The sequence below is a fragment of the Sorex fumeus genome, unplaced genomic scaffold (assembly GCF_029834395.1).
Source record: "Sorex fumeus unplaced genomic scaffold, SorFum_2.1 ptg000044l, whole genome shotgun sequence".
Classification (NCBI taxonomy): domain Eukaryota; kingdom Metazoa; phylum Chordata; class Mammalia; order Eulipotyphla; family Soricidae; genus Sorex; species Sorex fumeus.
Genome location: NW_026606101.1, coordinates 12,581,111 through 12,652,322, shown reverse-complemented (window position 1 = coordinate 12,652,322; position 71,212 = coordinate 12,581,111). Strand labels below are relative to the sequence as shown.

The 71,212-nt window shown below is 46.8% G+C and overlaps 3 protein-coding genes across 3 annotated transcripts in view; all 3 read left to right on the top strand.

Annotated features, from left to right (window-relative positions):
- Positions 1-10,066, top strand: part of BPIFA3 (BPI fold containing family A member 3) — an 11,083-nt gene extending 1,017 nt beyond the window's left edge. The window contains exons 2-7 of the mRNA XM_056122101.1: positions 4,572-4,722; positions 7,036-7,143; positions 7,622-7,771; positions 8,714-8,798; positions 9,509-9,572; positions 10,032-10,066. Of these exons, the coding sequence (XP_055978076.1) occupies positions 4,572-4,722; positions 7,036-7,143; positions 7,622-7,771; positions 8,714-8,798; positions 9,509-9,572; positions 10,032-10,066 (593 nt within the window). The remainder of the gene's footprint in view (positions 1-4,571; positions 4,723-7,035; positions 7,144-7,621; positions 7,772-8,713; positions 8,799-9,508; positions 9,573-10,031) is intronic.
- Positions 10,067-17,144: 7,078 nt separating this feature from the next.
- LOC130030738 (BPI fold-containing family A member 1-like) lies at positions 17,145-22,300 on the top strand. Its single transcript, XM_056122077.1, has 7 exons — positions 17,145-17,304; positions 17,509-17,668; positions 19,012-19,119; positions 19,999-20,148; positions 21,098-21,182; positions 21,909-21,972; positions 22,260-22,300. Exons 1-7 carry the CDS (start codon positions 17,145-17,147, stop codon positions 22,298-22,300), a joined length of 768 nt encoding a protein of 255 aa, XP_055978052.1.
- Positions 22,301-44,007: 21,707 nt separating this feature from the next.
- LOC130030299 (BPI fold-containing family B member 1-like) lies at positions 44,008-50,313 on the top strand. Its single transcript, XM_056121547.1, has 6 exons — positions 44,008-44,114; positions 44,992-45,141; positions 45,806-45,887; positions 48,759-48,822; positions 49,810-49,892; positions 50,213-50,313. Exons 1-5 carry the CDS (start codon positions 44,008-44,010, stop codon positions 49,872-49,874), a joined length of 468 nt encoding a protein of 155 aa, XP_055977522.1. The 3' UTR covers positions 49,875-49,892; positions 50,213-50,313.
- The last annotated feature ends 20,899 nt before the right edge of the window (positions 50,314-71,212 follow it).

The following is a 71,212-nucleotide window of genomic DNA, read 5'->3' as shown; positions in this document are numbered from 1 at the left end:
CACCATTATTATTTGGGATTTTGCCCCAACACTCAGATCGGCCAAAAAGGCAACCGTGAACAATTTGTTTTCTATTGTTGGTTATGAATAACATATGATGTTGTGCAGCCGCAGTAGTGGCCGTGCGATTTTGGAATTCCAAAATTTTAACAATTAAATCTGGAGGGATTTCTGCCAAAACCTGCTGGGTTCCAAGATTTGTTCTTGACTCTCTAGGATCATGGCTGTTAAGTAGATTGATCAGGAACCAGAGAGGCCGTTCATGGGCGGCAATTCAGGGTCCTGTTGGGGCTTGGAGGAAAGGGCCAGCTCCACCCCCATCCCGTGAGGCCCCATGTGTCTCGTCACTGTGGGCCCAAACCTGACTATCCAGTGGCCTCTGGAGGATGGCGGCCATCAAGCTGCCAAGAGGGAGCAGGCAGAGGGACAGCACCCTTTCCCCCCTGGGGTCAGTAACCTACTACGGAGACCAGATGCATTTTTGCCAAAAGCCGCGGGGTTCCAAGATTTGTTTCTGAGTCTCTGGGATCATGGTGGTTAAGCAGTTTGATCAGGAACCAGAGAGGCTATGCCTCCAATTATATAGCTGAGCCGGAGGTGGTTCGTGGGTGTGTCTCCCACATACCTAACTTTTGGCTGTTTACTTTCTTGGTAAACTTAGCCCCAAGTTTTTGGGGTCTGGCCAAAACACAGTAGCAATTTGGGGGTACCTAGAAGTCTGAAGGCACCATCAGGCTGCTGATGCACTCATTTCACAGGTACAGATTGACCTGCTGGCCGCACCATACCCTATAAAAAGTTTTTCTCAAATCATCATTCAGAATTGGCCTTTAAGAATATTTTTCTATATCTAATATTTTTCTAAATCTAAAAATAAATCTATGGAAATGATAACTTATATTAAGATTTTCTAATGTTGAACACCTAGCATGCCTGGAAAGATACGGTATTTTTTTGTAATAATGTCATTGATAATGTACTTTTTATCAAAAAAAGATATCATTTTTATCATGTCTTATAATGCATTTGTAATATGTAACACCAAAATATACTCTTATACTATTATATGAGTGATATCACAGCAGTAGCGTGTTTGCCTTGCACGCAGCCAGCCCGGCCAAGCCGGGTTCGATTCCTCTGCCCCTCTCGGAGAGCCTGACAAGCTACCGAGAGTATCTCGCCTGCACAGCAAAGCCTGGCAAGCTACCCGAGACATATTCAATATGCTAAACACAGTAACAACAAGTCTCAAAAAAATGGAGATGTTACTGGGCCCACTCGAGCCAATCAATGAACAATGGGAGGACAGTGACAATGACAGTGACTATTATGTGTTGGGGGCTCTTGGGAAGAGACCCACTGGGGTGATCTTCAATTTCCTTATGCTGCAGTCAGAAATATTTTGGGAAAGGGGAGTTGTGGGGTGGTGGTGGAGGGAAGATCTAGCACATCAGCCTTCCCTGGCATTCCAGAACCATTTCTGATTTTTGTTTTGCTTTGTTTTTGTATCACATCCGGCAGTGATCAGAGTTAACTCCTGGCTCTGCGCTCCGGGATCTCTCCTGGCAGGCTCAGAGGACCATATGGGGTGTTGGGGATTCAACTTGGCTTAGTCACATGCAAGGAAAGCACCCTACCTGCTGTACTATCACTCCACTAGCACACCTCTGAAGATTGTTTTTTCTTTTTTGAACCTTAAGAACCTTGACAGTACCTGGGGTTGTCTGTGGGGAGGCTAATGGGGATTGGGTAGGAGCAGGGGGAGTGACATAGGTGAGCTAAATGAGTTCTTTTCTTCAAGAATAAGAGTTCTAACTCTTGGGGCTGGAGCGATAGCACAGCACGTAGGGAGTTTGCCTTGCACGAGGCCGACCTGGGTTTGATTCCCAGCATCCCATATGGTCCCCTGAGCATCATCAGGAGTAATTCTTGAGTGCAGAGCCAGGAGTAACCCCTGTGCATCGCCGTGTGACCCCCCCCCACCAAAAAAGTTCTAACTCTGCCTCCCCACTCCAATCCATACATACAAGTCTCTACCCCCAATCTCTCAAAATGTAACTATGTGGGAGCAGGGTCTTTACATGAGGACTTGGGGTGGACCCTAGTCCCCTAGGCCTGGTAAAATTTGGACACCAAGAGACAAGGGATCTTTGCACATATGACACCATACACATGTGCATGGGATGGAGTGATAACACAGCAGGTAGGGCGTTTGCCTTGCACCTGGCCAACCCGGGTTCAATTCCTCCATCCCTCTCGGTGAGCCGGGCAAACTACCGAGAGTATCCCGCCCACATGGCAGAGCCTGGAAAGCTCCCCCATGGAATATTCCATATGCCAAAAACAGTAACAACAAGTCTCACATTGGAGACATTACTGGTGCCTGCTCGAGCAAATCTATGAACAACAGGAGGACAGTGCTTCAGTGCTACTATCATACGATTAGTTATTATATTTGTTAGCTAATAGTTAATTTTTCATACTTAAAATTGATTTATAACTTTCTTTGTATCATTCTTGAACCTAGGCCAATTTTACTAGCCTCATAAAATAAATTTGGCATCTGTTGTTTTTTTTTTTCAATTTTCTTCACAATTGACTCATAAACGTTTGATAGTTTCTTCCATAACAATCTTTTAGATTTTTAGTTTTTGGTAATGATATCTGCAGTTAGAATTGCCATTTAATAATGAAAACCATATGGTTTTCTGGGAATCGAACCTGGATCAGTCAGGTACAATGCAAGTGCCCTAACCACTGTACTCTCCCTCCAGCCCCCCAATTTTTAAAAAAAGTTTTATTGAATCACCGTGAGATAGTTACAAGTTTTCATGTTGGTGTTACAATCACACAATGATCAACACCCATCTCTCCACCAGTGCACATTCCCCACCACCAATATCCCCGGTATATCCTCCCTTTCCCACACTCCCTCTGCCTCCAGGGCAGACATGATTCCCCATAATCTCTCTCTACTTTTGGCATTATGGTTTGCAAAACAGGTCCTGAGAGGTTATCATGTTTGGTTCTTTATCTACTTTTTGCACACATGTCCCATCCCGACCGATTCATCCAGCCATCTTTTTCTTAATGATCCCTTCTCTATTCCAGCTGCCTTCTCCCCTTTGCTCATGAGGCAGGAATCCAGCTATGGAGCAATCTCTCTGTCCTGTGTATCTACTGTCCTTAGGTGTCAGCCTCACCCGCCTGGCAAGCTACAATATGACAAACAGTAACAACAAGTCTCATAGTGGAGATGTCACTGAGCCTGCTCGAGCAAATAAATGAACAACAGGAGGACAGTGCTATAGTCTGCCCTACCAGACAAAAAAAACTGGCTTGGGGCCTGGAGCGATAGCACAGCAGGTAGGGTAACCCCTAAACATCGCCAGCTGTGACCCAAAAAGCAAAATAAAATAAAATAATCACCGTCACTGTCCTCCCATTGTTCATCAATTTTCGAGTGGGCCCAGTAACGTCTCCATCCTGAGACTTTGTTGTTACTGTGTTTGGCATATTGAATACATCACAGGTAGCTTGCCAGCTTTGCTGTGCGGGCAAGATACTCTCGGTAGCTTGCCAGGCTCTCCTAGATGGGCAGAGGAATTGAACTAGGGTCAGCCATGTTGGCTGTGTGCAAGGCAAACGCACTACATGCTGTGCTATTGCTCCAGGCCAAATAAAATAATAAAAAGAAAAACTGGTTTGTGTCTGTAGAGCCAGCACAGACCTTAAAGTCCATTAGAAGATGAAAACTGAAGGAATGCCCCCAATATTTCTCATCGGTCAGTTCTTACATAGATAACTGATGACTGACCCTGTGATGGAGGAGAGATCCGTTACTTGGGGAGCTGACAAACCCAGGGTTTGAACACAGATCCTGACCCCAGAAAGTCTTGTTTGTTGTTCTAATAAATCTTAGGGGACTAAGGAGTTTTGTGTGGGCCGGCACTGGAGTAACAGAGTGAAAGCTGCTGTTTCTGCTGTTCTTCAGCCATCCACAGATCTCAGCACATGATTCAATCAAAAATCGGGATAAAGTCAGTAAAATCAATGTACCCTGTAGTGAGATCTGAGGTGCATCAGAGCTGTTAGGCTCCTATGATGGCTGGAGAGTGAGTCTAGAAGCAGAGAGGCAGGATTTGAGTATGATCATCATTGCTAAAATTCCCTCCCTGTTTTGAAACCCATTCAGTTCTGCTGTGGTTCACTCTGGATATGGTGTGAGAGAATTTACATTTATTCCTTCCCTACCTACTCCCCTATTTTTCTTTCAGCCAACATTTATTTTGTGATTTGCGTTCCCTCTGTCAGGCTTCTGGGCTCCATTTGCATGAAATAAAGCCCTTTTGAAGGAGACCTCCTTTGAATGCCTACTGACCACCAGCCTCTCTGCTTCCATGTCTTCTCCATCCTGAAAAACAGGATGAAGACTGTGAGCGGGGGGAGAGGGAGGGTGACAGATCCAATCACTTAGCTGGAAGTTGGGTGAGAGTGCCAGCCTGAAACCTACACCTCCCGACTCCACATCCCATTCCCATGATGCTGTACACTTCCTTGTCCACTTCCAGTTCTTGTCCAGGGTCTCATAACGCACAATGCAGAGCGCCGGATCCAGAACCTCCGCCTCCTGGACAGTGTGAATGCCTCTGGGCAGATGGCTCCTGGGATGGTGAGCTGGCTGATTGGCAGCATAGGCCTCCAGAAGCAGCAAGAAAGCAGGTGAGGTCTGAAACCACCCTGGGCTTCTCCTCCCTGGGCCCCTTTATAAATCCCTGGTTAGAGGGCAGCGTGGAAAGGATGGAGGTGCTAGTGCTGCAAAGAGAGCAAGGAGGGAATAAAGGAAGAAGAGTGAGGCCCAATATAAGCACGAGTAAGAGGAACCCCAAGAAAGGAATTTTTAGAGTAGGTGGTAGAAGTATCTGTATTTACATTTTACTCTGCTACCAACCTTAGGGGGAATTGCTGGACCCGTCCAACTACATCTGTGATATAGGGACTTGGAACACAGTCCAGATAAATATCTAGAGTACCAAAACAACCTGAGAAATCAGCCACGGCACAAACCCCCGCTCTGATGCTTGATGGCTGTGTGAGTCTGGGCAGGGTATTTGAGTTCTCTGAGTGTCAGCTTGAGTCCTCAGCAGGGAAGGGGACATAATAATTGTCTCTGCCTCCAGAACTTGGTAGGGGCTTCCTCCATTGCACAGTGCTGATGCAGGATCCCTGGATGGCTCTGCTCAGCCTCCCAAAGCTGTGTGCTCACCTCCACTGCCACTCCTCCTCTGGAGATTGCAGGTGCCTCAGCTTCCCAGTCCCGAGCTGCTGACTACCACCTCCCTCCTGTGTCTGGCTCCCAGATCTCTCCTCTCAGTCCACATTCATCATGCTCTCCATTTGAACCAGCACTTACTCACCCTCAGGGATTCCCTGATGTGTGAGGCTATCCTCACCTGCCTCCCAGTGATTGTCTCCTGTGTGCCAACACCTGGGGAAGGCCATACCCCATAAGTCCTCTCCTATTTGGATCTTAAGTTGGAATAACTGAGTTTAGCCATGGAAGTAAAGAACTCTCCAGATTGGAGGGAGATGTTATGAAGACAAATTTTGCAACATGAAGGTGAGCATGAGAGACCAGGTCAGGAGGTAATCCTAAAGAGGTAGCCTTCCAGAGAAATGTGAATGATGAGATGAAATAAGAAAGGAAGAATGAATGGGAAAAGGCTGTAGTGAGTGCAAAGGCCCTGAGGTACGGGAGAGATTGTTGCATCAGGGCAGAAGGGAAGAGCATTCCGTGGACAGGAGAGAAAGTCATAGTTTGGTAGCAGATAGAGCTCTGGGGGTGAGTAGAGTCAGCTCCAAGAATTTCAGGGACCAGGTGTGGCTTCTGATTTTATTCCCAGAATAGGAGAAAGCAAGGGAGACCACTGAGCAACAAGGAAAGGTTAGGTCTCTCTCATTTGCAACAAGAAGTACAGTCTAAAGCGTGGTCAGGAACATGCCAAAGAGCCTGGAAAGCCCATAGAGCATTTCCAGATAGGAAGTGGGGACCTTTTCTCCCAGGAGGGAGCATAACATGACGCTCACCATAGCCATGCCGCCAGACTCTGCGTCAGGCTGTTTCACTGGGGGCACCCCAGAGGGGACAGGTGAGATACCCTAGAGGGGGGTGGGTGAGATCCCTCTCCGCTCCAAGGGACCCCGCCTCAGCAGCCGAGAACCCCAGAACTCAACTGCCACCATGCTCATAGCCGCTCTCCACATGCTTGGGCCGAGCCTCACCCATGAGTGAACCTTTTCCTGAACCACACAGCCATATTTGCAGCCACACAACACTTCATAGAACACACCCTACCCATTCTCCAAGAGTACTGCATCACATTTGATGGTATTCAAAGTAGGAGAGAATCAACCTTAGAGGAAAATATATTATTTCGGTTCTGCTTTGCAGCAGGGATTGGAGTTCAGGATGGAAACACCCAAAATATGGTGGTGGGAATGTGCAATGGTGGTGGGATTGGTGCTTGAAAATTAAATGTAATCAAACATTGTGAACTACTTTATAAAATAAAAAAATTAAGAAAAAGAAATGGGAACCATCTGGACCAGTGTAGTGACAGGAGGTTGGAGGGGCCAAACTCAGGCTATCTTCTCTGAGAAGAGCCAAACTGCTTTGCTCATGAGTTGATTTTGAGGGGCGGTGAGGAGTGAAATAAGTAAAAGATTTTAAAAACTGTTCCTGGGGTTTGAATTTAGGTTCCTGGAAAGATGGTAGTACATCTGAGAGAGAGTCTTGCCTGAGAATAGGGCCAGGGTCTAGTCTGCAGTTAACTGGATTATGCAAATAAGTTGTGGGAAACTTTAGGGGTATCCTGGGACAGTCTGTGGCCTGGAGTGCAGTTGGTTCTTGAACTCAGCGCATCTCTAAAAATCACCTCATCTGCCCATTGTATGAATGGTCTAATCTTGCTGGTAAGCCCTCAACCTTGACTTCTGAGGTCTCTGACCTGGCAAGTCCTCTGATCTTCCCTGCAGCATCAACATCACCAACATTCATCTGAACTATGAAGAGATCTGGATGGCTTTCCATGAAGACTGGTTCTCAGCAAATATTTCCCATGAATTTGACATTGACTTGAAACCGTGAGTTGTACGGGAGGTGGGGTCTGAGTCATTTCACCATCATGAGCCCCGGAAACTGGCGAATGACCCATTTAAACCTGTCAGTTCACTCTTGGGCCTGATTTTAAAAGAGAAAGCCACTGTATCTAAACATCCTTACTTTCTCTTTTTTTAACACCCACTGTCCCAAAGCAAGGAAGGTCACAGGTAAATGATAAAAAACAAATTTAAAATAGAGCTGCACTCTCTCAACTCTGAGATTTCCAAAGGCCCTGAATGTGGTCTAATAAGTACCGACTCTGGACAATGGAAATTTTCGATATCGTCATTAACGATAGAACTTGACATGCACACAATGTGGCCCCATGGGTTGATTGTTGGAAGCCTGGAGTGTGGGCAGTGCCCATCCACATACAGAGCCATTCTTCCTCTTGGCTGCCTCCATCTCCCTCGACTCTTTTGTGCCTCTTCCCTCTCCCTCCCCACTTGTTGTCTCCAGGTCTTTCAAAAGCAGGACCATAACGATGCACACAAGCCTAAACCTCATTGTGGAGTTTTGGCTGGAGAAAGATGAGTTCGGCCGCAGGGAACTGGTGATAGGCAATTGCCACGTGGAGCCCAGAAGTGTCAACATTACATTCTACAACGAGTAAGGTCCCAGCTCCGCTCCCTCTGCCCAGAGCCTCCTTTCTGAAATCTGTCTTCCCCAATGACCCCCTCATAGTCTTCTTCTCTCCCTCCCTCGCCCTCCCCATGACCGCTATCCCCTCAACAACTTCCTGGGAGCTGCCTCTGACCTTCCTTGACTGAGGCCTCACCTTCTTCATTTCATTCTTCCCCACCTCTCCTGCAGCATAGATACCTTCCTAGCCCAGAAATCTAGTCATACCCTCGATCCCTGCTTCAAACCCTCAGGGTTTTTTTTGTCTTGTCCCATGCCCAATTCTGTAGCTCTTTGGTCTTTGAGCTCCAGGAGGGAGTCATCTCTCCAGTAGCCCCCACATAACTTCATCCCAACATGCCTTTGCACATAGCCAATATTTAGCCCGTAGTGCCTTCCCTTGTCCTCTATCAATACTATTCACTAATTGTTCATTCCTGTTGTACTGGAAACCTATAGCTTGATGCTAGACATAGAGGAGTGAAAAAGACAGGAAAAATAGGGTGATGTGGTGATCTATATTCTGACTCACCAGGTCTGTTGACTCCAACAGACTGGGAATCTTTTGAAGGCAAGATTTGTACCAGATTTCTCCATAACTGCGGTATGACAAAAGCAATGAAATCCTCCACTGTTTTACTCAATGTTTAGTCCATTTATTTATTCACCAGACTTTTGCTGAGTGCCCAGACCATGCTAGATATTTATGGAGAGGACAGAGCAGGAAAAGACTGAAACTGAGCACTCACTCACCTGGTTAATTGAGGCAGAACTAACTACCTATACCACGTGGTGCCTCTTGATGTGACTCATTGGACTCTAATTCCAGTCTGGGTGTAAAGTGACCAGGTCGTGTAGACTCAGCATGAAGCCCTTGCCATCACTCTGGCCTGTTATGTATCTATTCTGTCTCTCTGTTTCTCTTTCTAGTAATTGCACACCAAAGATGCTTCTTTTCCTCCGCAATCTCAGAAATAATCTGGAAAATGTAATCCCACACCTGGTAGGAAGTCAGGTAAGTTAGAGAAAAATAGTTTATTTGGACATATTGAGTTTGGAGACCAGGGTATAAAAAGATTTAGATCTAGAATATAGAAAGAGATACAGGTGGATGTGGGTACGGATATAGATTCTATGGACATGGATATATAAAGAGAAGGCTATAGATAGGTATAGATATAGATACATCTGATCAATCCAGTAAAAATGTCAAGCCTGAGTCTTTAGAACCTGATACATGCCAACTGAAAATTAAGTTTCAGCACCGGGGCAGGAATACAGTGTTTTCCTTGCATGTGACTGACCTGGTTTGTATCCCCATCACCCCATATGGTTCCCTGAGCATGGGATCAGGAGGGATCTCTGAGCACAGAGTCAGGAGAAAGTTCTGAGAACCACTGGGTGTGACCCAAAAGCCAACCTCCACTCCACCCCCAAAAAGGTTTCAGTGTTTCCCTCTCCTGGCTGTGTCCTGGTCTCAGCCTTCCTGAGCCTGGCTTTCCCCAGATGTTTCCCTGCCCCTGACTATTAGATTGTCCCGAGGCTTCAGGGAGATAAGCACGACAGTGCTGTGCATGACTCTGGTTGCTGCCCTGGTGCTTAATTTGAGGGAGTCATTTTCACACACTTCTGGAAATCTGGTGATATCTAATATTCCAGATACAGCCTTTCAGTTTCCTTTCTCTGGTCTCTGCTCTGACCCTTTGCTCTATGTTGGTGGCCCAGATGTGCCCTCTGGTTGAAGATATCCTCAGGCAGCTGGACGTGAAGCTCTTGAAAAGCCTCATGGGTGAGTGTTTGTGTTTTCTCAGGAAGAGACCCGAGGTAGGCAGGTGATCTGGCAGTGATACCCCCTCTGGAGTCTTGGAATGAAGCTCCAATGAAGCTCCAGGAAGGGTGAGGGTGCTGACAGCAATGCCCTGAGAACACAGAGAGGTGACCATAACTGGTAGCCATTACCCTCCCCTCAAAGAGCCAATACCAAGAAGATTATGCCTCCCGAACCCCCAACCCTCCAGGTTACCATAGATTGTAACTCTCCACCCCCAATTCTTCAGGTAGCACCACCCCTGCTTTTCCCCACCCTCACAGAGTGGGCAGAAGACAGATGCATGTAATTAGATACTCTCTTAACGTGAGTGCTTCTGGCACCAGCCCAGGGTTGACACGGATGATAGCGGGTCCTTTCAGTGTGGACGTGGGGTGTGAAGGGGCAGGCATGCTGGTGCCAATATTTTCTCTTCTACAGAACAGGCCCTGGCTCAAGAACTCAGCAAACTGTGAGACTCACACTGGCCACAAGCACCAGACCAGAATGTCCTCCAGCCATTTACTGATGATCGGAAGGAAACGGTCTATGTCTGGGGGCCTTAGTGTCCCCTGGGTAGCGCTTCTGTTGCCCCATAAACTATATCTACAGGCCCCGTGAAATTCAGTTATCTCGTAGTATATAATGGCTTTTGAGGGTACAGAAGAACCCCCGTTCCTGACCCTGAGGTCTGGGTTCCCAAGATTGGACCCACTGAAGGTCCATCATGAGACCAAATAGACTTGGATCTGATCATCAGTCCAGAAGTACCAGAGAAAACCTCCTCTTCCTGTATCTTAGAGCCAGAAGCTACCTGAGGTTTGGCTCATTCATGCCAGGAGGGCCCTATGGAAATTTCCCATCTCCTTCATTCAGCTCATATTAACTGAGAACCAACTCCATGTCAAACATGGAGGTGGTTCTCCTGGGGAGTGTCAATACCGAGTGGCAAAGAGGATGTGCATTCATGGTGGTGGTAGAACTGAGTCCAAGTTCAACTCAGTCCCTAAGATGTGGAGGTCAGAATGGTGACAACTGACCCCCAGCCCCTCACCCCCAGCATAGGGATCAGTGTGAGTGGGTGGACCTAATAGGGATGAGTCACTTGGCCCTTAGTCTTCCTCCTCTGTAAGAAGGAATCAGAGACCATGCAGGATGTGAATAACAAGAACCAGCACCTTGATCCTGGGGGAAGATTGTGCCACAGTGACCTGAACCTGGAAGGCTCTAAAGCAGGGCTGAGACCACTCTAGGAGCCAGCCTTCCCTCCACTAGTATGTGGAGGGACACGCAGCACCACAAGATCTGGAAAGGATTTCTAGGGAAGCAATGCTAGTAAGAACCCCCAAAAGAAAACTCCTTAATGCCTAATGAAAGAATGGTTATATTTTTTGAGTGAATATTTTCCAAGAATCACGCATTAGCAGTAAGTATGATCTACAGACATAAAGGATCTAAAATGGACACACACACAGAGCATCTCTTATTTATAGAAAGCTCAAAACCAACCTATTCAAGGACAATTTAGTGGCTACCACTGGGGAATGGTTAGTAACTGGAAGTGCCCCAGCAGACCCAAGGGCACTGGTCACGGTGTTTCTTAATCTGGGTGCTGGTCACCAGGAAAACGTTGAGTTTGTGAAAATTCCTGCAGCTAATGCTTCTGTGCATTTTTCTTCTGTGTACAAAATGCTCAAATCAAATATTCATATTCAAAATGGTGTTTGTTGAGCACATGTGAAAAACCCTATGTTCACTGGGGCCTAGCAGAACAAACCATCTCTTCCATTGCTATTTGTTTGGACTGGGCAACTCTTCAGTACAGGTTTCCATACTCCTAAATCATCCTGAAAAGTTAGGCAGCAAGCACACAAACACTAAGGGTCTTGGTTGGGCAGACACAGGTGTCACATTTGGCATGGGATGGGCTTGGGCTCCCAGCTTACATGCGGCCTCTTGTCAACCCCCACGAAACTATGGAGCACAAAACTGCACCCCTATTATAGGATTAATAGCCTGAGGCTCAGCGAGACAGAATCACTTCAGTGAGGAAATGCTAGAGTCAACAGCAGTCAGGCTGCCCACCTGCAGACCCCACAACTGTGAGTTCTGGATCTCTCTCTTTCTCCTACCCACTCACATGCACAATCACCCACAGCACTCACATATACAACACACTCATACTCTCTCACACATTCTCAAATGCACCCAAACACATAAACACACAATTCTCTCATACTCGTGCATCACACACCACACACATTCAGGCACTCATAGACACACATACATGCCACATCCCACACACATACACTCACAAACCACACATTCATACACACATAATACATCCAAATACCACATTCACAAATATACCCACGTGCACACTCAAACATTCTCGCACACACTCAGACTCATACCACATACCCAAACACACACTCATAGGCATTCATACATACCACACACAACACTCACACTCACTTATGCTACACATATACACATCACACATACAACACATAAATACACACACATACAGTTGTACTCTTTACACATACTCAATAGACACACATGCACATTCACATACACACAACCACAGACATCACACAAACACATACTTTCCCACACACACTCACGTACACACTTACACACATACACACCACTCATGTTCACATACTTACACACACACACTCAGACCCTATACACACACCTGAGTGGAAATGATGGAGCTGGCATTTAGCGGGGCTGACAAACTCAAACAAGGAAGTGCCCACAGCTTGGAGGTGAGAACAGGGCAGAGCGCCTCAAGTCTCCATCTTTCAATGGGTCTCCCTAATCCGAAATGCTTCACCGGGGATTTGCAACCCTAAACGTTCACGCAAGGGATTTCTATTGACAGCCTTGAGTCGGGGCAAAGGCTTCCTGCTCAGGATTCCAAGAGCAAACACAAGGGCTGGGCCCCATCCTTCCGCAAGGCAGCCCGTCCTCTTGGTCAAGGCAGTTTTTGTCTGTCTTCCTCCTGGCCCTTGGGAAGGCAGCTCAAGCACCTCCTTTAAGGCCTTCCAGGGTTTCTCACATTGTTTCTTTTTTGTTTTAAGATGTGTGGAGTTATAGGTGTCCTGTTACCACCACTGGGAGGGGGAGAAAGGGCTCATTGAACATTGACAGTCTCTTAAGACCCTGGGGTCTGGGCCAGGGGCCTTTCAGTGGGCATTCAGCCTGCCTGTGTTCAGGAGGCCGCTGCAGCCCTGCCTGCCAGTAGCTCCCACTCCAGAGCACTTCTTCCCACACTCTCGCTTCACCCACGGGCACACGGGCACAGGAGGTGCTGAGCTTCGTGGTATAGTTGAGGACACTGAGGCTGGAAGAGAGAAGGCATCTTGTCTAGAGTCATTGGCTGAGCCAGGCAAAGGACTTGGCTCTGACCTCTCAGCCGTGGGTCAGAGGTCGAGAGACCACGGGCTGGCCCTTCCTGCTTCGGCACAGCTGGCATTTGGAGTTGGACAGCCAGGGCTCTCCTGATGTCTCCACTTCCCAGCTCACTGTCCAACCCCAGGGCCTCCCAAGATTGGTGGATCATGCCAGAGCTCTAGGGTCCCATAAGAGGTGATTGGTTGTAGGGGAAGAAGGGGGCTGGGGCCACACCGTGGTGCTCATGGGCTTCTACTGCAGTGCTCAGGGGACCATATGTGGTGCCAGGGATTGACCCACAGTCATCAGCCACATGCAAGGCCTTATCTCCTATAATATTTCTCCAGCCCTAAAATTCTCTTTTCTTTTTATTTTGCTTTTGGTTTCATTCATATTCTGGGCTGATTAGAAGGGACTCCCATCTCTCTGCTCTAGTGAGGGACCATGCAGTGCTGGGGAAACACAATTCACTGGAAAGTAAATGTGTGGTCTCATGAGGCTGTGCAGTAAGACCTCAGCCAGTTGCCCATTCATCACCTCACATCCCAAAAGGCAAATTTCATCTTCAGTATTTCACTGTGAAGGAAAAAAATGTAGCTCAATGGGCTGAGAAACATGCCTGGGATCACAAAGGAGTTGAAACTGGGAAACTGGCCACAAAGACCTCTTCCTCCATAACACTTGTGCAGCCTCCACCTCCCACCTGTTGCCTGATAACCGACCGCATGAACTACTATCAGCATCTTGTCCTACCTGCCTGAGTTGTACCACAAAGGTGGTAGTAAGCTGACCCCACCCACCAGACTTGAACCATAGTGACCAAAAGTAGGACCCCTCTTGGACCCCTTTTGGAGGACCATAAGACACAGTTGTGGAAATGTCTAACAAAGGTCCCCAAACGTACTTGGCCAATCATCCCCTTTTCAGAAAATAGAATCATGCAGTGCCTCCTGAAAATCTATCTCCTCCTCATGAGTCAACTGATCCTCAGTGGATCCCAGGCTATTATCTACCCCTGGATTGTTCCAGCACTCCTAGCCCACCTTCCCACTCCATGGTGAAACTGCCTATTTGGGAGAAAAACAGGTGTGTGCTGGAATGCACAATGTAGCTGATGTCTGAGCCCAATCCCGGGGCAGTTCTGGTGGGCTCACAGCCAATGGGACTGATGAAAATGACACCATGTCACCAGAAATAGTGGCACCTGACCCCATCACCATTCATGGTGTGTCCGGGAGAGTTGCCCCCCCCCTGAACCTCAGTCTCCTGACATGTGAAGGACAAGGCCAAGCATTCCCGATATAGATGAAGTTCAACCAGGAGAGCCCCTAGTGTCCAGTAGTTGCTCACTAAACGTGTATTTCCTCCACCCACACTTTGCTGATGGAGTGTTACAGAGGGTGGACTGCTCTAATAGGTCCTAGATGTCACCTCCTTGCCCCTGAGTCCCTTCATCTGAAATGAGCTGCAAAGGGCCTATGATGGAGACAAAGACCTGTCACTTCCTTTGCAGGAGGGAGGAAAAGGGTGGAGGACAGAAGCCACAGGATCCTCAGGCCTGGGATCTTGGAAAAACTTTCTAAGACAGAAAAAGGAAATGTCTCTGGATCCCAAGAGAGCCCACTCACAGTGATGGGAAATCAAAACATCGAATGGTATACAGAAGGCGTATTCACCACTCAGCTCTGTGCTCTAGAGAGGGAAGCAGAGTGGGAAGGCCTGTCTCCCAGCCCCCTGTGCAGCTCTGACACCTCACAGATCCTCAGATACCCCCTGGTCAAATGGGACACACCTTTACCCCGTCCCATGTCTGAGCTAGGAAATGAGATGCAGGATATGCCAAGCAAGGGAAGTCTGGCAGCCAGTATGGGAGGGACCACCTGACCCCCTCTGTCCTCAGTTTCCTTTCAGCAAGGAAGGTGTAATAATAACTACCTCTCCCTCCCAGGGTTCTAATGAGGATGGATTGCCCCCAACATTGATTGCCATGCAGTGGGGTTCAGCTGACAGGGACCTCTGCCCTCGCATTGATGGACACCCCAAATCAGGAAACCAGAGGCCAATTGAGTCTCCTTCACCCTGGGGGACCTTCTCTGCAGCAGGAAGTGAACAGGCTCACTGGGACCCCAAGTCGCACCTGGGATCCGGATGACTGCCTTCTGGGTGTTCCAAATTTGATCTTCCAGGCCAACTTGGGGCGTGGGTCCTCAGCTTCAGCCCTGCTCACAAAACCATGAAGTCTTGAGTAACATTCCCATCTCGAGTTTTTCTGTTTAACTTGCTGATCAAATGGCTTAAGTGTCCCATCTACTAATATGACTGGCAATTATTTACTTTGGAGACACCCCTGGGTTGCAGAATTCTGAGTTATCTAGAAGCCCATCGTCTGATGGCATATGTCCCAGTTCTCACACTATAAAAGAGGCTGCCGCTCGCAGAAGCCAGCAGGAGCAGAGGGTGAAAACTTGGAGAGCATCTGGGACCTGTGAGAAGCCAGGTGAGATCTGCCAGGCCTGCTCCTCCTCTGCTGCCCTGGGTACCCAGAGTGGGAGCAGCAAGGGATATGGTGGTAATGGGGTTATGTGGCTGAAGTTCCTTGCTAGGGTTCTCTCTTGAGCGAGCTCTTTCTACCCTCAATCAAGATCTCTACTCTAAGAGCTGAAACTCAAGGCTGCCATTATGATAGGGACCATCTAGCAGCCTCCTAAAACCCACCCAATTTTATGCATTTGGGTATATTTGGGGTGACTTGGGTCCATAGTTTGCATTGGATTCAGGAAAATTCTGTTTTCCCAAAGAGATTCAGATGACCCAAAGTTTACTTTCCCAGGGAGGCCAACTTTAGTTCTTTGGACAAAAAAAATTTGTATCAGTTCCGGCCAGTTATAGCTCAGGGGACACTTGGGCTGAATCAGCCACTGAATGGAGTTTTGACCAGAGTGACCAGGTCTTTGTCTACACCATAAGCCCTTGGAGCTCATTTCAGATGAAGAGATTAGGGGTAAGGAGGTGATGTGTAGGACCTGGTAGAGCAGCCCAGTCAAATAACACTCCATAAGCAAAGTGGAGGAGGTGGAGGAAATATGCAAAAGTCCACCAGATGCCTGGGGTTTCTCCGGAATTTGTCCAGGTAAGTTTGAGAGAAGAGGGAAGACCACAGAAGAGCAAGTGTATGTGCCAGTGGGGAGGACTCTGAAGTTCGCCTCCACCACAGCCAGGCCACCAGTTTGCCATATGATCTTGAGGAAGTCATCCCTGATCTGGTCCCCTTTATACAAATCTGATGACTCCACGATTTCTCCCACAAGGCCTGTATTCAGAGATACAGATTTAGACAGATAGGTTTAAGGCACGTGGCCAACATGCAGCTGGCCCCAGTTCAAGCCCCGGCACTGCAGGGTCCCCTGAGCATCAGTCAATGCAGAGCTGGAGGTCCCTGAGCAAAGCCAAAGTAGTCCCAGTAATCAGTGGCACTGCAGGACCCAAGCTGCACCACACCCTCAGCTTCTCACACCGAACCACTGGCCCAGTGGCTGAGAAGCACCAGGAGGGAACCCTAGGGGCCTCATAAGCACAAGTTTGGGAGGTCTCTCCACCCCCTATTCCCCCCAAAAATGCCTGCATGGGATGATGAATGGTGGCTACAAGTGTAAGATCTCTGCCACTCAGCGACTTGTCAGGACTTTCAGAAACAATCAAGGGCTGAAATTAGTGAGGGTGAAGGTAACATGGCTCATGGTTCAGGTCCTCAGCCCTTAGCAAGTAGAATTGAAACCATGGTAAGCAACTCCCACTGGATAACAAAGCTGAAGGCCAGTTAATTTACACAGGGGCCTCTGGGTCAGATGGATCTGGCTTCCGTCTGTCTCACTGTTCTCTTGCTGCCTTGAGGGATGGGACCTGAACTCACCATACCCCATTTCCTCCCTGAGTAATATGGAGGCTAAGTGCCCACAGCTTACACGGTGGTGAAGATTAACCCAGCCCCCAAGTGTGATGCCCTCAGCCTGGTATCTGGCTCCTAGCAAATTCTGGGCAGTGGGGGCTCTTATTCTTCACTCCCTGGTACCCTGGAGACAGAGGCTGTGGGGACATGAACTTCTCTCTGGGTTCCATGACACACTGAATCATCATTCTTTCATAGACACCAAGATGTTCCCAACTGGGGGTTTCATTTTCGTCTGTGGGCTGCTAGCCCAAGCCACTGCCCTTCCAGGAGCCGTGCCATTGCCCTTGGAGCAAAATCTGCCTCTGCCTGTGTCTCCAGCCCTGCCCCTCAATCCCACAAGTCCTGCTGCAGGTTTGACAAATGGTAAGTGAGAGTCTCTGACAGATGATTTTGGGTGTCTGTGTGTATGCATGTGTGTGTGCTTGTGTGTGTGTGTGTGTGTGCATGCATGCACGTGTGTGTTAATATTCATCCAATGAAGGAAGAAGGCCATGATGAATGGGGTAGAGGAACTGAGACTCTGCATGTGTCAGATCTGAACTCTGAGATCTCTGTATTCACTTCCAGCTCTCACCAATGGCCTGATCGCTAATGATCTGTTGGGAATTCTTGAGAAACTTCCCCTGTTGGACATCCTGAAGTCCGGGGGAGACAAGTCTGGTGGCCTGCTTGGGGGACTTCTTGGGAAAGTGACTTCAGTGCTTCCTATCTTTAATGACATCATTGAGTGAGTAACCATGAATCAGGGTCTTGGTTCTGGTTGGGGACCTTTCCTTGGAATTATGACAGCCTACGGTGGGAGAGGCGGGCAGGCCTATAATTCACTTCTGAGATCCCGACAGGGATCACAGCCACTGTCCATAGTCCTGAAGCACAGCCCAGCGTTATCAGCAGCACTCCTCATGGCAACCCTCCCAGGCCAAGTCAATAACAGCTTCCAGAAGGAGATGCAGAGAGAGACAAGTACTTGAGCTCACATCACTGTCTTGATGCTGAGTCTAGGCCAGTGTAGTTAAGTCAAAATCAAATAATTTCTCACTAAATCATGGTAACTTTTATCCACTCTCCTATGGAATTTTTTAGGACATAGGTCACCTTTGATATATAAAAGTGCATATAAGTTATTCTATTCAATTATAATGTCAATGTGATAAGAAAATGCCTTGTCCAGGGAATTATCTAAAATGAGCTTTCCCACAAGACACCTAAGAACTCTCTAAGCAAGAAGCAGCAATAGAAAGCTTGAAGTTAGCAAGAAGTTAGCAAAGGCTGGGTCCTAATACGACTGGATCAAAGTTGTTTCTAAAATCCCAAACCATTCAGGTGCTTGCCTTAACTTACAATAAGTAAATTGCCTTGAGTTTGATTTCAAATGTACAATTTATTCGCTAAGTAGCCTGGGACAAGGTACAGATCTCTCTGGAGTTGTTTTCTTCATCAGTGAAAATGAAGATTTTGTATCTACAGACAAAAAATGATGGATGGGCCAGAGAAGAGGCTCACCTGGCTCAGTGGCTGGCTCATTGAAGAGTCTTGCTTTCACTCCTCTCTTTCCTCCCTGACTCTCCTCTGTCATCATGCTAAACACTGTGAACTTTGACCTACCATTGAAGTTCATAACCGGATAAATGATACCTGCCCATTAGTGTTTGGGTCAAATGCGTTGTCTATATACCATCCATTTATCCAAATTACTACTTGTCTATCCTTTATATCTAATTCATTCCTCCATACATTTTCTCACATATTCGTCTACCCACCTTCTCACCAATACAGAGTCAGTCAATAGGACATAGTTCCTTCCTTTGTAAGACTGAGCTGGCACATAAATGCAAATGTAATCCCAACAATCTCTCTCCTGGAATACCTCATTGACTTAGGATAGGAAGAGAGATCTGGAATGTCAGGGTCTGACCCAGGATCCTGGTTTTTCCCTGAGATTTCCTCCTCTCTTCCCACAATCCACCTCATGAGTAGAGTGGGGCTGGATAATATTGAGTTTAAGGTGGCTCCTAGATTTAGAGATAGAGGAGCTAATGTCTCCCCGCTTGAATGTTGCTTTCTGGGCAGCTTGAAGATCACTAATCCCCATCTGCTGGAGCTCGGCCTGGTGCAGAGCCCGGATGCCCATCGTCTCTTTGTCAACATTCCTCTGGGCATGATCCTCAACGTGAAAACGTGAGTGACCCAGGGAAGCATGTGATGGCTTGTCAGAGGAGATCCTGTGACCTTAGGTAATCAAAAAGGGGCATTTTGAATCTAACAGATATGAAACTGAAATGGAAGTGCTATGCTGAGTGACCTTGCTTATTTAGAAAATGCATTTGACCTGTTCAACTCTTGATTTCTCCTACTGGGAAATGATATTGGTACAACTTTGGGCAAGATGGAGTGAGGTGATGCTGGCATTTCTGGAAAAGAAAAAAAATTTTCTACCTTGAAATGGGGTGTACCAAGCAAAGACCAGGTATGTGGGTTCCAAGACTAAGTCTCCAAACTGCAAGGTGACAGTAGATCTGGGGAGTCTCACCTGGGCTTCTCGTCTGCTCTTGATTCTGGAGGTCACAACCAAAACCAGCCCCTGGGCGCCATTTTGGTGCACCAACAGTCAGAGCCCAGAAACTCCCAGTTAAATCCCAAAATGGAATATCTCCCTACAGAGATGTCTCTGGAACCCAACCATTTATAATATTAGAATTTCAGAAGCTTATGCAACCACACAACCTCTCATAATATGCAAAATGAGAAATGAAAAATAAATGATTTAGGTTTGAATGGTAGTGGGAAAATTCAAGCAAAATATAATGCCCAAAAGTAGAGAGAGGGTATCTGAGCAATTGTCTACCATAGAGGTAGGGTGAGGAATGGGATGGTGGAGAGGGGGGAATAATGGGGACATTGGTGGTAGAAAGTTTGCACTGGTGGAGGGATGGGTGTTCAATCATTGCATGACTGTATCTCAGACATGAAAGTTTTGCAACTGCATCTCACAGTAGTTGAATTAAAAAATAAAATAAATGGGGTATAAAGGACTGAAACAGACTCTCTCCTCTGCAGGCCTCTGGTTGGAAGTCTGTTGAAGCTAAAAGCAAATCTAAACATCACTGCAGAGATCAAAGCTGTGAAAGACAAGCAACAGAATATCCACCTTGTCGTTGGTGATTGCACTCACTCCCCTGGCAGCCTGGAAATCTCTCTGCTGGAGGGGTGAGGTGAAGGGGTAGATACTTCTGCCTGGTGAAAATGGAACGGGATCAGGAGAATTGGTTGGGAAAATAGATGAGTGACAGGATGGAGAGCAGAAAGATGGAAAATAGCAAGGGGAAAGGAAGGAAGGATGGAAGAATGGAGGGAAGGATGGAAAGAAGGAAGGAAGGAAGGAAGGAAGGAAGGAAGGAAGGAAGGAAGGGAGGGAGGGAGGGAGGGAGGGAGGGAGGGAGGGAGGGAGGGAGGGGGAGGGAGGGAGGGAAGGAGGGAGGGAGGAGAGACAGAAGTGATACTATAAGTAGGTAAATGGATAACTAAAAAGCCCCTTTCTATCTTAGCCTGAGCTAACTTTCTGTTTTAGTAGCCAACAGGAAATAGGCTTTCAAGTCCCATCTAACATAAGGAATGAGGGAGAAGTGGAGTGATTTCTGTGTGAATTTTGACAGTTTTTTTTCTCTGTTCCGGTCTTTGTTTCTCCAGATAACTGAATGAGGAGCTACATTCAGGTTATTAGTAAAATCCACAAAGATAATTGTCAAGAATACGCTTTGTCTCAGAAAGAGCTAATATAGCTATAGGCCCACCTGGCTTAATTCTTGGAACAACTCATTATCCATCACACTAACACTTATTAAACATTGAACTTCACACATATCCTCTTAATATATTTATGACATCTGCATACTAAGCACAGTTCATCCATGTATGGGTTCTACCAAGTCTCATCAAGTAGACCTATTGTCCACTGCAGTTAGATGTCCTTCCCTGCTCACCTACTGTGTGTTCTGCTGTGGATGGGTGCTTGGTGTTGGCCCGTATGTGGGTGTGGATGAACAAGGACCAGTTTCAATACTCAGTGCTGAGGCTGTGGTGGGGCATACTGGTCCCTCTGAAGCTCGTGTCCTAGAGACCCCAGGTCTCTGCACACCATACTGCTTTTCTCTTTCAGATTCGGTCCCCTCCCCACACAAGGCCTTCTCGATGATGTCACTGGGATGGTGAGCAAAGTCCTTCCTGATCTGGTTCAGGGCAAGGTAAGTGGATAAAAGTGGTGGAATTTTTCTGAATCTTGGCTTTTAGAGCTTCTGATGATGAAGGAAATCCCTGAGATGAGCCTTTCTTTATCTTTCCTCTCTCCCTCCCTCCCTCCCTCCCTCCCTCCCTCCCTTCCTTCCTTCCTTCCTTCCTTCCTTCCTTCCTTCCTTCCCGCCTTCCTGCCTTCCTGCCTTCCTGCCTTCCTTTCTTTATTTCTTTTTTTCTTCCTCTGAGCCCCTCCATTTGATAAGAATCTTACACCCCTCACTCTATCTGTCCAGATTTCTATCTTTCCATTCTTAAAAGAACATTGATTGACTCCTGCTCTAGACCAGGCCCTTGTGCTCCTTGTGCTTGTCAAAACTGCAGCTCACAAGGACCAGCCCCTGCCCTGAGACACTCCCAGCTCAGTGCCCTCAATGCCTGCACGCAATTTTTCTTGAAGCCTGTGTGGCTGGGCCTTACAACCAGAAACCCACCTCTGTGAGAGCAACCTTCCTTGCTCAGAAGCCCCTGTCACTCCACTGAGTTACTTCAGCTCTGTGAGTGACTGGGCTCTTCCCACTTCATTTCTCCTCCTGCCTGATAGTGTGGGTGTGAGAGTGTCCCCCTTGGACCCAGAACAATGAGAGAACAGCTTCCTGTAGCTCTGTCCTGCAGAGGCTGCTGCTCACAGGCTCTCCTGACCTCACGGGGCCCTGACTGCTTTCTCCACCCCGGCCCAGGTGTGCCCTCTACTCAATGAGGTTCTCAAAGGCTTGGACTTCACGCTGGCACATTCCATCATTGGTAAGTGCTCACTCCCAAGCCCTCAACCCCTTGCAGGAGCGAAGATTTTCCCTGTCCTGTGCCCCGAGTCCTCCCTGCCTCGACTCCTCCAATTTCTGATTTTCTTGAAAGATAGAGTGTTGCATTAGTGCTGACCCTGGCCACCATGAGGGCAGCTTGTGCTGAAGGAGGCATGGCTCCTCTGGGTCCTCCCTGAGATGACTGGATCTCAGACTTTGAGCTGTTTCTGGACTCCTTCACACTGACCTCACTTTGGTCTGTGGTTTGTTTGTTATTTTATTTTCTAGACTTGCTGATCCATGGGGTTGAATTTGTCATCAAGGTCTGAGCTTTCTGCAGGGGATCTGGCGCTGAGCTGGTGAGTGCTGTGCCCTGCTTCCCACACCCTCCCCCCCCCCCCGGAGAGACTGGAAGGAGGTAGCAGGTGGTCTTGGGACGGTGACATCCAAAGAGACAGAGACAGACAGACACATAGATGGACACAGAGACACACAGAGAAGTTTGCAGGAATGCCGCAAAACTTTCTGGGTGGAGAGACAGAGGCAGCATTACAACACATCTACAAGGAAAAACACACATGACCCTGGGGACATGCACTTGTGCACACACACCCAGACGAATGCGCAGACACATGATCATCTGGACAGACGTGGATACACACATCTCATGTCAGCACACTCACACACATGGGTATACCTATGCAGACACACCACACATAAGTACACACACACCCCACCCTAGGTTGGGCTACTGGTGGCTGAGATCAGATCTGTCTCTAGTCCCGGGCCCCCACCCCCTCCACTCTCTCTGGAGGGCACATTAAGATGGGTCAATACCCACAAGAGGCAGTGAGCTCGGGCCTCTGTTTTAACTGAATCTTCTTTTCCCCACAGAAGAACCATTTCCTGCTGCTCAGCCAATGCCCTGTCCAGCTTCCGAGGGCTCACAGAGGCTGGCTGTGTCCTGAACGATGACACTATCGCTGTCTTGGAACCAGAGCAGACTTGTGCCCAAGGAACCCACTCCCTCTCTTTTCCCATCGAGCATGTAGCATTCCTTGTTTCTCACCAAATAAATTCACTCTTCCTCTGCACGGGAACTTTGTCATTCTTCACCATCACTGGAACTCTGGTGAGTTAGAGAGAGCACTGGCCTGGTGGTCGGAGAATAGGACAGAGTTTGGACTTTACATCATAAATTTTAATGGTTTTTCACAGAAGAGGAAACTGTTTGGACGATGTGGACTTCATAGTGGTTGCTCTAATGTCCTATGTCAGACTGAATGAGGGAGTTGGGAGTCCACGTCCTACTGCAGGTTAAGATGATACATAAGGCGACCACCCAAGTGAACATGGCAGGTGTGAGAGCAGCTTGGGGCGTGTACCTCGAAGGGTGAGGATGAGGGAGAAGGTGATTTGGTTCCAGAAGGAAGATTATACCTGTAACTCTGGCCACTCTGCATTGGAGGTGCCTTAGGAATCCCAAGGGACACGTCTGTCTCCTGAGCACTGGTGTCCTGGCATGGTGGGCTCTTTGTTCTCTCCACAAGAGGGGGATAAAGATGATAAAGAGGAAGTGGGCAGAGGACAACTTGATCAAACAAGGTCATTGCTGGGAAAGGATCTGTGTGTGGTACATGAAAAAAATGTTGATCAAGTCGTTCCCTTTTCACGAAGTCTGATCTTTAAAACCTTAAAGTTGGAGGGGGCAGAGTAATAGCCCAACTTAGGTTCAATCCCAGCACCCCACGAGGTCCCCGGAGCCCCTCCCAGAATGATTCCTGAGCACAGAGCCAAGAATAAACCCTGAACACTGCCTGCTGTGGGCCTCAAACAAACAAACACATAAATAAGTAAGATCATATTTCTGGATCAATCCTCTCCCAGTCCATGCCCATCATGTGGCACCCTGAGAGCCTGTCTAGTTGAGTAGCAGGTCTCCCACATTGTGTGGATGCCACTAAAGACTTGAACACACATATCAAGTATCAGATTATCCAAGAGCCAGACTAGCTCCACCAAAAGCGAAGCTTGCTTTTGTTCTTGTGGATGTGGGCCAGTCTCTGTGGTGTGAAATGATATCTCATTGTTGTTTTGATCTGCATCTCTCTGATGATTAGTGATGTAGAGCATTTTCTCATGTGCCTTTTTGCCATTCGGATTTCTTCTTTGCGAAAGTTTCTGTTCATTTCCTCGCCCCATTTTTTGATGGGGTTGGGTGATTTCTTCTTGTGGAGTTCAACCAGTACCTTGTATATCCTTGATATCAACCCCTTGTTGGATGTGTATTTGGTGAATATCCTTTCCCATTCTGTAGACTGTCTTTGTATTTTGGTCACTGTTTCTTTTGAGGTGCAGAAGCTTTTTAGTTTAAGATAGTCCCATTTGTCTATCTCTTTTTTTACTTGCTTGGCCAGTGGCGTGACGTCTTTGAAGATACCATTAGCTTCAATATCATGGAGAGTTTTGTCAACTTTGTCTTCAATAAGCATTATGTATTCCGGTCTGATGTTGAGGTCATAAATCCATTTTGATCTTACTTTTGTGCATGGCGTTAGGCAGAGATCTGAGCCCACTTTTTTGCATGTAGCCGTCCAGTTTTGCCAGCACAATTTATTAAAGAGGCTTTCCCTTCTCCATTTCACTTTTCTTGCCCCATTATTGAAGATTAGATGATCATATGCTTGGGAGGAGATGTCAGTATATTCAACTCTGTTCCATTGGTCTGCAGCTCCGCCTTTGTTCCAGTACCATGGTGTTTTAATTATTACTGCTTTGTAGTAGAGCTTGAAGTTAGGTAGGTTGATTCCTCCCATTTTCTTTTTCCCAAGAATTGATTTAGCTATTTGTGAGGGCTTATTGTTCCATATAAATTTCAGGAGTGTTTGCTCCATTTCTGGCCCACATCCACAAGAACAAAAGCAACCGGTGCTGGCACAGATGTGGTGAGAAAGGGACCCTCCTTCACTGCTGGTGGGAATGCCGGCTGGTCCAACCCTTTTGAAAAACAGTATGGAATATTCTCAAAAAATTAGAATTTGATATCCCATTTGACCCAGCAATAGCATTCCTGGGAATATATCCCAGAGAGGCAAAAAAGTATAGTCGAAGTGACATCTGCAATTGTTTGTTCATTGCAGCACTCTTTACAATAGCCAGAATCTGGAAAAAACCTGAGTGCCCGAGAACAGATGACTGGTTAAAGAAACTTTGGTACATTTACACAATGGAGTACTATGTAGCTGTTAGAAAAGAAGAAGTTATGAAATTTACATACAAGTGGTACTACATGGAAAGTATCATGGTTAGCAAATGAGTCGGAAAGAGCGGGATAGACACAGAAAGATTGCATTCATCTGGGGAACATAAAGCAACAAAATGGGAGACTAACACCCAGGAATGGCTGAGATTAGTACCAGGAATTTTGCTCCATGACTTGAAGGCCAGTCACATGTGCTAGGGGAAAAGGAAGCTCAGATAGAGAAGAGAGCACCAAATAAAGGGTGTTGTGAGGATCCTCCCAGGGTGGGAGAAGCATGCTGAAAGTAGACTATAGACCAAACATGATTGCCACTCAATGCCTCTCTTGCAAAACACAGTACCCAAAAGAAGAGAGAGAGAACAAGGGGGAATGCCCTGCCACAGAGGCAGGGTGGGACGGGGGGGGGGGGGGGGAATAGGGGGTGGGAGGGATGCTGGGACCCGTGGTGGTGGAGGATGGGCACTGGTAGAGGGATGGGTACTTGATCATTGTATAACTGAAACCCAAGCACAAAAATTTATAAGTCTATAACTGTACCTCATGGTGTTTCACTAATAAAAACAATTTAAAAAAATTTTTAAAAATGTTAAAAAAAAAAAGTGAAGCTTGCATGAACACTCTCAGCCACTAAGGGGCAGGCTCACCCATGGTCCCACTAAGCAGAGGCGGGTCAGTCAAAGAGCCCTTCAGCTCAGCAGCCTTGCCAGTCAAGCAGAGGGAGGAGAATTCCTGCTCCAATTCTTTTTTAAAATTTTTTATTATTTTTTTAATTGAATCACCTTGAGTTACAGTTACAAAGCTTTCATGTTTGAGTTTCAGTCATACAATGATCGAACACCTATCCCTCCACCAGTGCATATTTTCCACCACCAATGTCCCCAGTATCCCTCCTCCACTCCCATCCCACCCCCTGCCTCTATGGCAGACAATTTCCCTCTTACTCTCTTTTACTTATGGATATTATGGTGTGCAATACAGATACTGCGAGGCCATCATGTTTGGTCCTTTATCTACTTTCAGCACACCTTCCCATCCCGAGCAATCCCTCCCATAGTCATTGACTTAGTGATCACTTTTCCATCCCAACTGCCTTCTCCTCAGCTCACCAGATCCCTATCTGATCATGAACTTCAAATGTCAGCGACTTGATTTGAGCTTTTGTTGTTGGGGCAGGAATCTTACCCAGCAGTGCTCAAGGCTGACTCGCTGCTCCAAGCTGAGGGATCACTCCTGGGGGATTCTGGGGGACCATATGGAGTGTCGGAGTGTTGGCCACATGCAAGATAAGTGTTCTATTTTATTTTTATAAAGTTTTCCACAATAATTTATTACATTCAATATTTCAACACCAATCCCATCACAAGTACACCTTTCCACTACCATTATTTCTAATTTTCCCAGCAACCACCCAAGCCTACCCCAACAGCAGGTCATAAATCATTTATTTTGTATAGTTCATTATGAATGATTTGCTAAAAAATTATAAAAAAATTTTTTTCCTTAGAAGGAAGTGTGTGAAGATTGTTTTATCTCACCCTGGAGCCATTAAGCCTTGCACAAGAGATTACTAACATGTGATTACAGATTGAGTCTTGTACACTAATATTTTTTAAATTGAGATAGGTTACCTTTGACTTTACATCCCACCCAACATGGTGTTCTACTCCTCATATATCAGTGGTATCGAATTTGAATGTCAACTGTTATAAACCCCATATTATATCTCCAGCCCCCAAATTTTCATAAACAAGGATCAGAAAGCTTAGTGCAGTGTTTTTAAATGTTAAGCAGGACTATGGACAGAAATTAGATTTTGGCAGAGAAAACTAAGAGTGACAAAAAGGGAGACAAGAAAGCCAACAGGTGAATAGACAGTGAATTTTTGGGTGGATACAATAGCATCACTAATAAAGAGAGGCTACAAGTCCCAAGAGAGTAGTTGCCAGTGATTTGGGGGTTCCAAAAAGAGTGAGGTGAGGGGCAGCAAAGACGGTAGCATGGATAGAGCACTTGCCTTCCTTGATGCCGACAAGCTTTACTTTCCAGCACCCTAAATGGTTCCCTGAACCCTGCTAGGGGTGATCCCTGAACTCAGTGCCAGGTATAAAGCCTTGAGCACTGCTGGGTGTGGCCCAGAAGTTTAAAAAAAAGCAGAACGAGGTCATGACTGGTCTAGATGAGGCCACAACTAAGTACCATTTTGCAGAAACTACCTTCTGAAGTGGTCCTTGAAAGAATGTTCATATTTAATAGCTATCACAGTTGCCATTGACTAAATTCTCTGACTTCCAGTCATCTCACATCCTCCTGCGTGACCCCCCAGATGGCTCGAGTTTTCAGGTGAGGACACAGAGGCCCCCAGAGAGGAGGTGGCTTTACCACAGCTGCCAGGATGATGGGTGCAGAGCTGGAAATGAGCCTTGTCAGCTACACCCTCAGGGCCTGGCCCATGCTGCTGCCCAAACAAGATTTCCCCACCTTACCCCTCCAAACCCCCGCCCCCCCCCCCCAACACACACATACACACCGGTAGCCCAGCGGGTAGAAGAGGCTTCCAGGAGAAGAGCAGTACAAGCAATGGCCAGAAGGTAGGGAAGGGTGAGGCAGGACAAAAAGGCCCCAAGAGTCAGGGCTGAGTGGCTTTGAGGGCAGGGCTTGGGCACTCGGGGACTCAGGCTAAGTCACGCCTTCAGAGACACATCCAGCATGCTGATCCCCACAAGTACATAGGGACGCATGGCAGAAAGCGAAGCTGATGCAGGACCAGGCCTGGCACTGGGTTCAGGCTCCCACAGAGGGGCATTGTACATGGGCAGAGGCGTGGCGGGATGAGGCCCCCAAGAAGGACATTTGCTTCTCTGGAGATGAGCCCAAGGGCTTGGCAGGGCCCTTCCTGGAAACACCAAGACCATCCTGAGTTGAGGTTCCTGTGGGTTTAGCTCAGTGACGGGAGCTAGATTGACCCCTGGGTACAATCTCAGTCCTCTAGGACACCCTGCAGGTCAGGACCATGGTCACTGAGCTGCCCAGGCCCCTTGCACAGAGCAGTGAGGAGGGAGCAGGGCTGGCTAAGTCTTTCCTGCCTCTACCTGCTGACATAATATCCTGCATATACCACTGTTAACACACCCAGATCTCTGCCATGGTGTTTCTGGACACGAGATATCAGACCATCCTGGCCTCCCGGGTCACTCAGGATAGGTCTGTGTGCTACCCACTTTACTCAAAGAAAGCCCAGGGTTTCGGTGACAGAGAGCAATCAGAGAAGGCTTCCTGAAGGAGCTGGAAGGTTGGTTGGGAAGCATGGAGTAAACCGGCTGGACAGAAAAGAGAAAGGCAACCATGCAAAAAGAACAGGCTAGCAGAAACCAAGGAGAGGAGGCAGGACATGATGGTGGTGGGGTATGTTTAGCACTGCTTTGGAGCAGGAGATACTGCATCACTCCCTGAGAGCCTTCTGGGGGAGAGGAAGGTGATCTGCGGAGAAGGAAGGAACGTAGGGCTACAGCAGCTGAAGGGAACAGCGAGTCGGGGCAATGGGGGCAGAAGTGGTGGGGGACAAACAGGGTTCAGCTTTCACCTTGTCCCCTGACTTTGTCAGGCAAGTCCTCTCTGCCTTTGTATCAATCATAACAGTCAACCTTTACTGCGTGCTGGGCCAAGCCAGGCTCCCAGAGCATTGTTCCATTTCCTGTCCCAGAAACCCTGTGACAGGGAACATGTGTTGTTATCCCCATAGTTCATAGAAAACTGAGTCTCAGAGAGGGTGAACCACCTGCCTAAGACCACATAGGAAGTGGTTTGGAGACCTCCAATCCCGTCTCTGGTCCTGAGCTAGAGTGCCCCCACCCTCAGGCCTGCTGACATAAGCTGTGGGAGTGTGTGACTCAATGCCCTTCCATTAGTTCGGTTCATTTTCATTGCTTTCCTTTCCCCTTAGCCGGCTCAGACTTCCAGGCCCAGAGACCACTCATTTCTTCAGGAGTCACTTCCAGATGGATGGGAGACTTGGAGTGCGCCAGGAAGTACACTGTCTGCCATCATTTGTAGGGCTCTTTTTGGAAAGGGGAGGCCTCCTACGCAGTGTTCAAGCGACCCCTGAAGCTAGTCTCAGCAATGATCAGCAATTTGTACTATGCAAGGGACCAAGAATATGGTGTCAGGGCCACCTAGGCCGTCCTGGTAATGTTCAGGATGCATGTGGTGCCAGGGATTTAACCAGATTGAGCAAGGCAAGTGCCTGCATGCCTGGACTAAGTCTCGGATCCCACAAGTGTGTCCAGCACCAGGAAACTCTCCTCCAAGTCCAGCAGGACTTGGTCTCTATGTCAGCATCTCCTATCCACAGAAGATCCATGCAAGGACACAGAACCGTACGGTCTTTCCGTTTTTAATTTTGGGTATTTGGAGAGGGAAGGGCCATGCCTGGCAGTGCCCAGGGCTTACTCCTGGATCCGTGCTCAGGGCTCACTCCTGACAGGTCACGCCTCATCTTTTCAGCCTCTCCCATTTTATTTTTTGAAAGAAATCTCCTCTTGCAGAAAGGCAGTACCAATTTTCAATGCCTCCCTGCTCCAGGGACTCTTCCTCTACATCCTTGCCAGTGTGTGTTGCTCCCGTCCTTTGGTCATGGCTATTCACAGCCATATGAGATCATATATGGCCATGGTTTTGACTTGCCTTTCCCTGATCCATATTGGCTGTGTTCAGGGGCACCCCCAGCCATGCTTGGGAGCCCATATGAGGTGCCAGGGATCAAACCGGGGTCAGCTCAGTCAGTGCAAAACAAGAGTCCTACCTTGGTACTATCTCTTCAACCCCATTTTCATGTTTCTTATTGATGTGATATATTACACTAATTGACTAAAGTATGTTGAACCAGCCTTGGGATAAATTAGCCATGATGAATGTTTTTCTCCCGTACTCTTGAATTTGATTTGCCAAAATATTGGTGAGAATTTTTGCATCTATGCTGATGTCTGGTAGTTTTCTTTTTTTCTGCCATTCTTTTTTATTTGGAGGTTAAAGTGATAGTCACCCCATAAAAAGGGTCTGAGAGTTATCTATTCTCCTTAATTTTTTGGGAGAGCTTGAGCAGGCTGAATAGTCAATCTTTGAACACTTTAGAATTTACTAGTAAAGTCTCCTAGTCCTAGGCTTTTGTTCATAGAAAGACATTTGATTTCTGTGCGTACTAATTCTTTTAGGTATCTTTTCTTGGTTCTTCTTAGAAGGTTCTATAATTCCAAAAAATGTGTCTTTTTTTTTCTAGACTTTCCAATTTGCTTGCATGTAGATGATTGTAAAGCTACCGAGAATATCTCGCCCTCACGGCAAGACTGGCAAGCTACTCATGATGTATTCGATATGCCAAACACAGTAACAAGTCTCACAATGTTACTGGGCCCACTCGAGCAAATCAATGAACAATGGGAGGACAGTGTTTGTTGTTGTTGTTAATAGTTTTTCATGTAATTTACATATAGAATGACTTTATTCCTGCCTTTCCCAGTTGCTTTTTTTCCTCGTCTTTGCCCCTTTCCTTGCCTAGTGGATGAGATTCCAGGGCCTCCCTAGTCTTTGTGTAGTTTTAACCTAGTGACAGCCTCCTTACTGAAAAAGTGCCCACATGGACGGTTGTCTCGTTTCCTTTTCCCACAGCATGCCTTTAGTGTAGACAGACAGCCTGGGTCTTCCTATTTACCTGAACTGCTCTGCCAATTTTCTGACCTTTGCAGTGTCTCCTCACCCCCTGAACGTCATGGTCCTTTCAGATGACCATGGATGAGACATTATTCTTCTGTCTCAGCTCTTTGGAAAGGAAGATGATCTTCCTGTGAGAGTAGGAAGATGTTGAAATAACTTTTTGGTTCTTACTCTGGTCAGAAGTCACATAGGACTGAACTTTATTTTGGCTGCTTTCTGGTGCTTTAGCAATGGCTGCAAAAGAGAAGAGGGTTGTGATGCTCCTTTGTATTTCTGAAGACTCCATGGTGCTTTGTCTCCTTTGAGCCTGGTTTTGGTGGGAGGAGGGCACGGGGAAGTCTCCCAAGCTGTGCTAGGAAGATCTGAGTACCCTCCTGGCAATCCTCGCCCATTGAGGACAGCTATTCAATGCAAAGGGCAGGGATAGGATTGTTGGTTGGGCTCTTCAATGCTCAGGATAGCTCAGCACTGTTGGGGGCCTCCAGAACCACACACAGTGATACTTCGGGAGCATGTGGTTCTGGGAGTTGAACCCCAGTCAGGTGCATGCTGGGTGTGCACCCTAATCACTGTACCATCTGGGAGATTTTTTTCTTTTTCCTTTTTTTGTTTTTTGGGATCACAGGTGGCAATTCTCAGTGCTTACTCTTGGCAGGTACCAGGACCATATGGGGTGCCAGGGATCAAACCCAGGTTGGCTGCATGCAAGGCAAGCCCCTTACCTGTTGTACTATCTCTCCAGCTCTGAGGGAGATTACGTTTATCAATATTTACTATCTTTTTCTTGGAAGAAATTATTAGCTTTATTGATTCTTTTAAAGAATCTGCTTTAGATTTTATTGACATTTTGGTTTATTTGATTTATGTTTGGTTTCTATTTATTTATTTCTGCTCTAATTTTTAAATTTTAATTTAATTTTTATAAATTTGTTCACAATACTTCATTACATTTGATGTTCAAACACCAATCCACCATTGCACCTCCCCACCACCAAAAGAGGAAAGTGTGTGACGATTGCTGTATTTCATCCTGGAGTCATTAAGCCCTTGTATAAGAGATTACAAACATGTATGTTAAACCCAAACAAATGTGTGCTACTTTTGATACATCAATGGGGTAGAGCATGAGAGGTCGCTCCTGGAATTCTGAAATTTAGAATATGGTTATAGAGTGGATTCACTCATGGGTTACGGCCTATGTCGCTCTCTTCTAGGAGTTTTATTTCAGAGTCTCTGGACCTTGGTCGTTGATGAGATTATATGGCACTGGCCGCATTTTGTGGGTGTGACTGCCTAGCTATTGGAAAACTAGGGAGCTGGGGGGAGGAGGCCCAGTCTTGCTTCAAACATCTGCTCTAATTTTTATTACTTTCTTCCTCCTGACTCTGACTTTGTCCTTCCTTTTCTATTACTTTTGAGTAGAAGGTTAAATTGTTTTTTAAATATTTTCTTGTTTATTGATGTGGATTATGAAAAAATTTCCTATTAAAACATATTTAAAAGGCAACATCTTTGTACAATGCTGTCTTCTATATATTTCTTTTAAATTTTTTAAATTTTCCCAAATAAATGATTAAGTGTTTGGTTCCTTAAAAGATAAGGAAATTGTCTGGAAACTTGATTGAGTTTGTGTTATAGTGTTTATTATTTAGAGGGAATGCACATTGCACATTTTGCAATGAGAGGTTCCTCAATCACAAACTTGGTAAATCCTTTAAGCTATTCAGATTTTATTTTATATTTCTTGTAGCATTTTAAGTTCTATAAGTGTTTTGAGTGTGTCTTCTTAAATTTATTCCTAAGGAATTTAGCTTTCCTTGCTATCATAGATATTTTCAAATTTCCTATTATACTTTGTAGTTGGCAAACTACCCATGACGTACTCGATATGCCAAACACAGTAACAACAAGTCTCATGATGGAGACGTTACTGGGCCTGCTCGAACAAATCCATGAACAACGGGAGGACCGTGACCGTATACTTTGTAGTTGAAATTGCTGCTACACATAAGAGGTAGCTATAATTTGGGGAAATTGATCCAAGGGTCTCTAATTTCTTAATAGTCTTAAGAGCTTATCTTCCTCATTCCATTGGATTTTCTATGAAAGACCCATATGATCTGCAATTAATGACAGTTTTATGTCTTATTTCCAAATCTTATACTTCTTGTCCCATTTCATATATTGCAGATTAAAAAAGACCTTCTCTAAGATGGTAACATATCCAGTCTTTATCCACTAAACATAACATTTCTGTTGTCCCTCACAGTATAGTATTATCATGTCTAGTCTTCTAATTTTTTTCTTTCATCTTCTTCACTGTTTCTATGTTAAAAAGCCAATGGATTTTTACATATTGATTTTAACATTTATTTAATTAAAGAACCATGATTTACAAAGGTATTGATAATTGGGTTTCGGCATACAATGTTTCAACACTAATCCCACCTGATAACAAATTTTTCTGAAAATCAAAAAATTAGTTCTTTTTTTCTCTAATCCATCAATGTTATAAACTGTGTTATAATATGTTAGATCTTGGATTCATTCTAGCAATTCTGGACTAAATATTGAATTTTTTCCATTAAAATAATAAATAAAATAATAAATTCATAATTCATAATGTTCTAATATGATATTTTATGCTTATGACTAAGCTATACACATTTGTAATGTGTAATATTTAATATGTGTATAATGTGTTTTACAATGTGTTTTAGATTTGTTCGTCGAAGAAATAGCTAAGAGGATGAAGAACCTCTGGCTCTGGGCACATCTCTTCGATTCCACTGTTCTTCCTGCATTAACATACGCCTCAGAGACCTGGGCCCTATGAAAACAGTATGAGAACTCTATTCAGGTCTCCCAAAGAGGAACCGAAACAGTTATGCTTGGAGTATCACGTTTCACTCAAATGAGAGAAAGAATCCGGAGTTCCAACTTCCGTCGATAGTCAAGAATCAGGGACACTGTCTCGTTTGCCAAGGCATCGAAAATCAGATGGGCTGCACACATAATGAGATTTAGAGACGACTGCTGAACTAGAGATGTTACCAACTGGATTCCACGAGACGTCAAAAGACTGCGTGGCCACCCACTTACAAGATGGTCAGACTTCTTCATCAAGACCCTGAGGCCATTGGGCTACACTAGCATGCGACAGGGACAAATGGAGATGTTACTGGCACCCACTCGAGCAAATCAATGAGTAAAGGGAAGTCAAGTGATCAAGTGACCTTCACTTAGAAGCTGAGCAAGTTTTCTAGCCATTCATTGATTTGTGACCTTCTTTATGTTTTCCTGAGTCTAGGTATGTTTTGGGCTGGAGCGATGGCACAGCGGGTAGGGCGTTTGCCTTGCAAGCGGCCAATATGGCCGACCTGAGCTTGATTCCTCTGTCCCTCTGGGAGAGCCCGGCAAGCTACCGAGAGTATCTCGCCCGCATGGCAAAAGCCTGGCAAGCTACCCATGACGTACTCGATATGCCAAACACAGTAACAAGTTTCACAATGGAGATGTTACTGGGCCTGCTCGAGCAAATCGATGAACAACAGGAGGACAGTGACAGTGACAGGTATGTTTTAAAAGACTTAGATGGTGATACAACTCCTTTTGTATTTTCTTTCATAATTTACTGCTTCATAAAAATCTCAGAAGTATCTATTGTAAAACCATTCAGATAAAAATACCTGTTGAAATGAAGTCTTCAATAACAACTTATCTGTGTGTGTGTGTGTGTGTGTGTGTGTTAAGGGTGTGGGTGGACTTTCTCCAGCAATGCTTGGGACACCATACCTGGATCTCCCCCTTCAAAGCCAGCACCTCCCCTACTGAGCTGTCTTCCCACAACTTCTATGGGACCTTCTGGTGGGGTTGACGTTCCCATCCTTCCCTCTCACAAGCTGTCTTTGTGCCATTTGGAGTGAATGTGTCAGTGTCACCTCTCAAGCTATCTCCCCAGAAAAACAAGATTTTATGAATGCTGGAACTACATTACCTTCCTTATATTTCCTCCTGCTCTGAGCGCTGTATTGCTATGAAGAAATAGTCCCCAGATGTCAGTAATGCACATTCTACAGGCCTCGATGATGTATGTCAGGATACACCAGCATCTTTGCCTGTCAGGGGTCTAACTCTCCGTTTCCTCCAAGGTCACTGTAAGCTGCTGATTCAGGGCTGCATCATCAGAGGCTTCTTGGGTCTGAGAATCTATTTCCAAGATGACTCACATGTGTGGCTGCTGATTCTGTTCCCTGCCTCCTGTGTGCCTTTCTCTAGTAAGAGCCTGCATGGCCCCTCAATTTAAAACATGAATCCCCAAAGAAAGTGATGCAAGAATAGGAGGAAGAGAGAGAGAGAGAGAGAGAGAGAGAGAAGCTGCAGAGACTTCCCACATGATCCCACCTGCACCTTCTGTTCTTGGAAGAGTCTTGAACCCATGTCCTTGCACTAGGCAGAATCATCCCCCTCACCTGAAAAAAGCCTCAAAAACTTATGGAGAATTTTATTTTATTTGGAGTTTGGGGGGTCATCCCCAGCAGTATTAGTGGCTTATTCCTGGCTCTACTCTTAGGAATCAGTGTCTTGAACTGCAGAAATTAATTTTCTCAGGGATGTCAGGAAATTGGAAATCCAAGATGAAGTTGTAGCAGGAGTGATTTCCTCTGGGTCTTGTCCACTGGCCTTACTGCTGTTTGCACCACCTCAGAGGCTTCTCTTCATGCCCTGATCCCCTCTTGTACAGGCAGAAACTGATCATGGTAGTGCCCAACTTCAGGGCCTCCTTTTAAGTTACTCACCCGTCTAAGGTCCTGTCTCCAAATACAGTCACACTCCATGGGACTGGGAAGTTAAGGCAGCCACAGATGAATGGGGAGTGAGTCAATGGGGTCCTGAAGCAATTGTGGCTGCCCAGAGAGGCAAATGTGAATAGCAAGGTGATTGGAGCCATTCAGGGAGACTGTGGCACTGGCCTTGTCCAGCGCAGGGCCTCTTCTCTGGGCACTAAGCCAGGGCACTGTCCAAGTTGGATACAAACAGTAAGATAGACAGATGGACAGTAGGCACATGAGAAAATGCTCAACATCACTTATCATCAGAGAATCCAAATCAGAACAATAATGACATACTATCTCACACCAGTGAGAATGGCACATACCAAAAATAGTAAGAACAATCTGTTGGCGGGAATGTGGTGAAAGTGAGCTCTAATCTACTGCTCTTGGGAATGTTGTTTGGTACAACCCCTGTGGAAAATAGTCTGAGAGTACTCAGTAAGCTTAGAATTGAATTGCCATATGGCCCAACAAATTCACTATAGGGCATCTATCCCCAGGACATAAAAACACTCTCTAAAAAGGACATATGCACACCGTTATTCATTGGTGTAATCAGTATAATAACTGAGATATGCAATCAACCTTGGTGTCCAACAACAGCTGTGATTGTGAAGATATGGCATATACGTGTATGTATGTATATGTATACACCCACAAACACACACACACAAGGAATACTATGCAGCTGCAAGGAATGATAAAATCATGCAATTAAAAGAAAATTTTTTAAAATCCTCTGGACATTACCTACCACTCCCAGGAGCTATCCCACTTCACGACTCACAACCAATGACTCACTGTTCTGGGCCATAAAGGCCATTCTCCGTGCCTTGGGGTGGGGCAAATTTTGTAGTGCACCTTTGAGGGCCCTTTTATAACTCAACTATCCCAGTCCCGATGAAAATAGGAGAAGGTATCATGAGGGCTGTGGATGAGAGATGTTTGTGCTAGAGACAGGAGGCAGAGGGGAGCTCAGTGAAGCTAAGGTGTGATGTGATTCGCAGAGGACCAGCACACGAGACCACACAGGCCAGGCCACTGGCTGTTCCTGCTGCCATTGCTGCCATGTCAATTAAGGCCAATGTCCCACATGCGAGAGTGACAGCTCCATGTGAGCAGATTCCAAATATTGGAGCCTAGAATGAGTGCATGTCTGCTTCTCGTGTGGAGCTCACGGTCCTAAGAGAAGGCAGACTCCTAATGGAGCTAGAGGAGAAATCGCTGAAAGTATCCTCAAGGCACAAGAGGAGACTGAATTTCTCTAAGGAGATGACCAGAAAAGAGGTGGCATCTACAAGGCAGTTTGTATGCCATCTGATGAGCAGGGCAAGAGCACACGCAGGTTCAGAAACAAGTAACATAAAGTCACCAGGACTGGCCTAGGGGCCCCGAGCACTACCATTAGGCCATCAATGCTGGTGACAACATCACCAGGGGTGACCCCAGAGGCCCCAGAGAGCCACATATGTTGGTGTGGGAGTGTAAGTCTCATGCTCAGGGGATGAGACAATAAAACTCAGTAAAACCTTTTTCCCAGTAAAAGTTTTGGGACATGTTATATTGCCTAGTACACTAACCCTGCCAGCCAGAAGTTCCACTCTGAGAGAAATGAAAAGTTTGACAATAAGGTCTACCTAACACTGTTGTGTTGAACTATATTCCTTAGAATTCTAAACTGGGAACATCACAAGTTTCCAACAAGGAGGAAGGGAAAAAGACACATCATTTTGCACTCCAACAAGAAATACTGTGCAACCATAAAGATTGAAAGCTTACCAGTGGCTGCTATTATTTAACCAAAATCACAATCCCTAGAGGGCCAGAGCACATGCAAGTTCCCCAAGTTTAATGCCTGACACCGTTTAATGACCCTCAGAGTATAGATTATGAACTGCTCCAAATCTCCCACACATGAAGCTATGAAGTCATGGAAACTGCCTTGGGAGATTATAGAAATCTAGGAATTTATCCATTTCTTCTAGGTTCTCTTGTTTTGTTGCAGACAGACTTTCAAAGTAGTCTATAATGATCTTTTGAATTTCTTTGTTTTCTGTTGTGATATCCCCCTTCTCATTTCTGATTCAGTTTATTAGGGTTCTCTCTCTCACTCTTTGTGAGTCTTGCTAGTGGTTTATCTATCTTGTTTATTTTCTCGAAGAACCAGCTCTTGGTTTCATTGATCTTTCCGATTGTTTTTTGTGTTTCCATGTCATAGATTTCTGCTCTAAGTTTTATGATCTCTTTCCTTCTGCCTGGTTTGGACTCCTTTTGTTGGTCCTTTTCTAAAATCTGTAGGTGTGAAGTCAAGTTGTTTATGTGGGCCCTTCCTTCCTGAGAAATGCTTTCAGAGCTATAATTTTTCCCCTTAACATGGCTTTAGCTGCATCCCATAGGTTCTGGTAGCTCCTGTCTTCATTCTCATTTGTTTCCAGGTATCTTCTGATTTCAGCCTTAACTTCCTTCCTGACCACTTGTTGTGCAACATTGAGTTGTTTAATTTAAAGGTGTTTGATTTTATTCTTGGTGTCTGTGTGTGATTCACTTCTATTCTCAGTGCATCGTGGTCTGAAAAGATTGTTGATACTATTTCTATATTCTTGATTCTGTTGAGGTATGTTTTGTAGCCTAGCACATGGTCTATTTTGGAAAATGTTTCGTGTGCAGTGGAGAAGATTGTATTCTTTCTTTTGGGGGGTGTAAAGCCCTGTATAGGTCAATAAGCCCTCTCTCTTCTATTTCTTCCTTCAAAGACAATGTTTCCTTGCTGAGTTTTGTTCTTGTTGATCTATCCAGAGGTGATAAGTAAATGTTGAAGTCTCTGGCTACTATTGTGTTGCTAGCAATGTCCTCAGTAAAATCTGTTAGAAGTTGTTTGAAATGTTTAACTATTCTCTCATTAGGTGTGTACACATTTAGGAGTGTGATTTCTTCATGTTGTACATATCCATTGATGAATAGAAAATGGCCTTCATTGTCCCTTCTAATCTTTTTCAACCTGAAATTTATGTTGTCAAATACTAGTATGACCACCCCAGCATTTTGGGGGAAGCTGTTTGCTTGCATGATTGTTTTCCATCCTTTAACTTTGAGTCTGTGTTTTCTCTGACTGTTCAGATGAGTTTCTTGTAGGCAGCAGAATGTTGAGTTCTGTCTCTGAATCCATTTTGCCATTCTGTGTCTCTTAATTGGTGAATTTAGACCATTGACCTTGAGAGAGATTTTTGTTATGGAAGTCATGGAAACCAAGGATTTAACCCCCCAAAAAATATTTTTAAAAAATCTTTTAAAATCCAAAGCAAACAGTCAGGCGAAGGGAAGGAACCAGAACAATAGCGAACATGTTTTGGGCTTCATTTACAAATGAAGAACCAACACATTCAGACCTATGGTGGAAAATACTCATTTATGGTAGAAAAATGAGAACTCACACTTCTCTACACTCAGGGGGATTTTCTGGAAAGCAGAATAAACAAACATTTGGAGGGTGGTGATCAAATCATGTACCAAAAAGGAGTCTGGCTTACACCAGTATATGGATTTGTTAATTTTCAGCACGTGGGTAAAAGATTTGTGCTTTTCATGGTCTACTGAAGTGTATTTCACTGTAGCCCACAGGTGGAGTAATATTAAGCATTACTTAAATGGTTCCAGAGAGTTCTCTGGAGGAAGTCAGAGCTACATCTGACAAATAACACTCATGACTGGCAATGTTACTATTCCCACTGTGCTGTGTGTACTCCTGTTTCTGTCTTTGTGATCCCTTGAGGGCTGTGATCATCAGAACAGCTGCTGAAGTTCCTTGTAATATGGTCTCTACTCTGAGTGGTCAGTTCCATTGTATTCTGACCCTCTCTCAATGTTTAGGGCCTTCACATTGGAATCACCAAATGACTTGTAATCACACCCCAGGACGTCGATTTGGTGACCAAAATGGGGAAGGGGGGCAGTGAACGTACTAAAGTTCCTTCCCAGCTCCAAGGCATAAAGAGTTCCCACAACGACCCCACAGTCACATGGGTCTCTCCATTCACCCACAAGTTATCCTCCTCTTGGACTCTGAGTGAGTGTATGTGTAGCACGGGGACCTAATCCCTTGTGGGTGACTCCTAAGAAGGTGTCCCCTGCTCTTCTCTGCCCCATGGGAACCCAGAAAAGCATAGAACCATGCTACTGTGGTCCAAGAATCAGCGTGTCCAAAAATGTCCAACAGGGTCAAGATCTCACTCATCCTGTGTGTGTCGGGGTGGGGGTGCTGGTGCCCACAGACCTGCTGCCCACCAGGTAAGAGATTCATGGTCTGGCTCCAGCTCACTCGCAGATTTCTCTAAGCATTTCTCATGCTGGCCAGAGGAATGTCGTTGGGATTTTCAGAAGCAGACATAGTGCTGGTCTTTTACTTCTCCCCAGTCCCCAACGTGAATTTTTTTCCCAACATGAATTCTTGGGGACGTGACCCACTCACAGGCACCACCATCAGCCTCATTTACTATAAATTTACAGTGTTTTATCTCTCTGAAGGAGGTCCTCCAACCCCACTCATAAATTAGGGATAAAATTGGACCCTTGTGGGCATTGTTTCAGTGGGGTTCATGGGTAGTGCCATCAAAGGATTTAACCCCCCAAAAAAGTATGTAAGTACTGATACAGTTGAATTAGAGTCTTCATTTTACTCAAACAGTCCTGTTGTCACCTCCTATTACTAGGAAATTAGTTACTATATCACCTTATGTGGTGATATGCAATGTTCTATTAGAAATAATCAAATGTACATGCATTTAACAAGATGCTGCGACAGATTTTGGGGAGCGATTTTAAATGTTAACCAGAACTATGGGAAGAAAATATATTTTGATTGAAGAAACCAAGAGAGTAAAGGGAGAAACTAGAGAGAATATTGAAATGAGTAAAATGATTTATAATAATGAATGGATGGATGGTGGATGAATGACAGACAGATGAACAGAAAGGTGGTGAATGGATGGTGAATGGATAGATGATGGTCAAACACACATTTGTCATGGCAGAAGGGATACAAAACCCAAAAATGTAGTTAATGCTTTGGGGATTCCAAGAAGAGTGAGGTAATAAATTATATGGGTGGGACCACAATTAAGCATTATTTTTCAGAAAATACCTTCTGAATTGGGTCTTGAAGATGATAGTCATATTCAATAGCAATACAGTTGCCATTGGCTAAATATTCCAATTTCCAGTCATTTCACATCCTGCTGTGTGACTCGCCAATCAGTCCCAGTTTCCAGGTGAGGACAGAAGCTCCCAAGAGGAAGCAGCTTTCCCACGGCTGCTAGGCTGATGGGTGCAGAGCCGAAAATGAGCCCTATCTGCTGCATGCCCAGGGCCTGTCCCATGCTGCTGCCCACACAGAAGCCCCCAGGAGCCCAGAGGGCCAAGGGGGGGTGGAGGAGGCTTCCAGGAGGAGAAGGTTTTGTGGCACAAGCAAAGACCAGGGGCTGGGGAGGAGTGAGGCAAGACAGAGAGGCCCCAGGAGTCGGGGCTGAGTGGCACTGAGGGCAGGGCCTGGGCACTCCAGGACTCAGGCTGCACCAGGCCTTCAGAAGTGCAGCCAGCATGGTGACCCCAACTGACCGGGGACTCATAGCAGGAAGCGGAACTGGATGCAGGACCAGGCCCTGGCACTGGGTTCAGGCTCCCACAGAAGGGCATTGTACACTGGCAGAGGCATGGCAGGACCAGGTGTCCAGGGGGGAACATTTATCTCCCTGCAGATGCACCTTCAGAACAGGTAGGATTCCACTCCAAGGCACCAGAAAGTTCTGAGCTTTCTGCCTGTTTGGTCAGTTCAGTGGCAGGAGAGAGGGTTCCTAGCTGTGGTCTCTGTCCATCCACTTAGGTGTAGCCTCTGTAGGTCCTGTCTGAGGTTGAATAAATGTCCCCTCAACCAAGACCCAAGACTGTGAGGAAGGAACAGGGCAGCTGAATCTTTCCTACACATATAATTCCCCCGTACACACTGAGAGATTCACATACAGATGTGGTATTTCAGGATACAAAAGATTAGAAAGGACCGAACCCTCAAAAAACAGTCAGTATGGGTCGATTAGGTACACACTGAGTATAAGGAAAGACCAGAATCACAGTGGTAGTGGGCAATCACAGGAGACTTCCTGTAACAGGTGACATATTGGTTGGTAATCTGAGCACAGTAAACTAGTTGAGGAAAGAGAAAGCCATCCACACAAGGGGATAAAGCCAAGCCCAGAAGGCTGGAATTGCTATGCTTGTGTGTGTATGTGGCTTGGGTTTAGGGAGGAAATTCCTCAGGAAAAGATGCTACCATTTACTTGGTTCTCTGAGAACCTCTGACAAGAGAGAACATAGTGGGCAAATAAAAGATGTGGGCAAGAGAATAGGTCAAATTACTAAATGTTTCAAAGAATCTTGCACTGGGGCAGGGATTTCTAGGGAGAGCTGTGAGCAGTTTCACCCTTTCTTCATCTTTGAATGCAGACACTTCCCTCTTCTTCCCCCAGCTTCTACCCCGGACTCCTGCTGCCCTCCATCCAGAAAGATGAGCCACCCAAGGACCCTCACCCTCCTCTGGGTTCTGCTGACACCCACCCTGCTCAGTGCCCACCTCAGCCCGGAAGTCATCCAAGAGCGTGAGTGCCGCCAACCAGGCTGGAAACACGGGGCAGCCCTCTAAGCATGGGGTGGGGGTCCCCATCCTTGAGGCTTTGCGAAGCAGCGGGAACCCCAGCGGAGGGGAACTCCTTGTGTGCACAGGGAGAACTGCTTCCTGTGTTGCTAGCCCAATTCTCCGGGACACGTTTGTGGATGGTTATTGCATTGGATGTACCGGGAAACTGCTTTGGGAAAGTGTTCAAGAATGAAGTGAGATCCCCACGGCTGCCCTGGGAGGTGACAGCCCAGAAGCCTTGGAGAGGAGCCTGGCAGGGCCTGGGTGGCACCCTCCTGGGTCCCGGCACCCAAGTATGAGGGAGATGTTAGGGTACCCTGGGCTGCTTCCAGGTGCCAGCTCTCCCGAAAACTGCTGTGCACATGGCTGGTAGCACCAGCTTCCAGGAGCAAATCTAGCTCAGCCCAGAACTGAGCACCCCTGATCCCAGACCAAGTTCTCACTTCTCCACTCAGTGCCATATATCCCTGGGAGAGCTCAGAGAATTGAAGCAGGTGGACTGTAAAACAGTTCCCAAATTGGGCCTTGGTATTTCCAGCTCCAGGCTCAGGAATTTTTGCTGCTGGCGGGTGGCAGGGCTCCTGGATGACAATGCTCCAGGGGTGAATGGTCCCAGTGAAGGTTTCACTTAGGTACTCAAAAGACACACTTGCACAGTGGCCACCTGAGGATGGATCTATTCGTGCCTCGCTGCTCAGGTCCAGGTCCCAACAGTCCTTCTACCCTGGACCTCCACACCCCGGCCTCCTAGCTACCTCTCCTGCTGGGCCCTAAGCCTGGATTCTCCATCCAGGACTTCCCCAGAAGCTGAAGGACCATGATGCCAAAAGCATCCTCCAGGACCTGCCCCTACTCAGCGCCATGTGTGAGGAGCCAGCCAGAGACCCGCTCGCCCTCAACAGGCTGCTGTGTTCTGCACTGAGGAAGAGGCTGAAGTAGGTGTAGCAGAATCACTCATGCTGGGGCTCTGCCCAGCTGCACCTGGCCAGGACACACTTGGCATGCTCAGTTGATCGGTCACCAGCATCCTGTTGCTGAGCCGAGAATAAGGGAGTCTGCAAGCCCTTTCCCTCAGAAGCTCCAGGGAAGTGGCGATGACCAGGAGAGAGTGGGGGATAGGGACTGGGGGGTGGATCTGGGGCAGCCCCAGAAAGCCCCAGGTAGGAGCGTAAATAGGTTAGGGGAACCGTCCAAGTGAAGGGGCCAGGTAAGTTGGGGGCTCAGGTTCGGTGGGAGAGATGGGCTCATGGGGCAGAGGCAGAGCCAGCAAAGGCAGCAGGGTCCCAGAGTCTGGTGCCCAACCCATATCCAGGAGAGTGGGCGGGCAGATCTCTGCGGACCCTAGAGCCCCCTACCCCTACCCCCTGCTCTTTTCATGTGAGAGGGCCCTGGGGAAACAGAAAGGGTGCAGGGTTCTGCTGGGAAGAGGTAAGTGCAGGTGGTGTGAACTCAGATGCTGGTTAGGCTCCAGGGAGATGAACAGGTGGAGAAAGAAGCTTCTGGGTGAGCCGAGAAGGTCACAAGGCAGCAGTCTCCTCTCTCCCATCCAGGATGAACATTGCCTCAGCCCACATTCTCCAGCTCCAGACGCTGACATCAGCTGACAGCCAGGAGCTGACTGTCAAGATTCCCCTGGACATGAAGGTTGAATTGAAAATGTGAGTGTCCTCGCCGGAAGCTCAGAGAGCCTTACAGAACCCAGTGGGACACTCTGGGAGCCATGCAGGGTGTGAGGAGTACAGCACTGCTCATTGGCTTGTAAAAATCCCTCTGGTGGTTGTTCATGGAGTCAAGTGGGGTTGTCAACCACTCAGGAAGAGTCAGAGAAAGCTTAGGCTGGTGAGGGCCAGGAAGTGGCTAGAAGTCCTTAGAGGTTGGATATGTTTTGAAGGAAAGTTGATACAAGATTCCCTGATGGACTGAATGTGTGAATGTTGGGAGGGGAGAGGGGTGGTAGGGAGAGATGGAGGGAGGGAGAGATTGTGTCTGGTATAGTCATATCCAAGACAAGATGGCGGGGATCATGAGAGGAAAGTTTGGGGTTTGGGCAGGTTGAGTTCAGTTTTACATGTAAATCTGAGACAGTGGCAAGACTGAGTCCACGGGGGGCTGGAGGAATAGCACAGCGGGTAGGGTGCTTGCCTTGCACAAGACCAACCTGGGTTTGATCCACGGCATTCCACATCGTCCCCTCGAGCACCACCAGGAGTAATTACTGAGTGCATGAGCCAGGAGTAACCCCTGTGTATTGCCAGATGTGACCCAAAAAGCCAAAAAAAAGAAAAAAAGACTGAGTATACGGGGTGGACTTGCATTGGTGTATGTTTAAAGGCTGCTGACATATGTAGAGGATTTAAATTAGGGAAAGAATCCTAACACCGAGCCTGGCCAAGTGAGGTCAAACTGTGGGGCCTGGAGGAATGGGAAGAACATGGCAATGAGTGAGGTGGAACTGGCAGAACCAGGGTAGGTGGACAGAGTTTGCTCCTGCCTGGGGCTGGATGGGGCTTACAGAATTGGCTCCTCCTCCCCCAGGCCCATGGTCAAGAACATGATGAAGCTCCAGGTGGCCATGGAGGTCAAAGCCAGCATAAGAGAAGAGATGACTGACAGTGGCGAGAAAAGCCTTGTCCTGGGCACCTGCTCTATCAGTGAAGAGAACCTGCACCTTAGTCCCGAGGACAAGTGAGTGGGGCAACCTGCCTGGACCCCTAGTGTCTGGGGGTAAAGCCAGGCTATGGTCTTGCCCCACTCACCAAGAGAACACTGAGGATAAAGAAGGAAAGAGATTTTCCATCCGAAATCTCAGTCAGGGAGTCCCTCTAGGGAACCTGTGATGCAAAGTTCAGGGAATCGAAGCAAAGGCAGTAATGGGGTTGTGGGGTGGGTGGGGGGTGTAGATTTTAGGCAACATCCCAGGAAATGGAACAGAGAGTGAAAACAGGTGTTTCTCGGGCCCTCGCACCATCCTGAGGCCACAGGGACAAAGATGTGACCTTGGTGTCACGGCAACTCTAGAAGGCAAGTCATCTCTCAAGCTCATCTCCCAGGCCCACAGAGAGATCAGAACAGGCAACAGCCATAGGTGCAGAGTACACGGCACACGGGAGTTGTGCAGGGACCATGGTGCTCCTATAATGAGCCCAGGGGGCCATGCCAATTGGCCTCGTCCAGCCCCCTCCCTGAGAGCCCCATGCCCATCTGCCCTCTCTAAGTCTCGTCCTATCAGGCTTGGTGAACTCCAGCATGCTCCTTCCCTCCCTGACTCAGTTTCTTCCTCTGTAAAACAGTGGGGAGGTCTCAGACCATCTTTGACTCCTCAAACAGCTCACCTTCTCCTCTCTTGAAGTGTCCCGTTTCTAGTTCGTCCTGTGGTCAACAAGGTAATGAGTCTCCTGACACCGGCTCTGCCCAAGCTGGTGAAAATACAGGTGAGTAGAATGAGGGCCCCTCTGGCCTGCAAACACTTCACCCCCTCTAGAGCAGGGGCAGAACTGCAAACTGGTGTTAGTGACCCAGGCTTCACTCAGTTACAAACTTTAGGGCCAGGAGATCTTTCTTTCGTTTGGGGATGCCTGAAATGTCAAGGTCAAAGATCCATCAAGAGGCCCTGAATAGGGATGTGCTGATAAATGTTAGAATTGACTCTGGAGGGGCTAAAGCCTGATCTGGAGCATTTACTGGTTTCCTGGGGTGAATCTTCCTCCAGAGACAGTTTCAAGCAGCAAGTGGGCTGTCTCTGAACAGAGCTAGGAAGTGTCACCCCATAGCACACTTCTCAATAGTATTGCCACCATGCAGACACAACCCATACAAGAGGGCCCGTGAGCAGCCATAGTAGTCAGACATTGCTGGAAGTAATGAGTCTTAGCTTTGCATTAACTTTGCTTCACTGATTCATATGTTTCACTGAAATGGTGATATACAGGTTTAGCCCCCTTACGCCCACTCTGACATTCCTGACAATGCAGCAGTAGCACCCATAAACTGTTAAGCGTGACTGAGTGACCCTAAGCCTGGTAACTCCGCACTTCACAGCTGTCCCTCACCAGACATTTTGTGCTTATCAGTCTCATTTCTTTTTCCCCTAAGCATCAGAGGTCAACGAAACCATCAACATCCCTGTTAATTCCAAGATGTGATCACAACCATGAATATTCTAGGGCAAGAAGGTCTTAAAATTTTTCCATCACGACCTTTCTTTGCTCAAGACATTTTTATGCAAACTTGGGTATATAGGTTTTTTGAAAAATGAAACCATTTGCTATTACTTTATTATTATAATTTAAAATTAAATTTTTAAAATTTATTTAAAATGCTAAATAAATGTATAGCATTTATTGCTATAAATTATAATTGCTATTATAATTATAATTGCTATGTTTAAATTATAATTGCTATTATAATTTATGCAGCTGGAGCAATAGCACAGCGGTAGGGCATTTGCCTTGCACGTAGCCAACATGGCCAACCCGAGTTCGATTCCTCCGCCCCTCTCGGAGAGCCCAGCAAGCTACCGAGAGTATCTCACCCGCACGGCAGAGCCTGGCAAGCTACCTGTGACATATTCGATATGCCAAACACAGTAACAACAAAGTCTCCAATGGAGATGTTACTGGGCCCACTCGAGCAAATCGATAAGCAACGGGAGAACAGTGGACAGTGACATTATCATTTATAGTAATAAATTATAAAGAAAAGTATCTTAAAATAAATTATTTTTGTGACCCCCCCCATGTTTAATTATGCAACCCCAAATGGGGTCATAAAACTAGGATCAAGGCTTCACAACAGCTTATCACTCAACTAGCACTTTCTTATCAAAAGGTTGTTGTGAGTTGAAAAGATGTTATAGCAACTACGACTGGAGAGATAATACAGTGGATAGAGTGGTTGCCTTGCGTGTGATCAGCCCAGGTTAAGTCCCCAGCATCCCATATTATCCCTGAACATTGCCAAGAGTGATCCCTGAGTGAGTGCAGAGCCAGGAATAACCCCTGAAGATCTCTGAGTGTGGCCCAAAGACCAAAAAAAATTTATAGCAACTAAAATGAGTTTAGGGGGAAAGAGCTATAATCCTTTACCTTAACCATGCAGCTGGTCTTCTGCACAGACTACCAACTCCCACTCCACAAACTCAGACTTCCAGAAGCTGCATTTTGGGTTATCTAACTGGTGTCCTTTAAGTCTTACCTATTTTCTGTGTTGTTATACAATATATCTAATCATTATGCTTCATGCCTTACTAGACATTCCAGAGAAACTTCTTAAAGAAATTTGAATGTCAATAATTTCATAAAATGTGGCTTTTCTGATATGCTATAATTTCATTTTTTAATTGCTATCATTTAAAAGTTGGGTGCTGGCATTATATTTAACAACTAAAAAATGTGTTTTCTTCTGGAAAAGATGGCACAAACTTGGCATAATATCACTTAGGGCTTAGAATAACATCTGATTTTAACTGAAAAAAGTTAATGTTGAAAACTATAAGAAAATGCATCCATCAAAGATCATGTCTCCTTCCATGAGTCACTGGACTTGATTGGTTGTTTACATAAATGTTTAACTGACCGTGAAGGGGAAAGTGCAACATATCAAGTTTTGGAAGGAGCCCATCTAGACCCTGGGAGCATAAATAAGTGGACCCATCCAATTGCGTACCAGTATTGCAGAGAAAGCAGGAATAAGAATGAATAAGAAAGCAGAGCTCTTTCCAGAGATTCATTGACAATAAGACTGGGTGAGGCTTGGTGCTCTAAAGGCTTCTAGCTCCTCTGAAGAATAGCGGGAAAGGGAGGAGTCACACCCAGCAATACTTCTGACTGTGCTCAAGGATCGCTCCTCTCCTGGAAGGGATCTAAGCAGTGTGACCACTCAGAAGGCAAGATTCTTCCCAATTCTACCCATCAGTTCTCTGAAGTATCTTAGCGTGTAGTAGGGTTGGGTCCCCGTAGTGGACTGAGGAAGGTATTTGTGAGACAGCATCCAGAGATGCAGGAATGGGCCCCATTCCTTCACAAGGGCGTTCTGCACAAAGCCAGGTCACTAACAGCCAGGACAGCTGACAGATCTGGACAACCAGGGCATCAACAAGAGATACAAACATTACTAAACATGTCCTGGTGATACCAAGTGTATGGGCAGCTGGGATGGATGCAGGGAAGGGACATACCAGCAAGTTCTCATACTTCAAACCATAAACTGGCTATCTGACCACAGCTGTGGGGGTCCTGGCAGGCATAGGTTACTGAGGTCATCGAGGTCCCTGGTAGACAGACCTTGCTTTTGTGTTGTTACAGCTGTGTCCTGTGATTGAAGCTGCTGTTCAGGATCTACGAGGGGGCATTCAGCAATCTGAGACATGTAGGTGCACTGCTCCCTCTACCCCTTCCCCATACTGCTCCACTGGCTCTGCCCAGGGAAGCCCCTCCCAGCCAGGCCTGAGCAGCCTGTGGGTGCCAGCCTATCCCCACATGATCAGACAAATTCATCTAGTGACTTCATGGGCATCAACCAAGGATAAGTGAGATGAGTCAGTGGGTCCACCATTAGCACAAATTCAAATCCCAGTTCTGATACTGATTTACTCAATAGCCAATAGAAGGGTAAGTCAACTTTCTTTTCCATAAAGGAGGCCTGTATCACCCCTGCTTCACAGGATAATGGATGTATGGATGGGTGGATGAATAGATTCACAGATGATCGATGAATGGTGACCGGATGGATACATGCATTGATTAATGGATGGTTGGCTGTGATTTGGATTTGAGTCAACTTAACTAAATACCAGTCCTGAGCAACCTATCAGGCTGGTATTACCATTATGCCACAATTTTAAGGGAAGAAACTGGAGAGGTGGGAGAGACTGGCTAAAGGTATTGGTTCTTGAATGGGATTCTCAGAGACTTGTCTGACTTCCAGGAACAACACAGGAGAATATGGGATCGAGACCTTTTGACCACCCTTTCCATTCTCAGTCCAACAGGCACCCACAAATCAGGGAGTGAGGTGGGAAAATTCATAACCTACCGCATTCACACCTGACTTTTCTCTGTTTTCTTTGAGAGAAAAACCTCCAGGCACACATACTTCTGCAGTGGACAGCAGGGGCTGCTCTTGGGAGTGCACGAGGCCAAGGGGTATCCTTTGGAGCAATTAGAATCCAGTGCTGGAGGCAGAGGCTGAGGGAATGAGGTCAGGAGGGTTCTGGGGACAGAAAACAGATAAGCAGAGGCAAAAGGACATTCTGAATCAGGCATGTGAGGTCCTGAGTTCCCCTCTATAATGATGAACCTGCACTCAGCTGCCCCATTCACCAACCCTACCATCTCCACCCACATCACATTTCAGTCTTTTCACCAATTGATAAACCAGAAAGGCCTGTGGAACCCAAGAAACTGGAGGCAGCTTCATGATCTCTGACCAGGGTCAAGGTATATGAATGAACACCCAATTCTACCCCATACTCCATACCCCAGAAAAAAATTCAGCTGCCTAGGACTGATGGGATGAATCTGTCTTTCATAAAAATTCTTGCAAAATTGTGGTGATTCGTTTAGCTTAGAGTCAACAGACTCCTTTGCTGTGACTCAGTATTTCCCCACACCCTGTTTCTCTGACCTTCAAGATTCTGTGTAAGAGATTTCAGGTCCATCGTCCTCAATGACAGGGGTTACCTTGTAGAGAATAAAGCTGTACCATCCACAAAAGTTCTTGAGGCGAAAATCTCCTTTGACTTTTCTCTTCATTCCAGGATGCCTTTGTCATCACACCAGCCTCCTCGTGAACCCTGGACCACCCTCCTCATTCAGTGATATTGGATGGGGCCACCCAGGGCAGGAAGGAGCCCAGTGGGGCTATGGGAGGCCACGGTGTCAACTGTCTGTCCCTCTGCAATAAACAAAATCAGTCTGTGACATCTTCTGTCTGCCTGTGTTTCTGTCCCTACTTGGAAACCTCAGGGCCCCCAGTGGTCGGGTAGGGACCCCTGAGCCCAGCTGAGCTCTGGACTGTGCCCAATCCCACCTGGGCCATGTCTGAACCTTGTCTGGCTACATCAGTGACCCTGAGCACCACAACCAGGACCTGACCCTGCTGGGCTCAGGACAAGAGAGCTGCTATCCATCCTGCCTTCACTGTCAGCCTCAACACCACCTACAGGACAACCCCTTGGGGAGTATTTGTGAAAGGGAACATTTTCTCCTTCGTGTTGGTGTGGTAGATCCAAGATACTCTGAACAGTTCCCTAGTGTTGGAGGAACAATTTTTTCCCAATGAGCCTGGACACGTTGTGCACCGGGGTCCGGGAAGTCGTGGGGCCAAGGATGATAGGTGCGCAGAGAAACACCCTCCAGGAGCAGCTGATGGCTGTTCACTTTATTGACAAATACACACATATTTTATAGAGGGTCTCGGCTTACAGGAAGGTCCAATCAGATAAAGTTTAGCATTATGACCTCTCCTACTCTGTTTTTCCCTGGTCCAATCCCAATCAAGGCTAGATGCTAAGGTTAGGATGACCTGCTAAGCATACATGAAGTTCCTTTGTCTTTGGCACATGCGACTAGGAGGTTGAGTGAGGCTCAAGGTCGAACACAGCGTGCCGACACCCTGTTCTTGTCAACTTTGCCCAGATGCTCCCTCTTGTGAGGCTTTATTTCTGGGCCACTTTTCAAGGTCGGGTCTTATCTGCTCCAGTGCCCATCACCATGCTCCACAACCTAGGGGTGCCAGTACCCTGAACCATACCAGTACCCTGGGGACACCCCAGAATTCCGGCCGGGACCCCAAATGGCATGTTGGACTTGGGAGGCAGCTTCCTCTGGGACCTCAGTTTCCTTCTCTGTGCTGTGGGGAGAACCACATCTTGGCAGGCTATAGAGGGATGGAGTGAAAGACAATGGTGGCTGGGGCTGAGGCACTCAGGCAACGTGGTGGGTGGTGAGTTCACTGTCCAGAGGTGACCTGGCCTCACTCCAGTCCCTTCCTCTTGGACAGCAGGTGACAGCCATTGTCCCCCTGGCCTACCTGAGGCCACAAGGCTCAGGATGACAATGGGGCCCATGTTCCCTGGGGGACCAGCACACAGAGCCCTGCATTCACTCGAGGAATTGCAAGAGATGTTGATTATCTTTATTTTTCTATGCTTTATAGCAATCAACATATTGATGGTCACTGGTCTATAGTGTCATATTGTTTTCATGTTACATTATGGTCAGACATCTGTACACATTCCCACAGAGCCCGCCCCAGGCCAGCTCCTGTTTACTCCAAACATCTGACCCAGCACACCTGCTACCTGCTAGCTTCTTGGCCTTCTAGTAACCGGCTCTGTATGGCAGATTTTGTCTTCATCTCGGTTTGGTTTACTTTGCTCATGTGGTTGCTTTATTTTTTTAAATTATTGTAAGCTATTTTGTAAGTGATTCATAGTATTGATCATGATAGAGTTTCATGCATAAAACGTTCCAGCTCCACACCTGTCACCAAATTGTCCACTTTCCTCCACCAGCAACCCAGTCCACTTCATTTCCCCTCCATCGCCTACAGGGATAAGCTTCCTACTAAAGACTAGTTTTTGGTTTCTTTTGCCTGGTAGGCATTAGTTATCTCCTTACTATGTGTCCTTGTGTCCCAAATGTGAGGGAGGTCATTCTGTGTCTGTCCCTGTCCTTCTGACTCACTTCGTTCAGCAGGATATTCTCGAGATCCATGCACATAACAGCAAAGAGCCTGCTTTCATCTTGCTGCACAGCCAGGCAGCATTCCATTGTGTCTGTGTACCAGAGTTTCTTTAGCCAGTCTTCTCTTCTTTTTAATATTCTGCACATCAGTGGATCTACTCTCCTCGCCACTTCCAGACTTGTGTCACTTTGCCTAAAGCCCTCACAGGTTATGCTCACTGATTTCTCTGCTCGAGTCTCAACAGTCTAAGCATTGCTGACTTTACTCAACGACTGGTCTTGAACCTTGCAGGTACTTCAATGAACAGGAACTTTTTTTAATTGAATCACAGTGAGATACACAATTACAAAGTAGTTGTTCATAATTTGGTTTCAGTCCTATAATGTTTCAACACCAGTTCATTCATCAGTGCGTATTTCCATATTTCCAAGCATCAATGTCCCCAGTTTCCCTCCCACCCCATCCCCTCTAAGGCATACACTTCTTCTCTGTCTCTGTCTCTGTCTCTGTCTGTCTTTCTCTCCCCCTCCACCCCCTCTTGCTCGCTCTTGCTCTCTCCCCCTCTCTCCCGCCCTCCCTCTCTCTCCTTTTGGGCATTATGATTTGCAAGACAGACTTAAGAATTATCATGTATGTCCTTTTATCTGCTTTGAACACTCAGTTCTTGTCCAGAGTGATCATTTATAATTATTATTGTCATACTGCCCACAGGGCAGAGTCTGGCAAACTCCCCGTGGCGTACCCAATATGCCAAATACCAGTAACAATGATGGGTCTCATTCTCCTAAAGAGCCTTGAATATAATCTCAGGGCTAGGATGAAGGAGACATTACTGGGGCCTGCTCGAGGCAATTGACGAATAACAGGATGATGAATGAATGAATTGTCATACTGATCTCTTCTCTATTCTAAGTGCCCTTTGCCCCACACACATTTGTGGCAAGCTTCTTGCCATTGACCAGACTTCCTGGCCCCTCAACAGAAACTTTCTCACCTCATAAAAATTTCATCTTACAATTTGTATTGCATGAGTCCTAAACCTTGTCCCTAGTGCAGATATATTCCACTTTGTTTTGTCTAATAATTGTATTATCTTACCTTTAGGGCAGTGGGTGGAGTGATTAAAACAGCAGTTATTTATTCTCCCGGTTGAGAAATCACAATATTAGCAGAATCCACTCCCTCTGAAGGGTCCGGGAACTATCTTTTCCTCCCCTTGGTCCACATCTGGGGGCTTCAGGTCCTCCTAATTTTTGTTTTTATATAGACTTTGGCTTTGGGGCCATACCCAGCAGTGCTCAGGGCTTACTCCTAGCTCTAAGCTCATATTTCACATGGCAGGGATTGGGGGATCATATGGGGTGCCAGAGATCAAACCACCAGGTTAGCTATTCACAAGGCATGCTCTCTAACCACTATACTCTCTCTCTGGTCCTCCAGGTCCTCCCTTGCCTATGGCTGCCTTGCTGTAAACTCTGCCTCCCTGCTTGCATTGCTCTCTATCTTTCCTGTCTAATTTTGCTTTAGCACTTACAATTTTTATCTTCCTGGAGATTCTTGCACTTATTTTAAATATGTGAGCCTCCAGCTCGACTTCCCCCCATATCACAAGTCTGTTTTCTCAAGTCAGCTACCAAACAATCATGTTCCCACACATGGTTCCCTAGTTCCCTCCAATTCCATCTGTAGAGAGGTTTCTGCACCTGCACATATTTCAAATGTCACATCTTTGTAGGAGGCTGTTTTGTCTGCATGTTATTCTCTAGAGTGAATATTAGCGTGTGTTGAGTTCCTTCAAAAACCAAAAACAACATCTGGGAAATCTAGGCCTGCATCAGATTTGTTCGTTTTTGTTATGTTATCAATACAAATTTATGGCAGACCAATAACAAACATAATGTATCTTTAAAATGTATTAAAGCGGTAGATTTATATCCCTTATAGAATTTTAAAGTACAAATTGTGCTTATTGTTTGTTCACCTAGTCAAAGCTGGCAGTGCTCAGAGGGTCACTCATGGCAGTGCTCAGAGAACCACGCAGTGCTGGGAATGAAGCCAGGCCTCTTACAAGCATGTGCTCCAGACCAACAAGCTCCTCCCCAGGCCCTATAAACATCCTGAGCATGTGTTCAGAAACTGAGTCCTAAGAAATTCATAGGTTTTTTTTCTATAATAACATTATTCTCTTATCATATTTTGTGATTGGCATTGCCAACACTGACAAGCAGAAGGCTGTGATTTTTCAAGTGAATCTGAAATCCAAGTCTTCCTGATGTCCACCCACCTTCCTCTGTGGTTAAAGACCAGACTGATATAATTTTAAACTCTCTCTGCTAGACAGCATATGTCTCTGAAATTCATTCACATAGACCACTGAAGGGCTGGAGCGATAGCACAGCAAGTAGGGTTTTTGCCTTGCACACAGCTGACCCCGGTTCAATTCCTCCGCCCCTCTCAGAGAGCCCGGCAAGCTACCGAGAGTATCTCGCTCACACAGCAAAGCCTGGCAAGCTACCCGTGATGTATTCAATATGCCAAACACAGTAACAAGAAGTCTCACAATGAATATGTTACTGGGCCCGCTTGAGCAAATCGATGAACAACGGGAGGACAGTGCTACAGTGCAGACCACTGAAGTGTCTGCTGTCAAATGCTGTGCTGGTCCCCCAATTAATATGAGACTAAACAATGATAGAGCCATAATCTACCTATTTAGTCAAGTTGGTTATTTCTCTCTTTTTTTTTTTTTGGCTTTTTGGGTCACACCCGTGATGCACAGGGGTTACTTATGGCTCATGCATTCAGGAATTACTGCTGGCAGTGCTCAGGGAACCATATGGGATGCTGGGAATTGAACCCAGGTCGGCTGCGTGCAAGGCAAATGCCCTACCAGCTATGTTATCGCTCTAGCCCAAGTCGGTTATTTCTAAACAGTGCTTCAACTTAAAAATAATTTTGCTTTTAAAAATAAATAAATAAAATATTTTTTTTTGTTTTTGTTCTGGGCCATACCCAGCAGTGCTCAGGGATCATTCCTGGTGGGCTTAGGGGACCATACCAAGTGCCAGGGATCAAACCCAGATTGGCAATGTGCATGGCCCTACTCATTGTTCTATCTCCCCAGTCCCCAAATAAAATATTTTTACATTTAAAAAATATTAGTTGTAATAGTTCATCTTCATTATCTGTTGGGTTTTTATTTTATTGGAGGATCATATAATCTGTGATTAGTGACAGTTTTATTTCTTTTTCTTATTCATAAATATTATTGTTTTGTCTTTCAGTTTAGCTAAGACCTCCTCTAGGAATGGAAATAAATCTAGATTTTTTTTTAATTTTTATTAGTGAAACACCATGAGGTACAGTTGTAGACTTACAAATTTTTGGGGTTTCTGAAAGTTGAAATATAGTTTTTATCCTGGAAAAGATATCCATTTATATTTCTAGTCTTCTAAACTTCCTTAGTCATTGACTTAAAAGTTTTTCTGAATTTAAAATTAATGAAATTTTTCTCTAATACATTACAGTGATAAATTTCTGGTATTAAGCCTATCCTAGCATTACTGAAATAAACATACTTTTACAACTATGTCATTTATAATATGAATTATTATGATGTGTACCCTAGCCAATCAGGGCATACAAGCCCAATACATCAGGATCCTCCGTGAGCTGTATTGCGGATTCACTACCAGGATCTCACCATTCTACAAAGAAGTGATCGTTGATGTCAAGAGAGGGGTGCGGCAGGGTGATACCATTTCACCAAAACTCTTCAGTGCCACCCTTGAGAACATCATGCGACGACTGGAATGGGAAGGAATGGGAGTGAAGATAGATGGTCGGCAACTACACCACCTCCGCTTTGCTGATGACATTGTTTTAATAACACCAAACATCAGCCAAGCGGCACAAATGCTGGCCAACTTTGACCGTGAGTGTGGAAAGGTAGGACTACAGCTGAATCTTACGAAGACAATGTTTATGAGAAATAGCCTTGTTCCTGACGCCCCATTCGCTCTCAATGGAACGACCATCTCCGAATGCAACAGCTATGTGTACGTAGGTCGAGAGGTCAACATGACAAATGACCTGGCACCCGAGCTGCGCAGGAGGAAGAGAGCGGCTTGGAACGCCTTCAAGAACGTCGAAGAAATAGCTAAGAGGACGAAGAACCTCCGGCTCCGGGCACATCTCTTTGATTCCACTGTTCTTCCTGCATTAACATATGCCTCAGAGACCTGGGCCCTACGCAAACAAGATGAGAACGCCATTCAGGTCTCCCAAAGAAGAATAGAAAGAGCTATGCTTGGAATATCACGTTTCACTCAAATGAGAGAACGAATCCGGAGTTCTGACATCCGTCGACAATCAAGGATCAGGGACGCTGTCTCATTTGCCAAGGTGTCGAAAATCAGATGGGCTGGTCACGTAATGAGATTTAAAGACGACCGTTGGACTAGAGCTGTTACTGATTGGATTCCACGGGATGTCAAGAGACCGCGTGGCCGCCCACCTACCAGATGGTCAGACTTCTTTGTCAAGGTCATGAACGATCGGTTTGAGGCCCTCCATGTTCCCGGAGCGAAGAGATGCCATTGGGCTACACTAGCACGCGACAGGGACAAATGGAGACGTTACTGGCGCCCGCTCGAGCAAATCGACGACTAACGGGAAGTTAAGTGTTAAGTTAAGTGATGATGTGTAAGTGTAAAATAAAATTGTATAATTTAAAATATTATAATTACATAAAAATTCAAGTTTTATAATGTATTATGACATTTATAATGTTTTACTAAAAGTTTTTATAATGTAATATATTACTTTCGTAGTGTACTATTAAATTTTCACAAATTATATATAGTTTAGCCAATTTATTATACATTAAGTTGTAGCATAGCTGTCTTTCTTTGTACCATTTTTTTAATAACTTTATTAAGTCATTAGTTTAGTTACAGACATTCAATACTCCAACACTGATCTCGCCCCTGCGGCAAAGCCTGGCAAGCTACCCGTGATGTATTCAATATGCCAAACACAAATCTCAAAAATGGAGATGTTACTGGGCCTGCTTGAGCAAATCGATGAACAACTGGAGTACAGTGACAGTGACAGAATTCCCACCACCAATACACCTTTCCACCATCATTATTTCCAATATTCCCAATCACCCCTTGAGCTTGCCCCTATAGCAGGCTCTCAATCATTTACTTTACATTGCTTGTTATAAATAATTTGCTTATAATAAATTATACATATTTTTCCTTAGAAGAAAGTTAGTTAAGATTGTTGTATCTCACCATAGAGCCCTTAAGCCCTTGCATAAGAGATTCCCAAGATGTTGTTATAGGTTATGACTTCTGTGTTTACACTTTGTTCATTGAGATTGGTTGCCTTATACATTACATCCTACTCAATCTGGTGTGTTACTCTTGGTTTATCAGTGTTACAGTTTGAAATGTCATGTGGCTGAAATTGCGGCCACGCTCTCCAGGGTGTCCAAAATTTTTAAATAGGGTGATACAGCTGGAGTTAAATTCTTAACTGACTGGTGGCTTTGGATCATGCGTGTGACTGTCGGGCTTCCAGAAGTACAGGGAGGTGGGGGTAGATCGCCCATCTCTGACCTGTGAAAGCTAGAGATTTCAGTCACAAAAACCACATACCTGAGTTTTTCAACAAACTAATTTCTGGGTGAGGCTCGTCTGAGCAGTGGGGTCCAGCCAGGAGTGTGGCAACAATTGTGGAGTATGGAGGTTTTGGGCTGCAAAGGCTCTATTTGGGCAGGCACAGGGCTCACCTGCTCCCCTTCGAGTTGCCCCAGAACGACTCAGCCTTGTGCAGGATCCGGGAGAAATTCTCACTTTGTACCATTCTTGAGCCTACCAAGCTGTGAATAATAAAATGAATTTGGCATCTTTTTTTTTTGCTTTCTGTTTTTTTTTTACAGTTGCCTCTTTATGAAAGTTTGGTAAAACTCTTCCATAAAACAACCCTGTGTGTCATTTGAAGGGCTTGGCTACAACTAATAGAAAAATCAACTCAATCTTGCTTAAACAAATACACAAGAATCATAAGAAAGGAAAGCTCCTGGGTTGGCCCATTCAGCAGCCAGAAATACCACCCAGAACCGTATTTTGATTTCTTAGCTTCTGTTATCAGCAGTTTCAGTCTCAGGTTGCTGGTTGCCAGTGTGGTAGGAAGTGGTGGTTGGTGGCCATGAGACCTACAAATTATCTTGTTCATTTCCACTAAGAGAATGAAAAACATTATTGGAAATTTAAAACATTAAGGGCTTCTGCCTAGCTTGAGAGAGCCAGCTTGGTTTCTGTAACAATCTTGGACCTAAAAGTGCCACCATGCAAAGATGACACAGTTGATCAACATCTTCAACTGGGTAGGAATTAGAACAAGTGACTGAGTCCAAACAGCGTTTAGATCAGAACCATAGGATGAATGAGCGGAAGGATGAATGGAAGAGTGAGGATGGATCAATAGAAGGGTACGTAGATAAAGGGAAATGGGACCTATTATACTGATGCATGGTTGGGTGAGTTGTTTAATGGAAGGTAGTGAATGACTCAATATCCATTAATCTAGTAACAACTCATGTCATGCTGCTCATGACTTCCCAAGTGTTACTCTCATCATAAATCAGGAGCTACGCGAGTTGTGGGCATACAGGCAACTCCACTCTAGCATTAAAACTGGTTCATGTATATCTCTCCATCATACAGAAAACTTGTTTGTGTTTTTTTGTTTTTGGTGCCACACAAGGCCTGATGCCCAAAGATGCTTAATAGTATTCTTTTGAAAGCATGGTCTTAATATTCCTCTTAAGAATCCTGAGATTGGAATTCTCACATACCCACATACCCTATTATCAGATGATAATATTGTCAAGAAAAAAAAACTATATTTTCAAAGGAAACCAATCCTCAGACAAGTGACAGAGTGAAGATCTGTCCTCCCCCTTCCAAAAAAAGTGTGTGGTCCAGTTACACCTTTTTGTTGTTGACAACAGACTTTTTTCTTTTTGGGTCCCATTTGGCGATGCACAGGAGTTATTCCTGGCTCTGCAATGAGGAATTACTCCTGACGATGCTCAGGGGACTATATGCAAATGCTGGGAATCGAACCTGTGTTGGTCGCGTGCAAGGCAAGGTCCTATCCACTGTGCTATTTCTCCAGCCCTGGCAACAGACTCTTGGGATGCCAAGTGGGATTTTTGAGTTTTCCCTGGAGAAAGGTGGTGAGATATGATCATTTTCAACTACTCAGTTATACCTATAACTGAGGTATAGGTATAGGTAGTCTTCTAAACTTCCTATACCCAAGACCATTGATATCCACCCACTTAAAACCACTGTTTTGTGATGAAGGCTAAGTTTTCTCAGAGCTGGGCCTTCCTTCTAGATAAGTCAAGTCTAGAACAAACAGAACAGGAATCAGACATGCCCACAGCTATCTAACTCTAGCAGACTCCATCCTATCTCTGGATCAGTCCTCTTCCAGCCCATACCTATCATCCAGGACTTGCGAGGAGCAGGTTCTCCTGTAGTCTACAGAGGAACACACATGGCAAGTATCAGACTGTCCGGAGTGAAGCCTGTCCTCACCAGGACCATGAGTGCTCTCAACCACTGGGAGGCAGGCAAGCCCAGGATCCAGCTAGGCAGAGGGGGGAAGAGGGGAGGCTGGTCAAAGGGCCACTCAGAACCTCACATGCCTTGACTCTCAGCCAGAGGGAGGAGGATTTCTGCTTGAGTTCCTGCTCTTACACACATATCAGGCTTCTATTTGATCAAGAACTTCAAATGTCAACAACTTGTTCTATGTCTCTCATTGACACAAACTCCACCCCAACTGCCATCCTCACAAGGAAGGCCTGGAATTGGTCTCCCTGATTCTTTCGTTGCTCTAAAGGCTACATCACACAGGTCTCTCTATACCAGCTTTCATTTTCTTTTCTGTTCCCAACTCCCCATCTCCTGCTCCTTCTCATTATCCTGATTCTACTCATTATCCACATTTGCTTACTTAAAAAAAAATAGAATCAAAACCACCACTCTACTAGCTGACCAAAGGGCTGTAATAACAAAGAAAGCCAGAAACCTCAGTGCATAACCCAATGAAGTGGTTCTTTACTCATATATTGATTCCATGTTCCCTTTGAGAGCTTTGCCCTTTGGAATGCACCCCCCATATGATCACCCAAATAAGGCAACGAGAGCAGACGGGTGGCAGGACCTTATGAAGGGTCGGGTAAGTAAACCCACCTGCATTCCTACCTTCACATTTCACTGGCCAGTGATTCTGACTTTAATGTCCTCATCTGCAAAATAGGGATAATAATTGCCCACCTGGTGAGGGAGGTAACAGTCATTAAATCCACTAACACATGTAAAAGATATTCTGGTCACAGCCTGACACAAACACAGAACCCAAGGAAAATGTGTTGTTGTTGTTGTTGTTGTTATTTATTCCAACTACATCATTAATTAAGTAGCATTTCAAGAAAATTATTTAAGCCTTGTGTAGTCAGTAAAGTAAAAAAGTGTGAGTAGCACCTCTGCTGACATTATTGTGAACACAAAATAATATGTATTAGACCTGACACACAGTTTTTACTCAAGGAATATTACTGCCCAGAGATACCGTCAATATCTTTCTAGGAGCAATCATGGGTGCCAGTATATATCAACCAGGAGCCAGGAAAGGGACAGAGGGGAAACTGTCAGCAGAGTCTGTAAGGGTTGGTCCCATCTGCAGAGAACCATGAGGATGCTGAATAGAAAGATGCATTATAGGGCCCCCTTTTCCCTACTGTTTCAGGTTACTTGAAGTGGGTGGATATCAATGGTCTTGGGAGAAAGTGCTACCACATTCTTGTCATACCCACCTTGGTCACCCAGGGCAAGTGCTTATGAGCTACCACTTGGAAAGTGGCTTTGAGCACTTGCAGAGGATGAATGAGCGCTCACATCCCACCAGCCCCTCAGGCTGCACCCCCTTGATCACTTGGGTTTAGAGAGGAACCAGAGAATGAATCCCAGGGTCAGAGCTCATAATCATTGGAGCTATCAGGTCTGAGACTGGAGGGAGGAATTGCTCTTTTCAGGAAAAAGAAAGGCGGTCCTGCCCTCTGCCTGGATTTTCAGGTTCATTATCCATTCCTCAAAAATTAAACCAAAAGTAGAAATGTCTTTATTCTGGAAATATATTGGGGGGATAGAGAGAAAGAAAAAGAGAGACAGAGAGACGGAGACAGAGACAGACAAGAGACAGAGAGACAGAGACAAGAAACAGAGACAGAGAGAGAGGGAATGCACATTCAGAGGAATGCAGTCTTCCCCAGAGGGGAAAGAACCAAGGGGTTGAGAGACTGAGAAAGCCTGACCCTGGCCTCTGTAGAGCAGCTTTCACAGGGTTTGACCAAGCTGCCCCCACTTGGTGCTTCTTCTGTAGATAGTGTTTATTGCCAGGACGTTGTTAGGAGGAAGAGCTTGGATCTCGGGATAGTCTTTCATAGTCTTAGCATGGTCTTTGTTCCTCCAAGAGCTTCTCCTATTCTCAGGGTGTCTAGCAGGCATCCTTGTTTGGCTTTGTTGCTTTCCCGAGAGAAAACAAATGTCTGTCTTGTCTGTAAAACTATCACACACAGAACTGCAGGAACAGACTAACGGGCTCCATTAGGTGTAGTCTTGGTGTGTGCTGCTAGGAACTGCTGCAGGCAACCGTGAGGTCCCTAGACATGTTCTCTGTGAAGCTTTCTGGGCACCAGGGGAAACTTTCATCAGAAACTACTAGGGCGGAGGAGACAGCGCCCCCTAGAGAGCAGAGAGGAAACCAATACGACCCTGCCTGACTTGGGCTGTCAGTGCAGACGCTGAGGTTAAGACATGGCTTGATAAGGGGTCCAGAGTGATAGTGCAGTGGTTAGGGCTCTTACTTTGCAGAGCCCACCCAAGTTTGATCTCCAGCATCCCTGAGCTCCTCCAGGACCAATCACTGATTTTGAGGCCAGAGGCAGGAGTAAGACCTGAGCACCACTGGATATGACCACCCCCCATCATATCCCCCACCACCACCACACGCACATACATACACACGTACACACATACACAGAGGTGCCATGGGAGAAAAGGAGAGAGAAGGAAAGACCTCTTTCAATTAGGCAGTCTGCTGGAGAGGTCAGGGACCAGAGATGCAGATTAGGAGAAGGCTGGAGGGTGATTAGGGGAGGTGAGGAGTGAGAACAGAACAGAAGCCAGGCCCTCTAGGAGAGTGTGTGTGTGTCGGTGTTAACACAGGGTGACTCCTAGGAAGGTGTCCCCTGGGTGCCGCCTCTTCTCTACCCCACAGGAATCCGGAGAAGCAGAGAGCCAGGATCCTGTGATCCCGGAGACAGTATGTCCAAAAAGGGGCAGGAACTCTCTCACCCTGTGTGTGTGTCGGGGAAGGGGTGCTGGTGCCCACAAACCCTCTGCCAAACCAGGTAAGAGATTTGTGATCTGGCTCCAGCTCACTCACAGATTGTTCTGAGCATTTCTCATGCAGGTCAGGGACCTGGTGCATGGTATTGCAGAAGCAGACACAGTGCCTGCTTTCCACTTCTCCCCAGTCCTGAACTCGTGGGGACATGACCCACTCACAGGTATCCCCCCCCCCAAACAGCCTCGATACCAGTCAGATACCTACACATGCTCCTTCCCTGTTACTGCAACTTTTCAGACATTGTTTCACCTCCCTGAAGTGGGAATCCTCCAACCCTACCCATAAAATGGATAAAACTGGGCCACTGGGGTCAGAGACATCATACACACAGCAGGTAGCATTTGCCTTGCACATGCCTATTCCTGGTTCCATCCCCCGTACCCCTTATGGTGCCCAACTAGAAGTGTTCCCTAAACATAGAGCCAGGAATCAGCTCTGAACACCACTGAGCCCAAAAACAAATTTAAAAAAATTAAAAATAAATAACCGGGCCCTTGCAGGCATTGATGTGGTTAGGGTTCCTGGGTAATGTCAGCAAAAGTGCTCCTGCAGCCAAATCAGAGCCTTTATTCTCCTCACACAGTCCTGCTGTCACCTTTTATCAACTGGAAATGATTTACTTTGTCACCTTTTGTGGTGATACACAATGTCCTGTTAGACAATAAATGTCTGGACATTTTAAATACAATTCCATTACCAACAGGCCAGTTGAGTAAATGAATGATAACCCATGGGTGCGGGGATCACAAACAGAGTGAACAGGTGTGACCAGCAGGTGTGTCGGGCGGGTGAAGGCAGGCATACGCAGAGGTGCCTGGACAGAGGGACTGAAATCCAGGGTGCACGTTTTGAGTCCTGTGTGCCAGAGTTCCAGCCCTGCCTCCTGAGTGAGTCACTGGCTTTTTTGCATTTCCATTTCCTGATCGCCCCGGTGGGGGTCAGACCTTGCCAGGTAGAGGCCCAGTGTGGCAGGCCAAGAGCTCCTCAGAGAGGTAGGGCCCTGCCTGCTTTAGCTCCCGGAACCCCTCCTTTCTTATACAAACGGCCCCCCAATTTGTGATCATGTCAAACTGAGCAATGTGGACATCCAACAAGGAGCTATATTGTAGCACATGTGCGTGTGCATGTGTGTGCGTGTGTGTGTGTTTGTGCGTGTATGAGACTGTGAGAATTTGTATGTATGAGTGTGTGGCTGTATACGAGAGATTTGGTATGTATAAGTATGTTTGACTGTGAAAGTTTGTATGTGTCAGTTTGTTGTATCTATGTGTGTGACTATGTATGAGAGAGTTGGTATAAACAAATGTGTGTATGACTATGAGGGTGTGTGTGTGGTGTGTGTTTGTGTGTGTGAGTGTGGGGGTATGGGTCGGGTGAGCTATTGGGGAAAGGGTATCCCACTCCAAGGTCCTGAAACCAACTAAACCCTCCTGATGATCTGGTAGAAAGTTCTAGCGATCCACATCAAGTTCTCTCTTTTCTCTGGAGCAAGCTAAGATAATTGAGCTATGTTTTTGTGTTTCTCTGATATTTTTGCCCTATCTCTGCCCCCACCCCAGGAGAATGTGAGCCCAAAAAGGATGAGGGATGATATTTCTGCTCCCAGCTGTGCCTCCTTGCCTGGGACCTTCCCCAGTCTCCTGTCCCGGGAAGAGGGGATGAGGTGAGGTGCAGGCTGTCCCAAAAGAGTCCAACTCATTTGCAGGTGGTCATTCAGGGGGAGATGAGGATAAACCTCGGTCACCTTAAATGAATAATTCCAGGGCTGGAGAGATAGAGCAGGTAGAGCCTTTGCCTTGCACGCGGCAGACCCAGGTTTGATTCCCAGCATCCTATATGGTCCCCTGAACACCGCCAGGAGTAACTCCTGAATGCAGAGCCAAGAGAAACCCCTGTGCATCACCACGTGTGACCCAAAAAGCAAAATAAATAAATAAAATAAAGGGACACTTCCATTCTAGAACCCAGTTGTTCCCTGCCTCAAAACACCCCTAAGCTACAAAACCTCTACACACTATAAAAAAAAAAAGCACCTTTACACATTTAAGGAAAACCCTTGTTTATGCATTTAAGGAAACCCTTGTTTTCCTTTTCAGTTAGAGCAGCGGGGAGCCATGGGCTCAAGCACTTGGAGCAAACTAAAGCTACTTCCTGCTCCCGCTCTGCTGTGAGCAAGGCCTTTGCAGCTAGCACTGGGCACCCGCACCCAGACCCACTCACTCACCAGGTGTGACCCAAAAAGCAAAATAAATAAGTAAAATAAAGGGATACTTCCATTCTAGAACCCAGTTGTTCCCTGCCTCAAAACACAGGGGTTTCTCCTGGCACAGGGGTTTCTCCTGGCTCTGCATTCAGGAGTTACTCCTGGCAGTGTTCAGGGGACCATATGGGATGCTGGGAATTGAACCTGGGTCTGCCAGCACCAACCCCCCCCCCACCCCCTGCCAGCCTGCTGAGGGTCTTGGAGGGACTGCGGAAGTGAGGAGGTGCTCTGCAGGATAGGAGTTCCCCTTCCAACATGTTGGCTGGGCCGAGCCAGCACCCAGTGGGGATGGCAGGACTAGGTCTGTCTCAAGGACATGAGCCCAGCACAGGGATCACACCTCAAAGTGAGGTCAACACCTGGGCCTCAGGGGGTTCCCCAATTCCTGTTGAGCTGCCAGGGTGGCACCTGAGAAAGGCACAGAGACACATACAGAGGAAGGGTGGAGATAAAGTTATGAAGAAACTGATTCAGAGGGGTAGGGCGTACTCCAGAAGCCCCTTGGGCCCTGGTAGAACTGATATCAGAGCATTCAGACAAGCAGGTTGAAAGCTCGGTTTGGGGGGGTCAGAACTGACTGTGCCTGTACCCCACTAGCCCACTTGTGTCCCTGCTCTGACACCTCCGCGCCCCTCACTCCAACAGCCCCTCACATCCGGCCCCTGGGAAGGGGACTCAGTCAGCTCTTTTCCATCCCTTGCTCTGGACACGTATCCCCAAAACCACCTCCTTTGGCTCCTCTGCTCGGAAGCCTCCGTCCTCTACTCCCCATCGTCCCTCTCATTACTCGCCCTGAAACCCAGAGCCACAGTCATCTGAAGCAGCCTCTGCCCCCAGCGGTCAGCCAATGTGGCAGCTGACCACCCAACATCCGGGACCACGAGCCCCACCATCTCACTGGGCACCCACAACCCACCCTAGCTGGCCACATGTGCCCCGGTGTCCGTGTCTCTGCCACCCCTGTGCTAGTCCCGGTTGGGCAGGCAGGATCTGGGTCACTGCAGTCACAAGGCAGCCCTATCGGGGTCCTGCTCACACACCTCTTCTGCCCACCCTGCAGGGCGACCACCATGGCCATGCGCCTGAATGGGGGAATCACTGTGCTAGAGCCTTCTTGGGTGCAGTGACCAGAAAGCCCGACCGGACAGGTGACCAAGGACAGGGTGTGTGAACTGGGTGGTGAACTCGGCTGCACCCAGGGTGAACCCACTTTGTTTGCTTCGTGCCTAATCTATTCGTGGGCCACAAAAGAAGGATTATGCCCTTAAGTCCCACTTCTGTGTCCTTTCTCAATGGCTGGCTGGTTCCGGGAGTCGAGTGACTGGGCTTTTGTTGGGGCTCTGGGCCATGTAGTCACTGGCTTCCATGGGCTTCTGAGGGGGCTGCGGACAGATGGGGGTGTCCCTGGGAAAGGAACGTGCCTTCCACACTCCCTGGACCTCCACACAATTTTTATTTGCTCCTTTTCAAGCCTGTTTGTGGGAATGTTTGCTGATTTTTTAAAAGAAAGAAAAGGAAAAATAAACAAATGTATTCTCTGTATTTTTTTTTATTTAGAAAATATTGAAAAGGTGATGGAAGCCATATGGCATCACAGTACCAAACAGATGCACTGTTACCATTTTGGGTGCTTTGCCATTGTTTTAGGGTGGGCTTTGTTTTATTCCTGGATGAAATATGTTTGGGAGGATCTTTTTGTTTGTATGTTTTTAAGGAACTCTTTCCGTTTTCACTTGCTCTCTGTCATCACGAGTTTCTCTGCCTTTTTTACCAGTGCTCACCAGGTGGTTCTAATAACCCCTGAGAGCGCCTCCTGCTGGACATTGGAGACATTCCACCGCAATATTGTTAGACTTATGGTGGCAGTACTTGTCCTTAAAAGTTTCTTTTAAAGAGCACCGCACCACGGGGCAACTAGATCCCCTGGATAATATTTGCACAGACTCTGAGTGAACGGGCCTGAACCTTTCTCAGAAAAAAATGCATATTTTCGGAGCTCCCTCTGAGTCACAGCATCATAGAAACTATGCCCTTATCTTACAGTCACACTGTAGCACCGTCCTCCCGTTGTTCATTGATTTGCTCGAGCAGGCCCAGTAACGTCTCCATTATGAGACTTGTTGTTACTGAATTTGGCATATCAAATACGTCACAGGTAGCTTGCCAGGCTTTCTGGGCTCTCTGAGAGGGGCGAAGGAATAGAACCCAGTCAGCCGAGTCGGCCATGTGCAAAGCAAACTATGTCTCTCACGTGATTCAATTAATAAATAAAATATTTTTTTTAAAAAACTGGAGATCCAGAGCCGGTTTGTCAGAAGACATGACCCAATTCCAAGTTGTATAGACCCTGTTCACTGTGTTTTCTGTGATGACAAACTTTTCCAGAACCTTCCTCCAGGTGCAGGTAGACCCAGCATGATGTGGCATGTCTGGTACTTGGGACACACACTGGGAATTGGCCCTCACTCTCTCCTGCTGAAGTCAGGCCCTGAGAACTTCTCCACAGCCTTGACCTGGCCAAAGGACTTGACGAGAGAGAGAGAGAAGGGCCATTCTAATGACACCTTTGGGTCAAGTGCCTTCAACTGAGGGCTCGCGCCCAGCCCAGGACAAGCTTCCATCTTCTTTCTCGAGACAGTCATGGTCTCCGGGTCCTTATTTCCATATCTCTCCATTTTCCCTGGCCTAAGAGACCCTTTCTGGCTTCCCCAGACCATGGACTTCCAGAACAGGGGCCCCCTCTCACAGGTGGAGGAGGCAGAGCGGAGCCTCCAGGATCAGACACAACTGAATCCGAACTCTGCTCCATATGGTGCGAATGCGCAGCTGTGAGCAAGTCACTTCCCTTCTCCCCAAACCTGCATATGGAAAGTCTGGATGATAGCACCCCAATTTTATACTCTTTGGCCCTCAGTTTGTTGATCTGTAGAATGAAAATGGTCATTTTCCACTCTACTACAGTGCTGAAGTATTGAGCTTTGATTTGATATTCAGACTCTTTCTCCTCTTGACTGAAGCAGCAATGCAGACCTAATTGGTCAAGGAGAAAAGAGGGGGTCTCTCTATCCTCTCTGTCTCTCTCTTTCTCTCTCTCCTCTCTGTCTCTCTTTCTCTTTTCTTCTCTCCCTTTTACACACACATGCACATCTTTTCTCTCTCTAACCATCCAACAATGGGATAGAGGCAAGTAGGAGAGGCCAAGGGTCAGTAGAAGCTCATCTGACCCGTCCTATCACCACAGAACACCCCATGCTCCAGGAAGCCAAAGCAGGTTTCGTGTTGAGTCTCTGAGCATGTTTTAGGGGTATTTTCCACCCTCCCTGATGGGCCTCTCAAGCTACATCTGCAGACAAGGGCAGAGTTTCTGTTCTGGCTGACAGCCCTGCAGGCTGGCCCAAACCTAGTTTCTGCACCTCTAGACCTGCCTGCCCAGGGGATGATGCTGTTCCCTGGTGAGTCTCTGCCTGCAGGCTCCACACCCATCTCAGCTTCTAGGGGAGTCCCTCCCAGACACCATTCTTCTCACCTGGACTTCATCTCATCAACTGTTTCTCTGAGAACAGAGACACAACCGAGTCCATTGCAGGCCACAGCTCCAGGAAACTTGCCCCTCAAGCTCCTCTATGGTCCCTGAAAAGTCCTTCCCCCCACCGCCCCCAGGGCCAGGTTATGTTTTCCTCACTGGGAGAGAGGAAAAGGGACCACAACTGCCTCCCAGCAAACAGCTTCACTTCTTCCTTTCCCCTTCTGACCCTTGCGTTGTCTCAGTCTGGATCAGGAATCTTTTCCCTGGGCCCAAGAGTTATACCATAGGCTCATGGCACCTACTTGCATGTGATCTAGAGGGGCCTGATAGTGTGAACTTCCATGTAGGATCTCCAGAAGGTTCCAAGGGATGTAATGACTGGTGGGGGAGGGGCAGGGGAGGGCTGGAGGGGGAGTGACAAAGTTCGACAAATGTTTTCAAAGGCAAACGTGGGGTACTAGGTGGATATTGGATTTGGGTCAAGGGGATTAAAAGAGAAAATAGAGAGACCAGAGACAGAAAGAGGAATGAGTATGTGAAAAGTTGAATAATAGATATGTGGGTGCATGGATGCATGAATGCATGGATGCGTGGATGGATGGATGGATGGATGGATGGATGGATGGATGGATGCATTGATGGATGCATGCACGCATGCATGGATGTGTTGATGGTTGGATGCTCGGATGGATAAACGGATGGACACCAGCCATGGAAGATAGGATCCGAGTCTGAGAGATTAAGTAATTACAGCTTCCCAGGCTCTCTGGAGAAAACAAGATGAGACCCAGCTGTCAGATGACTTTTTGCAGATCCTTATTTTCAAATTGGCTCTTCGTTGTTTTATATTTGATAATAATTACAGTTGCCATTGACTAAATTTTGCACTTCCAGTCATGTTACATCCTCCTGTGTGACCCTCAAACAGCCCCAGTTTCCAGGTGAGAACAGAGGCTCCAAGAGGAAGCAGCTTTCCTACGGCCACCAGGCTGATGGGCGCAGAGCCAGAAATGAGCCCTGTCTGCTGCACGCCCAGGGCCTGGCTTGTGCCGCTGCCCACACAGGACCCACCCACCCAGGAGCCAGAGGGTCAAGGGGGTAGAGGAGGCTTCCAGGAGGAGAAGGCTTTGTGGCACAAGCAAAGATTAGAGGCTGGGGGGCGGAGGGGAGGCAGGACAGAGAGTTCCTAGGAGTCAGGGCTGAGTGGCACTAAGGGCAGGGCCTGGGCACTCAGGGGCTCAGGCTGGGCCAGGCCTTCAGAGGTGCAGCCAACCTGCTGACTCCCACGAGTGACCAGGGACTCACGGCAGGAAGCGAAGCTGATGCAGGATCAGGCCTGGCACTGGGCTCAGGCTCCCACAGAAGGGCATTGTACATGGGCAGAAGCATGGCGGGACGAGGTGCCCAGGGGGGACGTTTGCTTCTCTGGAGATGAGCCCAAGGGCCTGGCAGGGTCCTTCCCAGGGGCTACCTGCCTCCCAAAGAATCCTAGAGATGAGCAGAGCCCTTGGCACATTTGTCAGCACCACAGGAGGGCAAAGTTCCTGCCTGTTTACATTTGACAGGCAGGACAGACCTTCTCACTCTAATCTCCGGGCACTCAGTGCCTCCCCCCTCCACCGCCCAGACACAAGACTCAGCAGTGCCCTCACGCCACCACCTCTCACTCTGAGCACAGGCAGAATTCTTGGCTGTGGTCAGGCAGCCGTGACACTCACTGACCCACTCCAACCTGTGCCCGCCACACTGACTTGGGTCCCCTGGGCAGGGCACACATGAAGGTGGGCATCTTGGAGTCTGGAGTGGACAGCGGGCTCAGTACCAGATTCAGCAGGCTGACAGGGGGACCCAGAATCAGCACCCACCCCTGAGTGAAGGCAGGGAGCCACTGTGCACCCCTGGAGGCCATGGGGGGACATGAGAGGACATCAGTCCCCGGGACCCCCAGAGGACTCTGAGCAGGGTCCTGAGACTGGGTTCTCTTGCCCTTTTTGGTGATCGCTAAGCTGCCCCATATCTCCTGGGAGATTTCTGGGAGGTGCACCAGGCAACTTGGGGGCTCACTGCCTATAAGGAATAGGTGGGTACCCCCACAGCTCAGCTCCTGCTCCCCACAGCCTTAGAAAGTCATGCTTCTGTCACCTCCTCACAGACAAGGAGATAGAGGCCCAGAGGCCGAGGACCTTGCCCAGGTAACAAGAGGACAAAGTGGCCGTCACAAGCTTCTTCCTCTTCCCTTGTCCAGCAGAGAGGTTGGAAAGTCTCCCCATGAACACATCCAAGACATTCAACCTTAAACACAGTTTGGCTTCCTGGAGCTTGGGGTGTCTTTTCTGCCATGATAGGAGGGCAGATGGACTACTGACTGTTGGCCTCTCCTGCTTGCCGGTGACCCACTGCTGGATGATTAGAGGAGAAAGAAGAAATATAATGTGTGTGTTTCTGTGTGTGTGTGTGTGTGAGAGAGAGAGAGAGACAGACAGACAGACAGACAGACAGACAGACAGAGACAGACAGACAGAGAGACAATGACAGACAGAGACAGACAGACAGACAGACAGACAGAGATCCTCCCTTTCTCCCTGACTTATTAGGTCTGGGGTGGGTGCTCCCCAGCCTTCAGGAGTGAAAACCCTCCCTAAGACATCCCTGTCCCCTCCCCCTCTCCCGGACCCTTGGGTCTGTGCAGGAGCAGCCTCATCCCACACCCACCCAGGGGTGCTTCATCGATACTCTAAGCTCTTCCTCCCACTTCCTAGTTGAAACTCCAAGATGTTAGGGGA

Excerpts from the sequence above, each read along its gene's own strand:
- LOC130030738 (XM_056122077.1), top strand. The coding sequence starts at position 17,145 with ATGTTCCCAACTGGGGGTTTCATTTTCGTCTGTGGGCTGCTAGCCCAA. Across the intron at positions 19,120-19,998 it reads ATGATCCTCAACGTGAAAAC|GCCTCTGGTTGGAAGTCTGT; the intron begins GTGAGTGACCCA and ends TCTCCTCTGCAG. Across the intron at positions 21,183-21,908 it reads CTGATCTGGTTCAGGGCAAG|GTGTGCCCTCTACTCAATGA; the intron begins GTAAGTGGATAA and ends ACCCCGGCCCAG.
- LOC130030299 (XM_056121547.1), top strand. The coding sequence starts at position 44,008 with ATGAACATTGCCTCAGCCCACATTCTCCAGCTCCAGACGCTGACATCA. Across the intron at positions 45,142-45,805 it reads CACCTTAGTCCCGAGGACAA|TGTCCCGTTTCTAGTTCGTC; the intron begins GTGAGTGGGGCA and ends CCTCTCTTGAAG. Across the intron at positions 45,888-48,758 it reads CCAAGCTGGTGAAAATACAG|CTGTGTCCTGTGATTGAAGC; the intron begins GTGAGTAGAATG and ends GTGTTGTTACAG.